Source organism: Trachypithecus francoisi, unplaced genomic scaffold (genome assembly GCF_009764315.1).
Source record: "Trachypithecus francoisi isolate TF-2019V2 unplaced genomic scaffold, Tfra_2.0 Lachesis_group12, whole genome shotgun sequence".
In the NCBI taxonomy this organism is placed as follows: domain Eukaryota; kingdom Metazoa; phylum Chordata; class Mammalia; order Primates; family Cercopithecidae; genus Trachypithecus; species Trachypithecus francoisi.
In genome coordinates, this window is record NW_022681457.1 from 77,246,091 (window position 1) to 77,310,919 (window position 64,829).

Below are 64,829 nucleotides of genomic sequence, written 5' to 3' on the forward strand. Positions count from 1 at the left end.
AATTATTTTAAATGTGAGGAGATAGTATAATATAGTGCTTAAGAGCTTTGGAAACAAATAGACTTGGGTTAAAATTTCAATTTTTGCTTCATAATCAAATAGACTTGGGTTAAAATTCTGCTTTCTGAGCTTAATTCCTCTGACCCTCAGTGTTCTTACCAGTAAAATGGGATATAGCACTCACCTTATATTGTGGGGAATAAATGGGTTATGAATCCAAAGTACCTTGCACAGTGCCTGGCACATAGTGAGCATTCCTTCAAGAAGTTCCATGCTTCTCTTGCCACACTGTGCTGGAGGCAGGACCACAGCTGTCTCTTGTGTGTGTGCTGGCACCTGGAATTACAGAAAGCAGGCAGACTGGGTCCTAGCAGCCCTGCCTGGCCGTAGACAGATTATCTGGCAAAGAGGGCTTCTGGTTCAACTTTTGGCTATTTAAGGGCATTAGTAAAAATCTGGAAAAATGACTTGATTTTGTCTTTTAATGTACACTTATTTTGTTTACTTGGAAACTACAAATTTGTCCCTCCCCTCAACTAAATAGTCTTTATTAGAAACTCTGGAAAGAACAGAAGGAGTTATAAACTCACAGACTGAGCCCGGATCACCCATGTATGTACTATTGTATTTTCTTCTTCTTTTTAAAAAAAATTTGTTTATTTTCCATCTATGCAATTATAATTGCATTTTGTTTACTTTTTGGCCCAGCTGCAGCTTTTTAAAGCCATCTTCATTTTGAGGGTTGACGTCTGACCTTTGAAACAAAAACTCCAACTGTGAAAGGGTTCGAGGGTTTGGATGTGGCTTCTTGACTGAGCAAGGGGGTATCCAATGTGTGGCGGGTTAAACATGCCTTTAACACCTCTCACTGCCCTGCTGGGGCTTCTGTTCTGAAAAGAGATTGGTTTGGGACAGTGCAGTATGGCCTAAACACTTGACACCCTGTTTAGACCAGGGTGCTTCCACCAGTTTGCACCTAACTATCCATTGCTGTAAGGCATTTAGATGCATTATCCTCTGACCAATCCAGTGGAGTATAACTGGAATACAAAGGCTCAGAGAAGGAAAGAGACTTGCTCAGGTCACACAGCTAGAGGTGTGTGAGGATCTCGATCCCCAGCTCACCTTCCTGGGCCTCAGAGACTCCAACATTGAGTCCATTCACTCCTTTTCTGCCTCTTGCTGAGTTCTACCTCCTTCTGGAAGCTCAAGGTTTCTACTCACATACCTCTGGAAATGGGAAGCTCACCACCTTTCAGAGTCATCTCTGTCATCACTAGACAGCTTTCTCTCGCTGAACCAAATCCAGCCTCCCAGTGACTCTTTTCATCATCCTCAGCTCCATGCTCAGAGGGCACAGAGCAGTTTCTCTCTCTCATCTGGTGCAGTCCTGCAGATATCTGGAGACAGAGGCCTCTGAGACTGCTACTCTTCAGACTGGAAATTTCAGCTCCTCCAAGTATTTAACAGACTAAAGGCAAAATTAGTAACAAGAGAAGAAAACAGTTTTAATTAATTAAAATGTTAAATGAAATCAGTTCCATGACTCCACATGCCCTGAAATATGAGGCGTGGCCAATGCTTGTAGTCTTACCCTAAGTAGTCTAGAAGACAATGTATATTGCTTCTTTATTTTCTCTTCAGTTCAGATAGATAACCCCTCCCCATCCATTTAAGCAGGTGTTGCTTAGGGTGGGTGTTAGCCCAGCTTCTCATCCCCCCATCCTGGACCGTGTCATCCCTGCCGGAGGCCTCAGTCACCATCCATAAGCTGTTGAATTCCAAGTCTCTATTTCCAGCACAGATTCACTCCAGGAATGCCAGACCAAAACATGGAGTTGCGTCCTGAGATGTCCTCCGGGTGCTGCAAACAGCCTGTCCACACCAGGACTCATTGTCATCGTGAAAGGTGTGTGAAATGAATACATACATGCCCTTTCCTCACTCCCAGCTTGCTACTCTTCTAGTTTCCTCTAGTTTAAAAAATAGTACTGGCTGGGTATGGTGACTCACTCCTGTAATCCCAGCACTTTGGGAGGCCAAGGCAGGCGGATCACCTGAGGTCAGGAGTTCGAGACCAGCCTGACCAACATGATGAATCCCCATCTCTACTAAAAATACAAAAATTAGGCATGGGGGCGGGTGCCTGTAGTCCCAGCTACTCGGGAGGCTGAGGCAGGAGAATCGCTTGAACCCAGGAGGCGGAGGTTGCAGTGAGTCGAGATTGCGCCACTGCACTCCGGCCTGGGGGACAAGCATGAGATTTCGTCTCAAAAAAAAAACAACAACAACAACAAAAATAGCACCAAGTTCCAAGCACTGTCTGAGTCAGAGGATGAGGCGCCTCCTTGATTGTACTCTTTTGCATATCTCACTTTTGCGTCTATGCAGCTAGCTTATCCTGCCACTTGTACCCCTTAAATTGCTCTTCCATCCTCCAATACTCTCTGCACACTGTTTTAAGCCAAGGCATCACCATCCTTCTCCTGGATCCCTTCCACAGCCTGCTCACTGCCCACTGCCCACTGCCCTGTTTGGCCCATTCTTCCAGCTGTGGTTGGAGAGAGCTTGCTGAAATGCAAAACTCCCACATCGCATCTTTGCCTAAAACCCTACGTTGCGTCTGTATTATCTGTAAGGTGAAGACCGCACCTCTTAGGTCCTGCAAGCTCTCGAGACCTCTTTCCTGACCACCCGCTGCTCTCCAGCCAGGCCCATCTCCCATCAGCTCTGTGCGGTGTGACTTTCCCTCCCTGCTTCTCCCAACCTGGAGGTGCTCTCTTCCACACCACTCCCCAAGCCCAGTTGTTGCAGATTTTCTCTCTCTAGGTCCTAGAGGAGTGCCTCCACAATGGCACCCACATGTCCCAAATATACATCTCCAGCCTGGACCTCAGTTCTGACCTCCAGACTCACATTCCTGTCTCCAAACCAAACTTGTGAATCCTGCCCCTCCTTCAGAAAAAGAGCCTCCTCCTCCTGTCATCTTCCCCACCTCAGTCTGCTCCAGCTGACCAGGTTGGGTTTACCCTCAAAATACATCTAGACTCAGAGCACGCATCCTCAGCTCCACGGCTGCTCCAGATCCCAGTTGCCTTGAGTTGCCCTGACCTCTCGTTTGGAGCCTCCTTGCCGGCCTCCCTGTTCTCTCTTCTTGCTCCCACTGTCTCTTCTCCACATGGCAGTCAAATCATGTCTCCTGTGCTCAGATCCCTCCAGCAGCTCTTTGGTCTTGTTGGAGTAAAAGCCAGAGTCCTTACAACCACTCACAACACGACAGAAGAGGGAGCTACGCCCTTGCTTTCCAACCTCCTCACCTCTGCTCTCCCTGCACTCACTTCCCTCAGCCACACTGACTCCCTCCAGCCTCCTTCCTCAGGGCCTTTGCATTTGCCTGTCTCCTTGCCTGGGGTCCTCTCCCATCCACGGCTGAACATCTTACTTCCTCACTTTCAACTCTTGGCTCAAATGTCACTTCTTAGAGGGGCCTTCCCTGAGAATCTATATAAAATAGCACACCCTATTCTTATAGCCCCCACCATTTTCCTGATCCTGGACTTTTCCGTATTGCCATCGGAACTGTTTTATCTGTCTGTCTGTTTCCTGGCTGATCCCTCTAGAATGTCATTTCTATAAAGGCAGAGGCTTTGTTTTGCTCATTCTTGTATCCCTAGCATCTTGAACAGTGCCTGGTCCACAGGAGGCTCTCAATAATTATTTGCTCAACGAATGAATCTTAGGCTTCATACTACATTTTTCTGACTTCCTAGACTAGATGGTAAACTCATTTATGTACTTTTAGCACCTGTACCTTCCCTTCAAAACATTTACTGCAACTGTAATCACAAAACTGTATAATGTAATCTTGATCTTATTCTCTACAGGTTGGGCATCCTTAATCCAAAAATCTGAAATCTGAAATGCTTCTCAATCCGAAACTTTTTGAGCATCAGCATGATGCCACCAGTGGAAAATTTCACATGTGATCTCATGTGATGGGTCAAAGACAAAACACAGTCAAGGCCAGGCACAGTGGCTCATGCCTGTAATCCCAGCACTTTGGGAGGCCAAGGTGGATGGATCACCGGAGGTTGGGAGCTCAAGACCAGCCTGACCAATACGGAGAAACTCCATCTATACTAAAAATTACAAAATTAGACAGGTGTGGTGGTGCACGCCTGTGCGCCTAATCCCAGCTACTCAAGAGGCTGAGGCAGGAGAATCGCTTGAACCCGGGAGGCAGAGGTTGCAGTGAGCCGAGATCGTGCCACTGCACTCTAGCCTGGGCAGCAAGAGTGAAACTCTGAGTCAAAAAACCAAAAACCAAAAACCAAAAACCAAAACCAAAACCAACCAAACAAAAACCACACAGTCAAAACTTTGTTTCATACATAAAATTAGTTAAAATATTCTAAAAATTACCTTTAGGCTATGTGTATAAGCTGTATAGGAAACAAATGAATTTTATGCTCAGACTTGGGTCCCATCCCCAAGATATTTCACTATGTGTATACAAATATTCCCAAATCAGAAAAAAAATCAAAAATTGGAAATACTTCTGGTCCCAAATATTTCAAATAAGGACTACTGTATTTCCAGTCTCATAGCAGCCACTAAACATATGTTGAGTGAATGAATGAAAGAAAGCTAGGATATTATTTGAGAAACTGACCAATAGGAGGTGCTTGACAGAGGGACTGAACCCTGGGCTGGACATAGGGACCCCTGGGGTTTAGCCCCATCTCTCCCATTGACTTGCTCTGTGACTTTTAGTTGATAACTGTCCATTTCTGGGTCACAGTTTCCCCAGCTGAAAAATAAGGAGCAAGATTACATCATTTAGAATGAGCTTTCAGGCTTGAAGAGACTGTGACTCTAGAACCCAGTACTCCCAGCTTGCTTCCACAGCTGGCCTGGAGCTCTGGGTAGGGAAAGGCTGTGCTTGGAACCAGTAGGGTAAGATTTGGCTTTGGGACCTCTGCTGGCAGGCTGGGCTTCTGGCAGGGGGCCAACCCTTGAATTTCTTGGCTGGATGAGTGGGCAGCAGGATGGGTTGATTGATCTTTCCCCACTGTGGGGTCCTGGCCATAAATCTCCCCAGCCTAGTGGGGTCGCCTAGGACCCAGGAGTCATAGCCAGTGCATTCCTTGGCTCAGTGGCTCTGGGCTGGTGCTTTCTCCCCTTTACAGCTCCCAGACACTGGAGCCCCTGTGGGAGTTAGCACCCATTCAATCTGATCACAGAGCCTAGCTCTGTGCTCCAGAAAGCGTCTGTCCAGAGAGCTGCCAATCTTTCTCCAGGTCCGACCTTAAGATCACATGGCATTGTTTTGAGCAGATATGCCTTAGGTTCCGGGTGAGCCAGGACATAACTCTCTTTGTGCCATGGAACCCTTGGGCAGTCTGATGAAGCCTAAGGACCCCTTCTCACAGTAATATTTTTATTTATTGACAAATTAAATTAAATTAATATATTTTTGAGACCGAGTCTCACTCTGTTACCCAGGCCGGGGTGCAATGGCACGATCTCAGCTCACTGCAACCTCTGCTTTCCAGGTTCAAGCAATTCTCCTGCCTCAGTCTCCTGGGTAGCTGGGACCATAGGCATGTGCCACCACTCCCGGCTAATTTTTGTTATTTTTAGTAGAGATGGGGTTTTGCCATGTTGCCCAGGCTGGTCTCAGACTCCTGACCTCAGATGATCCGCCTTCCTCCACCTCCCAAAGTACTGTGATTACAGGTGTGAGCCACCATGCCCGGCCTCTCACAATAATGTTTTTAAGTGTATAAAATAAAATGCATAGCATTGCAAAGGAAGTCAGTTACCTTGAAGTGTACTTATCAAAATATTAAAAATATAAGTTTGTAATATAGTGATTTATGTGTCCATTTATAATGTATTCAACAACAAGATCTTGTGGAAGGTTCAATGACTATTGTACTTCTATAGTGGTGAGCATAAGCTCTATCCAGATATCTGCAATAATTATATGGTGATATGAAAATATCATAGACAGTCTGTGGTTTGATGCCTTCATCCCATGGAAGAAAATGGTAAATTTTATCTATTTTTATTTGTTTTTTGAGATGGAGTTTTGCTCTGGGTGCCCAGGCTGGGGTAAAATAGTGCGATCTTGGCTCACTGCAACCTCTGCCTCCTGGGTTCAGGCGATTCTCCTGTCTCAGCCTCCCCGGTAGCTGGGACTACAGGCACCCACCACCATGCCTGGCTAATTTTTGTATTTTTAGAAGAGACGTGGTTTCACCATGTTGGCCGTGCTGGTCTCAAACTCCTGACCTCAGGTGATCCACCCGCCTCAGCCTCTCAAAGTGCTGGGATTACAGGTGTGAGCCACCACACCCAGCCGAAAGTGATGTAAATTTGGTTAGAGGTTAGTGAAATACAAATGTAATGTTTCCCTGTCCATGTTCATAAGCTAGAGTTCTGTCCGTGGCCCTCTAGGAAGGGAGCATGAAGGGGAGCCAGGTGAATGAAATCTTAAGTCTGAGAGGAGAGGGGCTCACCACAGTCCTAACCAGCTGCTTCCTTGGGACCTTATTAATATATGAAAAGCTATCATAATCTGTTAACAGAGTCACAGGATCATAGGCTCCAGAACCGGAAGGGCTAGAACCTTGCTACAGTTTCAGTGTATGTCCCTCTAAAATTCATATGTTAAAACTTAAACCCCAATTAGCTGGGCATGGTGGTGGGGGCCTGTAATCCCATCTACTCAGGAGGCTGAAGCAGGAGAATCACTTGAACCTAGGAGAGGGAGGTTGCAGTGAGCTGAGATTATGCCATTGCACTTCAGCCTGGGCAATGAGAGCAAAAACTCCATCTCAAAGAGAACCAAAAAAACACAAGGGCTGGGACCTCTTGGAAAGGGGTTAAGTCAGGAGGGCTTCACCCCTGTGAATGGATTAGTGTTCTCAAAAACGGGGTTGAAGGGAGTGTCCTGGTCCCTTTCACCCTTCCATCCCTCCCGCCGTGTGAGGGCACAGCAAGATGTGTCATCGTGGAAGCAGAGGGCAGCTCTCACCAGATACCAAGCCTGCTGGTGCCTTGATCTGGGACTTCCCAGCCTTCAGAACTGTCAAAAAGTAAATTTCTGTTCTTTATAAATTACCCAGTCTAGGATATTTTGTTAAAGTGGTACAAAGAGACTAAGACAAACCCCTTTTGCAGACACCTTATTGGGTGACCTGGTCCACGGCCTCTGCTCTTACATGTCTAGGGATGGAGAGCTCACCCACCAGCTCACCCTCATTTCAGGCTGAACAGCTCCAGCTGTCAGAGGAATGGTGGCCATGTCTTCTCCTTCACATACAGAGATGAATCAGACACAGTCCTTGCCCCACAGCTAGAGAGTGGAGAGAGACAAGGACTCAACTACAGATCAAATGTTTTGTTCATTGAACAATCTTTCTCTGAGCTTCTGCTCTTTGTCAGGCCGGTGGTAGGCACTGCATATACTGACATTTAATTTCATAAAATGTGTGTCGAGTGTGTACTCAGGCACTGTGCTCAGTACTGGGTGGTAAGGGAGAGACAGACATGATACCTTCCCTCCATGGAGACAATTATTAAATGAATAAGCATACAAATCAGTGTGTAATTGCAACTTGTGATCATGGTTGTGAGGAGATGAGCAAAGGAGACTCATAGAAGGGAGTGACTTCAGATGGGAGAGAAAGGAAGTGAAGAAGTGTTCCTGGAGAAAGGGATGTAAAGGAAGATCAGCTTGCTGGGCAAATTGGGGTGAAAGAGTGTTCCAGGCAGAGAAAAGATCAAGTGGAGAGGAGTCTCTGATGTGGGAAAGAGTTTGGCTTTTGTTAGGAAGTGACAGGAGGCTCCAGGGCCAGACCAGGCTGGAGAGGTGGGTAAGGGAAGATTGCCTGGGCCCTCTAACCCATGCAAAGAAGTTTGCATATTATTTTAAGGGCTGATGAATGCCATAAAAGGGCTTAAGCAAGATATGTTTGAAAGAATAAAACAAAGTCTCCAGGAGCTCTCCAGCTTACAGCAATGATATTAACAAGATGAAGTATTATAAGAATGAGTAAAGAGCTGGGTGCGGTGGCTCACGCCTGTTTTCCTAGCACTTTGTGAGGCCGAGGCGGGTGGATCACCTGAGGTCAGGAGTTTGAGACCACCCTGGCCAACATAGTGAAACCTCGTCTCTACTAAAAATGCAAAAATTAGCTTGGTGTGGCGGCGGGTTCCTGTGATCCCAGCTACTCAGGAGGCTGAGGCAGGAGAATCGCTTGAACCCAGGAGGCGGAGGTTGCAGTGAGCCAAGATTGAACCATTGCACTCCAGCCTGGGTGACAGAGACAGACACCATCAAAAAATAAAGTAAAATAAAATAAAAAAAAAAAATAGTAAAGAAAGCTTTTATATTTGTGTTCTAAACACGCTTTTTGAATGTTCTCTGTACTTTTTCTCAGGCTAAGCTCTTTGCCTGGATTCTTCTCCCCAGGCTGTCTGCCCAGTACAACACTCTGGCTAACTTTGCCAGCATCACCTCCTCCAGGATGCCTTCCTTAACAATGTAGTCTAACAATGTAGTCCACCGTCAGAGCCCTGAGCACGCCCGGTATGCTGTTCCCAGACTATTTACATGTCACTGTCCACCGTCCCTTTCTTCAGAACACCCCTGGAAGGGGGCAAAATTCGGGGCTGGAGGGAGGGGAGGTTGCAGAATCTTCAGCAGCAAACTGGCTCCCTGCACTCCTCAGTCTGGGATTGGAACTAGACACTGCCACCTGCTGGCAGTGAGTGGAATGGCTGACAAGATGGGGTTGGGAGGAAGGCGACTCCTGGAAACAGTCCAGGCCCACTTTGGCTTTTCTGAAGGGCAATCGCACAAGGTCTAGCTGGATGGAGGGCTTGTCTAAGAGGCCTGATGGTTCTGGGTGACATCTTAAGGGCAATCGCATAAGGTCTAGCTGGATGAAGGGCTTGTCTAAGGGGCCTGATGGTTCTGGGTGACAGCTGGGCTGGAACAGGAAGGAGGAACTGAACGTTGATGGAACAGCTGCTCAGGACACACGGTGCAGCCCTGTGGGGCTGCTGAGACCTTAGTCTAGTCCCTGGGCCTAAGCCAGACCAGTAGGGGGGCCCTTGTTACCATGGAGATCAGGGCTGTGTTCATACAGCTGGGGAGATGACCCTCCACCCGTGTGAAGACCTCCAGGGAGGAGGAGCCAGCCTCAAAGCCAACTGTCCACCCATGCCCCCTCTTTTCTGGAACAACTTGTTTTGCTCTAAAGCTTGGGACTTTGACCCAGGAGGTATGTTTTCCTCCTGTTGGTCACCTGATGTCCTTCCTGCTCATCCCCTTCCCCCACCACTGCCGAAGCACAGTCCAGGGGATCCTTTCCTTTCCCTGAGTTTTTCAGGGAAGTGGAGGATACTGGGGTGAGGAAGGCAGAACCTGGGACTCGAGTGCTGATGGCACTGGTTGGAGGGAGTGGCACAGCTGTGACCCCCACCCTCCTTTTCTTAAGTCTCTCCTTGCTAAGCTCCTGGGACACCTCACTTTTCTGGGGTTGCTCCCTCCTGTTTCCTCCTGCCCCTTCTTCCTTTGAAAGACTTTTATGTGTTGGGGCCGTGTCTCATTCTTTCCATGCTCTCCTTTTGACACCCCTACCGCTGCTACACACAATGGGGAGACCATGAGCTCCCAGGCCTCAGTTACCATCCTTGTGCTGCGGACGGCTCCCACATGCCCCACTCCAGACCCAGGGATTCTTCAGCCTTCCAGACGTCTCCCTCTGGAAAGTCCACAGGCACTGCAAGCATAATACCTCAAAATCTATAGCTCGTCAATCCTCTCATCCTCCAAACTTGCTCTGGCCCCTACTGAGGCACCAGCATCTACCCAGCTGCCTACGCTAGAAACCTGGGAGTCACCTGCACCCCCGCCTCCCGCCTGTACCCACTCCCAGTTCAGCACTGTGTTCTAGCAGCCACACCCTGGCTTCTCTACCTCCTCAACAGGGCTCAGATCTGTTCCCACAGCCACTCCCTGCCCAGGTCCAGGCACTGGTGTTGTGGCCACTATAGTAGATCCCCGGACTCCTCTTCTCCAGCCTTTGCATGCCCCTTTCACTCTCCACACTACATGGAGAGGTGTTTTCCCAAACGCAAAACTGATCACATGACTCCCTTCCTTAAAATTCTTGGAGAAGTCACCAGTAGATGTTTGCTAAATTCAGCCCCATTCCTTACGTTCCAATCAGTGATTCTCTGGCTGTTCATTAACATGCACAGTGCTTACTCCAGTCTGTGCTAGAAGATTCTGAGGACACCAAGTTGGGGGTGGGAGGGAGGACAGGATATACATGTTTGGGAGCAAAGTTACCCCGGATCACTTTGAGATACTCCATCTTTGGATGGCAGTGGGCCCGACTGCACACGCATGTGAACACACACCCCCCCCACCCCACACACACACACACCCCACACACACACCCCACACACACAGGAAGCAGGCCTGAGGCATGATGTCTGAGTGCTCCCGCTGAAACAAGAAGGCAGAACCATCCTGCCATAGGAAGGGCTGCCAAGGAGGCCTGATGAATAGGAGTTTGGTGGCTTCAGGAAAGACAGGCTGTGGAGGGGCCTTCAATTCAGGCGCTGGCTCCTAGGGACCTTCCGTCTCTGATGAGACTTTGTTCCAGTTGGCCCACTCCTTTCTAGGGAGTCAGCATCTCAGCTTCCCATACTTCTGGGGTGGGGGTGGGGCAAGGAGACCAGCATGACCCTTGGTCAGGGGCCTGCACAGGAACTCTGGCCACTCTCAGTCCCTGAGTTGGAGGGCCAGGTGGACGCCACATGATCCTGGGGAGACTTTTGCCTCTTTGGAGGGCTCTGGCTCCAGGGCCTCCCTGTTCCAGGGGCTAGGTGTGCCTCCCTCAATGCTGCTTTTGGCTATGAGGGTGGTGGGCTCAGGGCTTCTGGGCCCCAGATCGCACCTTGCCACCTGGGGTGTCCGTCCTTTGTCCCCCACAGCAGGCTGTGTTTGCGCATTTTGTCCTCTGTCATGGGTGGAGATGGATCTGAAGTTGGGTGTTGAAGCCTCTGACCAAGCCGGTATCTTGTTTTGAGGCCCTGCCCGGTTTCTAGGGACCACATCTGGGGCCAAGAGGAAGAACCGAACTGGGCCTAGGTCAGCTGGGCTGGGTCAGGGCTTTGGCATGGGCTGTGAAAGCTGGGGACTGGGACCTTCAGGTTCTCTATGGAGATCTTTGCAGGAAGGGGTGGATTTAGGAAGCTACTGGGCTGGGCCAGGGCGTGGAAGGCACCGAAGCTGTGGTGCGTCCCAGCATTAGAGTCCCAGGGTTTGGCTTGGTGGGGTAGGGGCAGGTGAGGGGGAGAACAGGAAATAGGCTAGGCTCTCGGGGGAGTCTGGCAGCTTTGAGCCTTCTCTGGGCTTCTGGGGTTTTCCCCAGGCTCCTGAGCCAGCCAGCACATTTCTTAATCCCACTGTCAGCCTTCCAAGAAGCCCCGCCCACTGGGCTCAGTCAAGGCAGGAGCGACTATGGTCACCCTTTTCCCTAGAATCCAGCCCCACTGCCAGGAAAAGGGAGCTCAGGGCATGGAGGTGAGGCTGGGGCTCTCCCACATCTGCTTGGTCCTCATACCCACCTCCTTAGCTGGCCCCGGTAAGATGACCTCGAATGCCAGCACAAGTGAGCTGGGCACCGGCCAGGGGAGGCCAGGCCTGGCAGCTCATTACCATGGGAGGGAGGGCAGGTTCTCTCCAACGCCCCGTCTTCATTTCTCCTCCCTCCCTCGCCTTCCTCCTTCCTAGCTCCTCTCCTCCAGGGCCAGACTGAGCCCAGGTTGATTTCAGGCAGACACCAACAGACGCCACAGCAGCTCCAGGAGCCCAGACACCAGCGGCCAGAAGCAAGGCTAGGAGCTGCTGCAGCCATGTTGGCCCTCGGCCTGCTCATTCTGGGCCTGTTCACAGCAGTGCCACCTGCCAGCTGTCAGCAAGGTAGCTCAGGAGGAGAGGGTTGGGCACTGGAGCCCCAGGGGTGGATAGGTGGTGTTCTGGCTCCCCTCCCCAGGGCCTTGATACTTACAGTTTGGAGGGGGAGCAGGGACTGGGCTAGCTGAAAGAATGTCCCAAGGCAGAGACCTCTGAACCAAGTCTCTGCCTGTCACTTGTTTTCAACGAGTGCAAAACTGGCAGCAGCAGGGAAATGTTGGTTCTAAGATCTTGGGGAGGAACAGGGCAGGAGCAGGCATTGCCCAAGGGGAGGCTGGTTCCTGAGTACAGGGGGCCCAGGGATACAAGATGGGTGAGAATGGGTCCAAGCCACCCCTCAAAGGCTTGGGCTTTGTCTCAGTCTCTTGGGCTTGGGTAGAGAACAGTGTCCAGTGTGATTCCCCCAAATATCTGAGCTCTTCGTCCTGCTCTGCCTGAATTGATGTGTGACCTTGAGCAAATCACTGCCCCTTTCTGAGACTCAGTTTTCTCACCCATAAAATGAGAACAATAAGCCCAACCGTGCCCACCTCCTGGGGCTGGTGCCAGGTCAGGGGTGTAGAAGGGCTTTGCACCTGGTGAAGCAACACAGCCAAGGTCTGGCTTTCATTCTACACGGTCAGGCTGCACCTGCAGCCAGAGTCTGGGGACTCTGTGGGTGGGACTTGGTCCACAGGGGACTGGCAAAGATGCTTCCAGAGCTCCCCTCCCACCCCCACCCCAAGCTCTCATGTGTGTCTGCTTTGACTCTGTCTCCCAGGTCTTGGAAGCCCTCTGGGGAACTGCAGACCAGAGAGGTTGAGTCACACAGCAGGGCAAGAAAGGACAGGGCTCAGACCACCTTTCTTCTGCCCCAGGCACTGCCCTTTGCTGTATGTGCCAATCCCACATGGGAGGAGGAGCAGGGACTGTGGTCCCTGGGGTGACTGGAGGGAATTGGCTGCGGGGTCTAGGAGGAAACAGGGAGGGGCCTCCAAGGATTGAGCCCTAACTCCCCATGCGTGAGCAACCACTGACCTGAGGGAGCAGTCTGAACCGCTAGGGAAGCAATGACTCCCAAACTCTGCTTTTTGGCAGGTGTGGAGCTGAGGATAATCACACTGTGTGTCTTCTGCTTCCCCTGGAGATAAGTGAGGTCTGACCTCACTAGAGGCCAGAGAGTTCCTAGCCTCCTTCCTCCTTCCCAATATTTGCCAGGCTTGGAGAAGAGGTCAGGTCTCCACTGCAGCAGGACAGCTTTTGGTAGACTCAAAGGAGGACATTTGAGCAGGAGTGAGCCAGAGGAAGTTTTTCTGATGTCCAGCCTGGGTCCCTCAAAATATAGGGATGCAGGTGTTCTGGCCTGGAGGCAGAATGCCACTCGGAAGCCTCCTGCTGACCTGTGTTTTGTCCTGGGACCTCTCCCTGCTGAGGATCTTTTCTCTGCAGGGCTGAGCTCCTGTAGGCTCATGGAGTGCAGTGATGCTGGGGAAGAGGAAAGTCCTTTGGGGAAGCAGGGGCCTGAAGGCAGGGACTTCAGGGAAATCTTGAGGGACTGTGTTGGTGTCAAGGGTCAAAAAGCAGAGAAGGGACCTGGTGCTCTTGCCTGTAATCCCAGCACTTTGGAAGGCCAAGGCCGGATCGCCTGAGCCCAGGAGTTTGAGACCAGCCTGGGCAAAATAGTAAGACCCTGTCTCTATTAAAAAATAAAAAAAATAGAGAAAGGTGCATGGTTGGGGCCTCAACCTAATCTCTGACCCTAGTCCCTGGGCACCCAGCTGGAGGAACCAAAAGCAGCTCAGGTTTTGAGGCTTCTTTCCTGGTCCCCAAGACCCAGAGAAGAGCTCATCCCTCCCTTCTTCCCCTCTAAAGATGTCCTGGTCCACTCCTCTCTCTGGGTACCCCAGGCACCCCAGATCTCCCCAGCTGAGCGGCCCTGAGAGTCTCCCACTCTCATACACTTCTTACCATCAGAGAAACCTGTTGCTACAGAACAGGATCTTCTAGATCCCAGACCAGTCTTGTCAGCTATGGGTCCTCCTCAGCCTTCTGGGAGCCACTCCCAGCTGCGAGGCCTAGGTTCGCTGTCCAGGGGGCTGCCCTTTGGTCCCTGGGGCCCTGAGCCCTGCATGTGACCCTCCTTGGGGAGGGAAAGAGGCTCTGGGATGCCTAGATCTCAGATACAGCACTGTAAGGCTCTTGCCTCCTTGGCTTCTCACTCCTTCCAACTCCTTTCTCTCTGAGCCTCTGTCGTTCCTCCAACTCCCTCCTTTTCCTAAGCTCAGTGGAGCTTAAGATGCTTGAGTGGGTCAGATGGGCTGTATCCCACCCCTGCCTCCCCAGAATGTCTCCTTGGTCCTGGCAGCTGGCTGAGGGCCTTCAGCACAGGTGGGGCCCTTGGGGAGTGAGGCCCCTCGCTCTCCTGCACATGCAGCCCCACTGTGGCCCCGTCTGCTACAGCCCCTCTCCCTTTTTTAGGCCTGGGGAACCTTCAGCCCTGGATGCAGGGCCTCATCGCGGTGGCCGTGTTCCTGGTCCTCGTGGCAATCGCCTTTGCAGTCAATCACTTCTGGTGCCAGGAGGAACCGTGAGTGCTGCCCAAGGCCCCTGAGCAGGCAAGGTGTGCCCAGGACCACTGCTCTTGCTCTAGTAGCAGTGAGAAGGCCCTCAGAAACCCTGTGTCCAAACCTCCCCGTGTGTGGAAGGGAAACTGAGGCTCAAGGTCATAGGGTGGGTTGGTGACAGTCGGAATGAGAGCCTAGGCTTGCTGGCTCCCAGACCTGGGCTCTGTGGGCCTCACAGCTCTGGTGCCCACTCCCTGGGAGCTTTGGAGAAACGGCTTCTCTTCTTGGAGTCTTTGTGTTTCTGCAGAGCCAGGATAGCAGCCCAGCCTGTGATGGGGGCTGTAAGGACCTCTAGAAGGGGTGGTCCCTCCTGGTGGGTCAGCTGTGGTACAGAGAGGGCATGGGACAGACACATCTCCTGCCCTCATAGGCTCAGACTAGAGTGAGCTGTCAGAAGTTCAAGAGTTGCTGCTGAGGGAGAGTGCAGAGGACACTGCAGGGCCTGACCCGGTCTGGGGTGGTCAGAGAAGGCTTCCCCATTGCACGTTTATCCTGAAACCTGAAGAACGAGGAGGAGTCACTACCAGGATAGAGTGGCGTGGGAAGAACACTGCAGTTGAGGGAAGGGTACATCCAGGTCCTGAGTTAGGGGTATGGCACCAGGGCTGCTGGGGACAGACACACACAGGTGAAGAGCGGGTGGGCTGAAATCCAACTCACTCTGCACTCACTAGGTCAGGACCCTCAGGCAAGGCTGTCTCTGTCCCAAGGGCATTTCTTCCCAGATCTCACAAAGGTGGCCTGGTGGCTTGAGTGCTAGCCCCATGCAGGGTTGCTGAGGAAATACCAGTGGCTCAGTGGGTGGAGAAAGGGATGGAGACACCTGAGATGAGGCTGGTGAGGTGGACAGGCCCAGGCCAACCAGGCTCTTGCACACGAATGACCTGAGCTTTGGGCTTTACCTAAGTGAGTAGGAATCCAGTGATAAGTTTTTTTTTGTTTTTTTTGTTTTTGAACTGGAGTTTTTGCTCTTGTTGCCCAGGCTGGAGTACAATGGCTTGAGGCTTGATCTTGGCTCACTGCAACCTCCGCCTCCTGGGTTCAAGTGGTTCTCCTGCCCCAGCCTCCTGAGCAGCTGGGATTACAGGCTCCTGACACCACTATCAGCTAATTTTCGTATTTTTAGTAGAGACGGGTTTCACCATGTTGGCCAGGCTGGTCTCCAACTCCTGACCTCGTGATCCGCCTGCCTCGGCTTCCCAAAGTGCTGGGATTACAGGCGTAAGCCACCGTGCCCTGCCTCCGTGACAAGTTTTTAAGTCAGTTTCGGGATGAGACACTGCCTTAGCAGAATGACCCTGGCTGCCTCATGGCAGATGGATGGTGGCGGTGGGGGAGTCTCCAGTCTGCAGGCCTGGAGAGCGGTGAGGGGGTCGGCATGAGGTCAGGAGGGGGTCTGGACTGTAGCAGTGGCCAAGAGGATGAAGTGAAGAGACGGGTGTGAGCACTGTCTAGGAGGTGGGCACCCTGGGAGTTGGTGGTCACAGGCAGCAGTGGACCCGAGGGGAGGAAGGCAGGTATGGCATTGAGGTTTCTCATGGGGGATCACTCACCAAGGCCCAGAACACAGGAGGACGAGCAAATGTAGGGGCAACTGTTTAATTGGAGACATATGAGGTCTGGGGTGCCTGTGGGATGTCTAAGGAAATGAGCAGGTGTTCGGTTCCCTGTGACCCTCGTGAGAGCAGCTTCTGGGAGGCTTCAGGGAGAACCCATACTGCAGGGGGTTTAAACTAGAGTAAGAGGCAAGGAGCTTTTCATTGGATGCTCTTCAGATAGGCTTTCTCCACCTGCCCCAGCTCTGCCTGAAGGGCCACCAACCACATCTGTGCCCACTGCCCAAGGCACGACTGGGGGAAATTTGAGGCAGACACTGCATCCTGCAGGGCCTGCTGTGGAGGCTGAACTGAGGGCTTTGGACTCAGGATAAGTCTTTTGCAAATATTTGGCTCCCCACCATGGAGTGGGGAGAAAGTGTGAGACCCCATGGTGGGGCCAGAAGCCGTGGCTGACAGGCCCCGCTGCACACAGCTCTGGGAAGGGCAGTTGCTGGCCTTCGGGCTTGTGAGAACCAGGACCCAGAATAGGGTCTGCTTGGATGAGGAGGGCCCCACTGAGGAGCCCCACTGATGAGTCCCGTCCCCAGGGAGCCTGCGCACATGATCCTGACCGTCGGAAACAAGGCAGATGGAGTCCTGGTGGGAACGGATGGAAGGTACTCTTCAATGGCGGCCAGTTTCAGGTGAGGTGCAGTGCATGGCTGCCCTGTGCGTGCTCCCAGGGCCTAAGGAGAACCTCAAGACGGGTGCTGCTAGGGGGAGGTGGCTGGGGAGGATCGGGACTCATGTGGGCGAAAGTTAGTGAGGCAATGCGGGCTTTGTGAGGATTGCAGGGCTCTGTGGGGGAAATGCAGCCTCTGTGTGGGGCGAGGGCTCCGGAAGGGGACAGAGACTTGGGAGGGTAGGGTTCAGCACAGGGGAGGGGACTCATAGGGCAGTGGGTACCATGGGGACAAGGGGTTCAATGGAGGAAGGGACAAATGAGTGAGGGACTCAGTGAGGGGAAAGCTCAGTAGATGACACAGCTCAGTGGGGGATGGGCTCACTGGGGGATGGACTCAGTGGGGGATGGACTCAGTGAGGAATGGGTTCAGTAGGGGATGGAGCTCAGTGGGGGATGGGTTTAGTGGGGGATGGGTTCAGTGAGGGATGGACTCAGTGGGGGATGGACTAAGTGGGGGATGGACTCAGTAGGGGATGGGTTCAGTAGGGGATGGACTCAGTGGGGGATGGACTCAGTGGAGATGGGTTCAGTGGAGGATGGAGCTCAGAGGGGGATGAGGTTAGTGGGGGAGGGAGCTTGGTGGAGGATGGAGCTTGTTGGGAGATAGGTTTAGTGGGGGATGGAGCTCAGAGGGGGAGGAGTTTAGTGGGGGATGGAGCTTGGTGGATGATGGAGCTTGTTGGGAGATAGGTTTAGTGGGGGATGGAACTCAGTGGGGGATGGAGCTCAGTGGGGGATGGGTTCAGTGGGAGATGGAGCTCAGTGGGGGATGGGTTCAATGTGGAATGGGTTCAGTGGAGGATGGGTTCAGTGAGGGATGGCCTCAGTAGGGGAAAGACTAAGTGGGGGATGGACTCAGTAGGGGATGGGTTTAGTGGGGGATGGATTCAGTGGGGGATGGGTTCAGTGGGGGATGGATTCAGTGGGGTATGGACTCAGTGGAGATGAGTTCAGTGGAGGATGGAGCTCAGAGGGGGATGAGTTTAGTGGGGGATGGAGCTTGGTGGAGGATGGAGCTCAGTGGGGGATGGAGCTCAGTGGGGGATGGGTTCAGTGGGGGATGGAGCTCAGTGGGGGTTGGAGCTCAGTGGGGGATGGGCTTAGTGGGGGATGGGTTCAGTGGAGGATGGAGCTCAGTGGGGAATGGAGCTCAGTGGGGGATGGGCTCAGTGGGGGATGGGCTCAGTGGAGGATGGAGCTCAGTGGGGGATGGAGCTCAGTGGGGGATGGGCTCAGTGGGGGATGGGCTCAGTGGAGGATGGAGCTCAGTGGGGGATGGAGCTCAGTGGGGGATGGACTCAGCAGGGGATGGGCTCAGTGGGGGATGGGTTCCATGGAGGATAGGTTCAATGGGGGATGGATTCAGTGGGAGATGGAGCTCAGTGGGGAATGGGCTTAGTGGATCATGGGCTCTGCGGGGGATGGGCTCCATGGGGGATGGGCTCAGTAGGACCCACTGGTGGAGCAGTCCACAGGAGGAGGGAGATAGGTGTCAGGGAGGGGATGCTGAGAGGCCTCCAGACTCAGATGCATAAGCCTGGATGTGGTCAGGAGGATCCCCTTCTGGGAGTCAAGCGTTTATTCTGGAAGCTATTACTGTCACAAGTGCAGGATGGGGCAGGGAGAAGGGGATAGAATGGGAGGAGCAATGACCCACCAGGCCCATGCCTTCTTCTTTCAGGTCCAGTGAGCATGAGAATGCCTATGAGAATGTCCCCGAGGAGGAAGACAAGGTCCGCAGCACCCCAATGTAACCTTATCTGTGACTCCAACCCCAAGACTCCCAGGCACCTGGGATGGATGCCCAGTGCTACCACCCAAGCCCCCTCCTTCTTTGTGTGGAATCTGCAATAGTGGGCCGACTCCCTCCAGCCCGACGCCGGCCCTCCCCTCCCCTGAAGTATAGCCAGCCAAGGTTGGAGCTCAGACTGTGTCTAGGTTGGGGCTCAGCTGTGGCCCTGGGGTCTCCCACTCAGCTCAGAAGAGCCTTCTGGAGAGGACAGTCAGCTCAGCACCTCCCATCCTGCTCACACGTCCTTCCCTATAACTGTGGAAATGGCCCCAAATTCTGTGAAATAAAGACTTTTTGTATTTCTGGGGCTGAGGCCCAGCAACAGCCCCTCAGGCTTCCAGTGAGTCCCCATCTTGCTTTCTGAATCACGACAATCGCCTTCTGACTTGTCATAGTGGCTTTGGGGGATTACCCAGGAGGCCCCTGTACCCACAGGGCAGCTGGGACCGAGGGGGCCCAGGCTGGGGAGGGGCTGAGAGTGTGTGGCCAGGGTGAGGGCAAGAGAGGGGTGGTGTCTTTTCCGGTGTTTGAGAGTGAGGCACCCTCAAATGGGAGTGTCTGATGACACCTGGGAGAATTGGGAGGCAGGAAGACCAGGACAGGTGAGCCCATTTCTGCCAGTGGGGGGTTTCTTGTCCCCTCAGGTCAAACCCTTTCTTCAACCAGAGCAGCCGGGCATGGCTTCCCAGGGCAGGGCAGGGCAGGGCAGACCCTAATATGAGCTAGGTGCCCCCAGTGCTGATCAGTTTCATGTATGCAGGGAAGGAAGAGGATGTCAGAGGCCTATGGGCCGGGGAGCTCACCCACTCTACCCTTGCTCCAGTCCCCGCCCCCAAAGCACCCTTCATCCCTGAGGCTCTGGGCTTTTCCTTGCACAGTGCCGTTCACCCTCTGCCTCTGTGCTGGAGGTGTCATGGTGGGTTCACACAGATCTAGCTGTGTCTCCCTCTGGTAGCCCCTCTGTGCTGGGCTTTGGCATAGGAAGTGTCAGGAAGGAGTCTTGGGTTGAGACTCAGGAAGCCCAGATCTGAGTCCTGGGTCCTCTGCCAACTTGTGTGTGAGCTTGGGAAAGCTGTTGTCCTCTCTGAGCTGAGCTTTCTGTCCATGGAAGATTTGGCCAGTCTCACGGCAGAGCTGGAGGAGAGCCCAGTCCTTGCCTATGCCTGCCTCGCCCAACGCTCAGTCCTGGGGTGGGAGTCGGGGTAGGGACGGGAGGATCAGGAAACTGGGTCCTAGTAGGAGCAGGGCAGAGGGGAGGCATGCCTTGCCTGGCTGGCGGAACCTGGAGGCCCCTCACCTCTGTGACTGCTGGCCTTATGGGAACAGCTTCTGTCTCTGTCCTGGGTGATACTCTGAGACGGACTCATCCAGAATAATTCCCAGATCCAGAGAAGTGGGGCCAGAAGGTAGGAGGCCATCCACCTTGTCCCAAAGGTCTCCCTTTGCCACTTGCCTCAACCTGTCACAGTCCCCTTGTTTCATGTTATGGCCATTCTTTTGCTATTCGAAGGCTTCACCAAGTACCCCTGGGGAAGACTCATCTGAAATGGAAATAATCTCTTCTCACCTCACTGGGTTTAGGATGCAGACAGCAGCAGAGGGAAGAGGCCTGGGGGTGGGGGAGCAGCAGCTTTGCTCCAGGCCTATCCCTGCCTTTCTGTGTGTCTTGAGACAAGTCACCTCCCCTCTCAGGGCTTCAACTTAATGAACTGCAGCTTGTGATTTCTGCTCTAGGCTTTTGCTTACGTGGCTTTCTGTGACTCATGCCTTTTCACCCCACCTCTGCCAGTTTAAACTCTGCCCATTGTTTTTTCTTGACCCAACCAAGGTTCCTCCTCTTCTGGAAAGTCTTCCTTGATTAGACCAGAGGGCAAAGCCAGGCCAGCAGCCAGCCCAGCTTCTCCACTCACTGAAGGAGAGACAGAGGTTCCTAGAGGGTCAGGCCTCTGCTAGGGCACAAACAGCCCCCTCTTCCTTTCCTGCCTCCTGGTGGGAAGCTTCTGGCTGCCGGATCTGATTCTCCTTTCATGAGGCCACATTTCCTCCCAGCTCTGCCGTCAGTTGTCCCTGGGGGGGTGGGAGTGGGTTCAAGTCAGGTCACCCCACCAGCCTACCAGGGCCAGAAGGCAGAGCCACCATTCCTGCCTCCCTGTAGCAAGTGCATCCCAGCTCCTCACACCTGTGAGGTTTTGCCAGGAGAAGCCTGCTTCTGCCTGGGCTCACCTTGCTCCCCAGCAGCTGTCTGGGGCCTCTCTAAGGGCCTCCTTGTCCCCCTTCTCATTCTGTCTTGCTCAATATGGGTAGATCTAAGAGACTGGGAACCCAGGGGGCTCCTGCAGGGGCTGGGCCGGCACTGACCTTACAGCCCCTCACCCTCACCCCATGTTCCTGCCCCGATCGGGGGCTGGGAGCAGGAAGCTGCTGGCCCCAGAACCGCTGAGACCCCCAATCCTTATCGCTCATTCCCACCTGCCAGCCTGGCCAGATCGAGGAGGGAAAGGAGGCTGGGCCCAGGCCAGGGTGGTGCTTAATGACCCTCCGGGGGCCTAATCTCAGACTGGCAGCCACGGAGTGGCTCAGGCGCGCTCCTGGAGAAGGCTGATAACGCACCAGCTGGGCCCCCACCATCTATCGCTGCACAGCCAGTCTCAGGGGCGGCCTCTGAGGGCCTGGGGAGGGGGAGCCTCTGGACTAGGGCGGGGCTGGAGGCAAGCTCTCCGCTCACAGCACTGAGGGAGAGGATCCTGAGCTCTGTAAGTGGCAGACAAGGAAGAGACCCAGTCTGCAGGAGGGGTGGGCTGGGTCTGGTGGGAACCCCCAAACCCCTGTGCTCCTTCTCTCTTTCCCGCTCTCTTCCCAACCTTTTCTCCACGCATAGGACCTCTCCTGCCCAGGCCTGTCTCCTCTTTGTCTTTCCCAGCCTCCATCCATCTCTGTCTCCCTGTTTCTCAGTCTCTCTGCCTCTGTTTTTGTCTCATCCTCTGCCTCTCTGTCCTGTCTCCCTTCCTCCTCCTCCACCTGAACTCAGCGCCCACCTCCTATTTCTCCCTTGCATCCCTTTTCAGTTTCCAGCTGGTTCTGTTGGTTGTCCCCTTCCCAGCTGTCCCCTGATTCCCAAGCTTCCTTGATGTCAGCCCTTGGCCGGGCAGTTCTCATGATCTCATTGGTCTCACTTCTGTGTGTGGCATCATCTCTCCGTGGTCCTGTCCACCAGCTCTCTGCCAGGACCACAGGCTGCTCCAAGCCCTGGCTCTCAGACCAGGATGTCTTACTGTTGAAGATATTTTTGCTCTTCCTGGAACAGGCCTTGCACCTTGTTTTCCCCTCTCTCACCTATTTCCCATAAGGGAAAACGTATAAGTTTCATAGGGTTACATTATAGATAATACCCAAACTCAGGAAGGAAAGAAAAGCCTCCACCCAGCAACTGCACAGATGAAGGGAGACTGCAGCACTGCTTACTTCCATTAGACTTGAAGAGGAGCTTCCAACCAGGAATTGGCTTTGAAAACAAGCTGTGGAGTTCCATCTCCAGTGTGCCAGGTGGTCAAGGGGAGTTTCAAGATTACTGCCCTCATACTCAGAGTGACATGTGCAGAAATACTATCTGTTTATTGTGCCTCAAGCAGCCATCAGATCAGGACTATTGCTGGGCAAAGCCTCTTCCCGCAGCCTAGGGGTAGTAAAGGTGGAGGTAGAGGTGCTGGGGGTGGGGCCAGAATCACACACAGTCTGCTCTGGCCTCTTTGCCCAACTTCACAGGCAAGTCAGGTGGCTGAAGCCAGCAGAACTTGCTCTGGGACCAGGGTGGAGGCACCTACCTGCCATCCAGACCTGGCCGGGAGGTCCTGACTCCCAGCTTGGCTTGGCTCTCCTCCCAGGTTTTTTTTTTTCTGTCCCTGGCAGTGCAGACGGTGGCCAAAAGCTTGAGCTTGGGAATCATGCCCATTGGTTCAAATTCCAGACCCACTCCTCACTGCCTGTGGGATCCCCTAGCCTTTCAGATCCTCCATTCCTTTGCCAGTAAAATTGGCTCTGTAGTGCATTCCTTGCACGGCTGCTGGGAGGAACAGAGATGACATCCGTGTTGTTATTGCTCCTGAGACTTGCCAGAAAGCCCTCCATGATCAACGTAGATGCCATTTCTTCCCAGACGCTCCTTTCCCCACTCCTGGGTTCAGCATTTCCTCTGGGCAACTTCAGCCCTTGCTCCCCCCACCTGCTCCACTCACTCCACTCACCCAGGGTGCTGTCTAGTTGTCTGCATCCCGCTCCTGCCCCGGGTCTGGAAGCTCCTCAAGGGCAGGAATGGAGTGACTTCCCTCTCTGTGCACCCAGGACAGGGCTGGGCAGGAGAAGGGAAGCCGAAGGAGTGGTGGAGAGTCCCGAAGGAAGGGACTAAACTCCAGCTATCTGTCCAGCAATGTCTGTTCACACCCTTCCTCCCTGCACGGGCGCAGACATACACATGCGCATATGCTCACTCTCTTTCTGGTTGAAAGTCCTGGAGCCCTTCGGAACGCTGCTGCCCAGCGGGTCTACAGTTTAGAAAGCTGTTCTGCCTGCCCGTGGCCTCGGCTGCCACCTGGTGGCTGCGCGCTCTAAAGGAAGGGTAGATTCAGCAGAGCCTCGGAAGTTGAGCTTCAGGCGCCGCTCTTCCCCCTCACACTGGGACTAGACGCCTTTCCAAGGCGTAGTCCCAGAAACCTCTTAGGTCATGCCAGCAACTGGGTCTTCCTGTGGAATGCAAGGGCAGTGGGACCTCCGAGCCCCCTCCTTGTGGCCCCAGTGACCTAGTCTGCGAACACCTCAACCTCCCTGCGCTTTTGGTGGGGTCAGCTTGGGCGCTTAGCCATCCTAGTCCTGACATTACACCTCTTCTTTAAGCAGGAGTCTGGGAGTCCAGTGGGTTCTGTCCTGGGCCATGTTTTTTCCAGAGGGTGAGAGATGGCATCATTTCTGGGACCTTGTTCCCTGGAGACTCTGGCCCCCTGAAGAAACAGGATAGAGAGAGTGAGAGCAAGAGAGAGAGAGAGAGAGAGAGAGAGAGAGAGAGAGAGAGAGAAAGAGAGAAAGTATTAAGGATGAATCTCAGTGTCTGCCCCGAGTAAATTGGAAGACGATGGCATCAGGGGCACTGCTCTGGGCTGTATAGACTGTGCCTTCACTAACAGGTCCCTGAGACCAGGTGTGGGCCCGTATCCCTGGAGGGAGGGGTGCCTTCCTCTGATTCGAAGGTATCATTTAGGCTAGTGAATGGCATTGAGAATGGCAGATGCCAGGGACAAGGAGGAGCGTGTGTGGCTTGAGGATGCGGCGTGGATGTGTGACATTTCGGAGCCTGCAACACATCCATAGGGAAGCCCTGGAGGAGCAGTTGGGTGCATGGTGGAGTTCTGAAACTCAGCTGGGCAGTCAGTACTTGAGCCAGAGATTCTGCTTTCCACCTGGATGCCCACTGAGAGGTTAAGAGCTCAGGTCTGGGTCAGGCAGCTTGGAAGTAGCACAGCTTGAACACTTGGCAGCCTGGGACTGTGGATAAATCAACTTAATTCTCGGAGCTCCAGTTCACTGTAAATTGGGGCAGTAAATGATGTCTACATGATAAGTGGTGTTATGAATGTTAAACATTCACATGAAATGCATAGAATAGTGCTTAGCGTACAGTACACAATAAATGTTAGCTATTTAAAAATTACTACGGTTATTCTGATTGTTTATTACAGAGTGAACTGAATTGGATGCAAGATCATGGTGCGTCAGAGCTAGCAAGTTCCTTAGGATCATTTAGCCCAGTTTACTAATACAACACTATGGAATTTAAGCCCAAGGAAGGGACAGTACCTGACCAGGGTCATGTAAGGAGTTGAGTGAGAAGTAGGCTGGAGGCTCTGCATGGCTGGCAGGTACAGAATGTGCCAAACCCATCTGCCAGCCTGGATCTCTTGAGGCATCAACACAATGGAGCTGGCCACACTGATTTGTTCCACACTGCTGAGGCTGGTACAGTTCTGGACATGGACTTTGTAAATGAATAACTGGGCCTTTGGTCAGTTCTAGCTGTGAGCTGGGAGGTATGGGGTGGGATGGTGAGGACAGTTGGGGGCAAAGTGAGGAAAGGGGCAGGGAAGAGAGGGGAGAGAGAAAAAGGGGAAAAAGGGGAATGAGACAGGCTGAGCTAATGAATTGGAATTGGAGGTTGGGAAGAGGCTTTGCTTGATGGTGGTGGGGCTGTTTTCTTTTTAATTTTAATTTAATTTAATTTTAAGTTCCAGGCTACATGTGCAGGATGTGTAGGTTTGTTACATAGGTAAAAACATGGGTTTGCTGCACCTGTCAACTCATCACCTAGATGTTAAGCACAGCATGCATTAGCTATTTATCCTGATGCTCTCCCCACTCTTGTTCCCAACAGACCCAGTGTATGTTGTTCCCCTCCCTGTGTCCATGTGTACTTATTGTTCAGATCTCACTTATAAGTGAGAATATGTGGTATTTGGTTTTCTGTTCCTGTGTTAGTTTGCTGAGGATAATGGCCTCCACCTCCATACATGTCCCTGCAAAGTACATGATCTCGTTCCTTTTTATGTCTGCATCGTATTCAATGGTATATGTGTACCATCTTTTCCTTATCTAGTTTATCATTTATGGGCATTTGGGTTAATTCCATGTCTTTGCTATTGTGGATAGTGCTGCAATGAACATAAGCTTGCATATATCATTTATTTTCATTTTTATTTTTGAGATAGAGTCTCATTCCATCACCCAGGCTGGAGCAGGTGCAATGGTACAATCTCTGCTCACTGCAACTTCCTCCTCCTGGGTTCAAGCAATTCTCGTGTCTCAGCCTCCAGAGTAGCTGGGACTACAGGTGCATGCCACCATGCCTGGCTAATTTTTATTTTTATTTTTGTATTTTTAGTAGAAACGGAGTTTTACTATATTATTCAGGCTGGTCTCGAATTCCTATCCTCAGATGATCCACCCACCTGAGCCTCCCAAAGTGCTGGGATTACAGGTGTGAGCCACCACACCCAGTCACATGTATCTTTATAATAGAATGATTTATTCCTTTGGGTAGACACCCAGTAATGGGATTGCTGGGTCAAGTGATATTCTGGCTCTAGGTCTTTGAGGAATCACCACACTGTTTTCCACAATGGTTGAACTAATTTACATTTGCTGGTGCTGTTTTCTACATTGAATCTGAGGGCTACTGTATGATGTGTAGGACACTTTCCGATTGGAGCCTCACAATGATCCTACCAGGTGGTTACAACTGAGCCCAAGTTTTAGAGGAAAAAAATGTAGACTCAGAGAGAGAAAAGTGATTTGCCCAAGGTCACATAGCCAGCTAGTGGCATTGAACCCTGGCCTTTTGACTTTAAATCTATGGCTAATTCTACCCCAGCATAGGGTTCTCTTTGGGGGGGGGGGGTGTGTGTGTGCGCGCGTGTGAAATGGGGAGACAAAGAAGGGAACAGTGTTTGCCTCTGCAGAGCATGCAGTCCATTTGGAAGCATGCATGTGGGAAAGTGGGGAGGGACCCTGTCAAGCATCTAAGAGGAGTGGTTGGCATGTGCTGTGTCCACCTCCATCCTTCTCACTCACTACTCAGTGCCTGTAGCCTCGCCTCTCTCCCCAACACTCTGCTAGGATTGCTCTCACCAAAGACACTATTGTCTTACTCCCTGTTGAAAGGTAAGATGGTCTATCTGATTCTTCTGCTCTCAGTATAATAGGATAATCACCATTTTCTCTGGGAAGCTGTTCCTGACCATCTGCCCACAGCTCATCAAGTTCCTATGAGCCTGCAAACTCACCCTGGTCATGCTACCCATCTCTCTGAACAAGATTGTGAACTCTGAACTCTGAGGCAGACCACATACACCTCTTTATTGCAATGTGCAAGTGTGTTGCATGGGCCTGGAATATAGGAGGTCTCCGAGAGCTATGTGTTGACATGGAGACCTTGTCCCTTGCATGCACTTACACTGCTTCCAGTAAAGTATCAACTTCCAGATCAGCACCTTCAGCTCCATTCCCTCATGCACAGCTCCACAGGCACCTCAGGTCCAAAATGGAATTCTTGATCTTTCACCAACTTGAGTTCTTTGTTCCTGCAAGTGGCACCCATTCACCCAGACCAGAGATAAGGGAGTCACCCAGAATCCCCCTCTCCCTCAGCCCCTGAGTTTCACTTTCCAACACATCTCCCTCCACTGCCACTCCCAGTTCCCTGGCTTCAAGCCTCGATCTTGCCTGATGTTTGCAGCTGCCTGCCCCCTTGTTTTCATTTTCACCCCCAAATTTTCCTCTGCACTGCAGCTGGGGAGACCTTTCCTGCTAGAATCCAGCCATTCACACCTGCGAGAGGAATCTAAACTCCTCGAGGCAGGTGTAGCCTAGTGGCTATGTGTGTGAACTTGAAGCCAAATTTCCCTGAGCAAATCTCATCATGCCAATTTTATATTAGCGGGAGGTACTCTAACAAGGGCATATCAGGGACTGGATATGCACATTAGGGATAAAATGAGGCCCATCTTATGAGGTTGTGGTGAAGAGTGAATGAGTTAATGGGTGTAAAGAAAGCATATAGTATGCTCAGTGAATGACGGCCATCGTGATTTTTGTTTCCTTGCCTGCAATATCTCGAGCAGCCACTAGATGACTCCACCTCCTTCTCCTTTTCCAGTGCTGCCAACACACTATTGCTGGAACTTCTCCTGCCTTCCCTCCCCTCCCTCACCACACATCTCCATGCCTGTGTTGTTCATGTTTTTCCTTCTGCTAGCCTTACCTTCCTTGGGGCGTCTCCCTAACATCTTTTACTACATCTCACCCTCAGCTCTTGGAGGGCGGGATGTACCCAGGAAAACTGGCATAGTGCCTGCATCGAACAAATACTCAATGTTTGCTGAATGAATGAATGCGAGTTAGCCAATATCAGCTCAGCTACTTACATCACTTAGCCTCCCCAGGTCTCAGGATCTCCTTTTATCTGTGGTGACCATCCGGTGCAAAGCCCTAGCACAAGACCTAGCATGCTTTAGACCCATGGTTGCCATGCACAGCCAGCTGTCTGTCAATCATTGCCCATTCCCATTGCTCACCAGCCTTTGTGCACTCTATGTTCACCCCCGTTACCTCACCAAGCTGAGGGTCTTAAACGTAGTTTTACCTCTTCCCAAAGGTCATTCTTTACTTGGTAGGGTAGGGTCTAGAAATAGTCTGCAATTTGGTTAGAGTATAGATTTAGTTTGCAACCCAGCTGGGCTGGGTGAGCCCAGGCTTGGCTGATGGTTCAGCTGAGCCCAGAGGTTTCCCATCTGCCTGGAAAGCATAGGCTCAGCCTCCCGCTTCCCTGAACCCCAACCAAGCATCCTGGCTGGCTGTGCTCCTGGTCCTCTTTTTCTCTACTCCAGTTCCTGTCCTGGCTTGGGCTGGTTCCTGGCCACTCCTCATGGATCTCTGGTCTCTGCCTCTGTCTTTACCTGCTTGACCCTGGTCCTTGTGCCACTTACAGTAAAGCCCTGAAGCAATGACCATTTTTTATAGGACCAACTCTCAGGAGATGGAGATTCAATTACTCCATCAAAGAATATGAGCATTTCCGAGGCTCTTGTAAGGTACATACTTTCTACTGTTTTCCTTAAGGGTTGAATCTATCTACACTTAATCAATTCCACCACAGTGTACAGTGTGTGTGGAGGGGCGTGGGGTTGGTGGTGGACTGTCAGAGGCTGAACACTTTTCGAAAACTTGTTGACAAAGTTTATTGCTTTCTCCATACGTAACACCAATTCCTGTTCTCTGTATTGGTTGCAATATCTTTTTTTTTTTTGAGATGGAGTCTTTCTCTGTCGCCCAGGCTGGAGTGCAGTGGTGCAATCTCTGCTCACTGCAACCTCTGCCTCGCGGGTTCAAGCAATTCTCCTGCCTCAGCTCCCCGAGTAGCTGGGATTACAGGCGCACGACATTATGTCCGGCTAATTTTTGCATTTTTGGTAGAGACGGGGTTTCACTATGTTGGCCAGGCTCATCTGGTACTCCTGACCTCGTGATCCGCCCGCCTTGGCCTCCCAAAATGCTGGGATTACAGATGTGAACCATCGCGCCTGGCCTGCTTGCAATATCTTGAACAGCCACAAGATGGCAGAACTTATACAGTTACTGGTTCAGCATTGCTCTTCCTATCAATGTGAAGTTTACTTTTTGTCCTTTACCTGTTCACTTGGGCACTGCCCTGGTGTTATGGACTGAGAGTGAAAATTGATGAGAAGATCAATGCTGGACCAGGAACTCCCCCATTACCAGTGCATATAGGGGAGTCTGCCCAGGCTGCGGGTCTGAGTGGCCACTGATGGATGCTTGGGGACATGTGAGAGTAGATAGAACCCCGGCTAGAAGTCAGGTGTTCGGGATTCTAGAACTGGCCTTGCCCTGCCTCAAGTTTAGCTACCAGTTATTTCTTGAGGACTATCTCTATGCCGCATTTTGCCCGACCACCACAATGGAAGCACCCATCACCAGGGTTTGTGTCTTAGGCAACTGGTTGTTTTATAGAGGTCTCAGGCAATGCAAAGCCCAAGACAAACCTGTGTGGTCATGGCGACCTGGCAATCTTTATTAAAATGGAAGCTCTGGCCAGGTGCGGTGGCTCAAGCCTATAATCCCAGCACTTTGGGAGGCCAAGACGGGCGGATCACGAGGTCAGGAGATCGAGACCATCCTGGCTAACACGGTGAAACCCCGTCTCTACTAAAAAATACAAAAAAAAAAACAAAAACAAAAAACAAAAAACTAGCCGGGCGAGGTGGCGGCGCCTGTAGTCTCAGCTACTCGGGAGGCTGAGGCAGGAGAATGGCGTAAACCTGGGAGGCGGAGCTTGCAGTGAGCTGAGATCCGGCCACTACACTCCAGACCGGGCGACAGAGCGAGACTAAGTCTCAAAAAAAATAAAAATAAATAAATAAATAAATAAATAAAATGGAAGCTCTGATGGCTGAATTTGTAAACCAGGTCGTTGTGATGCAGGAAAGTATTCTGGCAAAGGTGGATGAGTTTGGTAATATTAGATATCACTTCTGGGCAGGAGTCTAAGGCTTCTGGAAGAGAAGAGGTGGAGCAGCATAGTAATGGATGAAATGACTGGTGGCAAATGAGTTTACTTCTTGTCCTTTACTCATGACCTGTTCACTTGGGCACTGCCCTGGTGTTATGGACTGAATGTATGTATCCCCCTCAAATTCATGTGTTTAAATTTTAGTTCCCAGTGTGATGTTATTAGAAGGTGGGGCCTTTCAGAAAAAATTAGGTCATGAGGATGGAGCCCTCATGAATGAGATTAGTGCCCTTATAAAAGGGACCCCGGAGAGCTGTCTTGCTCTCTTTCTGCCATGTGAGGACACGGCGAGAGGACAGTGGTCTGCAGCCCTGAAGAGAGCCCTCACCAGCACCTGACCATGCTGCACCCTCGTCTCAAATGTCCAGCCTCCGGAACTGTGAGTACTATGCTGAAGAGAGCCCTCACCAGAACCTGACCATGCTGCACCCTCATCTCAGACATGCAGCCTCCAGAACTGTGAGTACCACGTTTCTGTTGCTTATAAGTGATCCAGTCTATTGTATTTTGTGAGAGCAGCCCTAATGACTACCTTGTGACTGAAAGTATACTTCATAATAGTGTTCGGGGTCACTGGGAAATGTGTTCAGAAGATTTCAGATGTGCATCAGCAATGGTCTTCTTCCATTTGTCCTGGAAAGAGAGATGAAAATCACATCACAAAAATGCTCATCTGTGTCTATTGGCCCTTTTCCTTACATATGCCTGAAACTCCAACCTCTATGGGTGCCTTTTGTGCTTATTTTGGCTCTGACATAGAGAGAAATGGAACAAAATAAATGTACAGTATAGGCCGGGCGCGGTGGCTCAAGCCTGTAATCCCAGCACTTTGGGAGGCCGAGACGGGCGGATCACGAGGTCAGGAGATCGAGACCATCCTGGCTAACACGGTGAAACCCCGTCTCTACTAAAAAATACAAAAAACTAGCCGGGAGAGGTGGCGGGCGCCTCTAGTCCCAGCTACTCGGGAGGCTGAGGCAGGAGAATGGCGTAAACCCGGGAGGCGGAGCTTGCAGTGAGCTGAGAACTGGCCACTGCATTCCAGCCCGGGTGTCAGAGCGAGACTCCGTCTCAAAAAAAATAAATACAAATAAATAAATAATAAATAAATAAATAAATAAATGTACAGTATAATTACAACTACTGTAAAGCAAAGCAATTTGCAAACCTCAAAAGGAAATCCTGTGTCCAAATTGCCTACGTCCTATGGACCACACTGTGGGGCTCTGCCAGTATTCTGTGTGACTTCCAGAAGATAACTTGACCCTCTTTAGCTAAAGGTAACACCAGCCAGAGTCTCTGTGATCTCTCATACACAATGCTCAGCATTTAATAAGAAATCAGTAGGCACAATGACCCATTCACCAAGCCAAAGCAAAACCAAAGCAGACAACAGAAATAATCTCTTAGGAGAAACAGATATTGAGTATTCAGACAGAAACATTAAAATAGCCATGAGTAATGTGTTTTAGAAAATAGAGAGAAAGACGGAGCATCTCATCAAAGAGTTCCATCTATAAAAAGAGTGAAATGGGAATTCTGTAATTTTTATTTTATTTTTAATTTATCTTTATATTTTGTATTTTATTTTTAATGGAGAAACAGAGTCTCACTCTGTCCCCTAGGCTGGAGTGTTTTGTCACAATCTTGGCTCACTTGAGCCTCCTCCTCTTGGGTGTAAGTGATTCTCATGTCTCGGCCTCCCAGGTAGTTGGGATTACTGGCATACACCACTATGCATGGCTAATTTTTGTGTTTTTAGTAGAGATGGGGTTTCAACATATTGGCCAGGCTGGTCTCGAACTCCTGGCCTCAAGTGATCCACCTGCCTCAGCTTCCCAAAGTGCTGGAATTGATTATAGGCATGAACTGCCATACCTGGCCAAAATCTGGAATGATTTAGCAATGCTTTGTAGTTTGGCTTTGTCTATAGGCTTTGAATATATTTTTATAACATTTATTCCTACATATTTTGTACTTTTGGCTGCTATTGTAAATGGAATTATGTTTTGAATATCATTTTCTAGCTGTTCATTGCTATTGCATACAAATACAATTGATTTTTGTATATTAATCTTAGTGTTGGAGGTCCTCAAGATCACTCTAAGGTTTGAAGATTCCCTGGAAGGACTCAGAATTCAGAAAACCTATTATACTCATGGTTACAGTTTATTACAGTGAAAAGATACAGACTAAAATCAGCAAAGGAAAAAAGTGTATAAGGGGTGTCCAGGAGAGACCAGAAGTGAGATTCCAGTAGTCTTTACCCAGTGGAGTTATATGAACAACACTTAATTCTCCCAGAAATGATGCGTGACAACACATATAAAATATGACCAACTAGGGATGCTCATCCCAGCCTTGGTATCCAGGGTTTTAAAATTTTCATGTACTTATTTATTTATTTATTTTTTACTGGGAGCCAGTCATGTAAGCTTGTAGCATCTATGGGACTGACTTTAGTTACTCAGTGTCCAGCTGTTCCTGAGGCGAACTGATGAGCATGGCCCAAGGCCTCCCTATAAATCACATGATTTGCACAGACTGTCTGGTGCGGCCCAGGCAGGCAGACACTCTTTTCTGGCAAGGTGGGGCTCAGAGGTTGTCTCCCAGGAGCCAGTCAAAAGCCATTCTAATCTTTTTTAAAATTTATTTTATTATTATACTTTAAGTTCTAGGGTGCATGTGCACAACGTGCAGGTTTGTTACATAAGTATACATGTGCCATGTTGGTTTGCTGCACCCATCAACTCGTCATTTACAGTAGGTATTTCTCCTAATGTTATCCCTCCCCCAGCCCCTGAGAGGCCTGGTGTGTGATGTTCCCCACCCTGTGTCCAAGTGTTCTCACTGTTCAGTTCCCACCTATGAGTGAGAACATGCAGTGTTTGGTTTTCTGTTCCTGTGTTAGTTTGCTGGGAATGATAGTTTCCAGCTTCATCCATGACCCCACAAAGACATAAACTCATCCATTTTTATGGCTGCACAGTATTCCATAGTGTATATGTGCCACATTTTCTTAATCCAGTCTATTATTGATGAACATTTGAGTTGGTCCCAAGTCTTTGCTATTGTGAATAGTGCCACAATAAACATACGTGTGCATGTGTCTTTATAGTAGCATGATTTATAATCCTTTGGGTATATACCCAGTAACGGGATCGTTGGGTCAAATGGTATTTCTAGTTCTAGATCCTTGAGGAATCACCACACTGTCTTCCACAATGGTTGAACTATTTTACAGTCCCACCAACAGTGTAAAAGCACTCCTATTTCTCCACATCCTCTCCAACATCTGTTGTTTTCTGACTTTTTAACGATCGCCTAACTGGTGTGAGATGGTATCTCATTGTGATTTTGATTTGCATTTCTCTGATGACCAGTGATGATGAGCATTTTTTTTCATTTGTCTGTTGGCTGCATAAATGTCTTCTTTTGAAAAGCGTTTATATCCTTTGCCCACTTTTTGATGGGGTTGTTTGATTTTTTTCTTGTACATTTGTTTAAATTCTTTGTGGATTCTGGATATTAGCCTTTTGTCAGATGGGTAGATTGTAAAAGTTTTCTCCCATTCTGTGTCTCCCAGACTCTTCACTCTGATGGCAGTTTCTTTTGCTGTGCAGAAGCTCTTTAGTCTAATTAGATCCCATTTGTCTATTTTGGCTTTTGTTGCCATTGCTTTTGGTGTCTTAGTCATGAAGTCCTTGCCCATGCCTATGTCCTGAATGGTATTGCCTAGGTTTTCTTCTAGGGTTTTTATGGCTTTAGGTCTAACATTTAAATCTTTAATCCATCTTGAATTAATTTTTGTATAAGGTGTAAGGAAGGGATCCAGTTTCAGCTTTCTACATATGGCTAGCCAGTTTTCCCAGCACCATTTATTAAATAGGGAATCCTTTCCCCATTTCTTGTTTTTGTCAGGTTTGCCAAAGATCAGATGATTGTAGGTGTGTGGTGTTATTTCTTAGGGCTCTGTTCTGTTCCATTGGTCTATATATCTTTTTTGGTACCAGTACCATGCTGTTTTGGTTACTGTAGCCTTGTAGTATAGTTTGAAGTCAGGTAGCATGATGCCTCCAGCATTGTTCTTTTTCCTTAGGATTCTCTTGGCAATGTGGGCTCTTTTTCACTTCCATATGAACTTTAAAGTAGTTTTTTCCAATTCTGTGAAGAAAGTCATTGGTAGCTTGATGGGGATGGCATTGAATCTATAAATTATCTTGGGCAGTATGGCCATTTTCATGATATTGATTCTTCCTATCCATGAGCATGGAATGTTCTTCCATTTGTTTGTGTCCTCTTTTATTTCATTAGCAGTGGTTTGTAGTTCTCCTTGAAAAGGTCCTTCACATCCCTTGTAAGTTGGATTCCTAGGTATTTCATTCTCTTTGTAGCAATTGTGAATGGGAGTTCATTCATGATTTGGCTCTCTGTTATTGGTGTATAGGAAAGCTTGTGATTTTTGCACATTTATTTTGTACCCTGAGACTTTGCTGAAGTTGTTTATCAGCTTAAGGAGATTTGGGTCTGATACCATGGGGCTTTCTCAATATACAATGATGTCATCTGCAAACTGGGACAGTTTGACTTCCTCTTTTCCTAATTGAATACCTTTTATTTCTTTCTCTTGCCTGATTGCTCTGGCCAGAACTTCAAGCACTATGTTGAATAGAAGCGGTGAGAGAGGGCATCCTTGTCTTGTACTAGTTTTCAAAGGAAATGCTTCCACTTTTTGCCCATCAGTATGATATTGACTGTGGGTTTGTCATAAACAGTTTTATTATTCTGAGATACATTCCATCACTACCTAGTTTATTGAGAGTTTTTTTTTTTTTTTTTTTTTTTTTTTTTTTAGCATGAAGGGCTGTTGAATTTTGTTGAAGGCCTTTTCTACACCTATTGAGATAATCTTGTGGTTTTTATCATTGGTTCTGTTTATGTGATGGATTATATTTATTGATTTGTGTATGTTGAACCAGCCTTGCATCCTAGGGATGAAGCCAACTTGATTGTGGTGGATAAGCTTTTTGATGTGCTGCTGAATTCGCTTTGCCAGTATTTTATTGAGGATTTTTGCATCGATGTTCGTCAGGGATATTGGTCTAAAATTCTCTCTTTTGTTGTTGTGTCTCTGCCAGGCATGGGTATCAGGATGATGCTGGCGTCATAAAATGAGTTAGAGAGGATTCCCTCTTTTTCTATTGATTGGAATAGTTTCAGAAGGAATGGCACCAGCTCCTCTTTGTACCTCTGGTAGAATTTGGCTGTGAATCCATCTGGTCCTGGACTTTTTTTGGTTGGTAGGCTATTAATTATTGCCTCAATTTCAGAGCCAGTTATTGGTCTATTCAGAGATTCAAGTTCTTTCTGGTTTATTCTTGGGAGGGTGTATGTGTCCAGGAATTTATCAATTTCTTCTGGATTTACTAGTTTATTGGCATAGAGGTGTTTATAATATTCTTATGGTAGTTTGTATTTCTGTGGGATTGGTGGTAATATCCCCTTTATCATTTCTTTTTTTTTTTTTTATACTTTAACTTCTAGGGTACATGTGCATAACGTGCAGGTTTGTTACATATGTATACTTGTGCCATGTTGGTGTGCTGCACCCATCAACTCGTCAGCACCCATCAATTCATCATTTATATCATGTATAACTCCCAATGCAATCCCTCCGCCCTCCCCCCTCCCCATGATAGGCCCCAGTGTGTGATGTTCCCCTTCCCGAGTCCAAGTGATCTCATTGTTCAGTTCCCACCTATGAGTGAGAACATGCAGTGTTTGGTTTTCTGTTCTTGTGATAGCTTGCTGAGAATGATGGTTTCCAGCTGCATCCATGTCCCTACAAAGGATGCAAACTCATCCTTTTTTATGGCTGCATAGTATTCCATGGTGTATATGTGCCACATTTTTTAATCCAGTCTGTCACAGATGGACATTTGGGTTGATTCTAAGTCTTTGCTATTGTGAATAGTGCCGCAATAAACATATGTGTGCATGTGTCTTTGTAGTAGAATAATTTATAATCCTTTGGGTATATACCCAGTAGTGGGATGGCTGGGCCATATGGTACATCTAGTTCTAGATCCTTGAGGAATCGCCATACTGTTTTCCATAATGGTTGAACTAGTTTACAATCCCACCAACAGTGTAAAAGTGTTCCTATTTCTCCACATCCTCTCCAGCACCTGTTGTTTCCTGACTTTTTAATGATTGCCATTCTAACTGGTGTGAGATGGTATCTCATTGTGGTTTTGATTTGCATTTCTCTGATGGCCAGTGATGATGAGCATTTTTTCATGTGTCTGTTGGCTGTATGAATGTCTTCTTTTGAGAAGTGTCTGTTCATATCCTTTGCCCATTTTTTGATGGGGTTGTTTGTTTTTTTCTTGTATATTTGTTTGAGTTCTTTGTAGATTCTGGATATTAGCCCTTTGTCAGATGAGTAGATTGCAAAAATTTTCTCCCATTCTGTAGGTTGCCTGTTCACTCTGGTGGTAGTTTCTTTTGCTGTGCAGAAGCTCTTTAGTTCAATGAGATCCCATTTGTCAATTTTGGCTTTTGCTGCCGTTGCTTTTGGTGTTTTAGACATGAAGTCCTTGCCCATGCCTATGTACTGAATGGTACTACCTAGATTTTCTTCTAGGGTTTTTATGGTATTAGGTCTAACATTTAAGTCTCTAATCCACCTTGAATTAATCTTCGTATAAGGAGTAAGGAAAGGATCCAGTTTCAGCTTTCTACTTACGGCTAGCCAATTTTCCCAGCACCATTTATTAAATAGGGAATCCTTTCCCCATTTCTTGTTTCTCTCGGGTTTGTCAAAGATCAGATGGCTGTAGATGTGTGGTATTATTTCTGAGGACTCTGTTCTGTTCCATTGGTCTATATCTCTGTTTTGGTACCAGTACCATGTTGTTTTGGTTACTGTAGCCTTGTAGTATAGTTTGAAGTCAGGTAGCGTGACGCCTCCAGCTTTGTCCTTTTGACTTAGGATTGTCTTGGCAATGCGGCTCTTTTTTGGTTCCATATGAACTTTAAAGCAGTTTTTTCCAATTCTGTGAAGAAAGTCATTGGTAGCTTGATGGGGATGGCATTGAATCTATAAATAACCTTGGGCAGTATGGCCATTTTCACGATATTGATTCTTCCTATCCATGAGCATGGTATGTTCTTCCATTTGTTTGTGTCCTCTTTGATTTCACTGAGCAGTGGTTTGTAGTTCTCCTTGAAGAGGTCCTTTACATCCCTTGTAAGTTGGATTCCTAGGTATTTTATTCTCTTTGAAGCAATTGTGAATGGAAGTTCATTCATGATTTGGCTCTCTGTTTGTCTGTTACTGGTGTGTAAGAATGCTTGTGATTTTTGCACATTAATTTTGTATCCTGAGACTTTGCTGAAGTTGCTTATCAGCTTAAGGAGATTTTGGGCTGAGATGGTGGGGTTTTCTAAATATACAATGATGTCATCTGCAAACAGAGACAGTTTGACTTCCTCTCTTCCTAATTGAATACTTTTTATTTCTTTCTCTTACCTGATTGTCCTGGCCAGAACTTCCAATACTGTGTTGAATAGGAGTGTTGAGAGAGGGCATCTTTGTCTTATACCAGTTTTCGAAGGGAATGCTTCCAGCTTTTGCCCATTCAGTATTATATTGGCTATGGGTTTGTCATAAATAGCTTGTATTATTTTGAGATATGTTCCATCAGTGCCTAGTTTATTGAGATGTTTTAGCATGAAGGGACGTTGAATTTTATCAAAGGTCTTTTCTGCATCTATTGAGATAATCATATGGTTTTTTAAATTGGTTCTGTTTATGTGATGGATTACATTTATTGATTTGCATGTATTGAACCAGGCTTTCATCCCAGGGATGAAGCCAACTTGATCATGGTGGATAAGCTTTTTGATGTACTGCTGGATTCAGTTTGTCAGTATTTTATTGAGGATTTTTACATAAATGTTCATCAGGAATATTGGTCTGAATTTTTTTTGTTATTGTTGTGTCTCTTCTAGGTTTTGGAATCAGGATGATGCTGGCCTCATAAAATGAGTTAAGGATGTGTCCCTGTTTTTCTGTTGTTTGGAATAGTTTCATAAGGAGTGGTACCAGCTCTGCTTTGTACCTCTGGTAGAATTGGGCTGTGAATCCATCTGGTCCTGGGCTTTTTTAAGTCTGGCAAGTGGTGTATCTCTTTAGTGAATCTTTTTAAAAAACCAGCTCCTGGATTCATTGATTTTTTAAGGGTTTTTCATGTCTGTATCTCCTTCAGGTCTGCTCTGATATTAGCTATTTCTTGTCTTCCGCTAGCTTTTGAATTTGTTTGCTCTTGCTTCTCTGGTTCTTTTAATTGTGATGTTAGGGTGTCGATTTTAGATCTTTGTTTCTTTCTCTAGTGGGCATTTAGTGCTGTACATTTCCCTCTAGACACTGCTTTAGCTGTGTCCCAGAGATTCTGGTACATTGTCCCTTTGTTCTTATTGGTTTTAAAGAACTTAGTTACTTCTGCCTTAATTTCGTTATTTACTCAGTAGTCATTCAGGAGCAGGTTGTTCTCTTTCCATATAGTTGTGTGGTTTTGAGTGAGTTTCTTAATCCTGAGTTCTAATTTGATTGCTCTGTGGTCTGAGAGGCTGTTTGTTATTATTTCCATGTTTTTGCATTTGCTGAGGAGTGTTTTACTTCCAATTATGTGGTCAATTGTAGAATAAGTGCCATGTGTTGCTCAGCAGAATGTACATTCTGTTGATTTGGGGTGGAGAGTTCTGTAGATATCTATTAGGTCCACTTGGTCCAGAGCTGAGCTCAAGTCCTGAATATCCCTGTTAATTTTCTGTCTCATTGATATGTCTAATATTGACAGTGGGGTGTTAAAATCTCTCACTATTATTGTGTGGGAGTCTAAGTCTCTTTGTAGGTCTCTAAGAACTTGTTTTATGAATCTGGGTGATCCTGTATTAGGTGCATGTGTATTTAGGATAGTTAGCTCTTTTCATTGGATTCATCCCTTTGCCATTGTGTAATGCCCTTCTTTGTCTTTTAAAAAAAATCTTTGTTGGCTTAAAGTCTGTTTTATCAGAGACTAGGATTGCAACCTCTGTTTTTTTTTCTTTTTCTTTTTTCTTTCCATTTGCTTGGTAAATATTCCTCCATCCCTTTATTTTGAGCCTTTATGTGTCTTTGGACATGAGATGGGTCTCCTGAATACAGCACACTGATGGATCTTGACTCATTATCCAATTTGCCAGTCTGTATCTTTTAATTGGGGCATTTAGCCCATTTTCATTTAAGGTTAATGATGTTATGTGTGAATTTGATCCTGTCATCATGTTGCTAGCTGGTTATTTTGCACTTTGGTGGATGCATTATCTCCATAGTGTCGTTGGTCTTTATATTTTGGTGTGTTTTTGCAGTGGCTGGTACTGGTTTTTTCCTTTCCATAATTAGTGCTTCCTTCAGGAGCTCTTGTAAGGCAAGCCTGGTGGTGACAAAATCCCTCAGCATTTGCTTGTTTGTAAAGGATTTTATTTCTACTTAACTTATGAAACTTAGTTTGGCTGGATATAAAATTCTGGGTCAAAAATTATTTTCTTTAAGAATGTTTAATATTGGTACCCACTCTCTTCTGGCTTACAGGGTTTCTGTAGAGAGATTCACTGTTAGTCTGATGGGCTTCCCTTTGTAGATAACCTGGCTTTTCTCTCTGGCTGCCCTTAATATTTTTTCCTTCATTTCAACCTTGGAAATCTGATGATTTTGTGTCTTGGAATGGCTGTTTTTGAGGAGTATCTTTGTGGTGTTCTCTGTATTTCCTGAATTTGAATGTTGGCCTGTCTTGCTAGTTTGGGGAAGTTCTCCTGGATAATATCCTGAAGTGTGTTTTCCAGCTTGGCTGTATTCTCCCCATCAGTTTCAGGGACCCTAATCAATCATAAGTTTGGTCTTTGCACATAGTCCCGTATTTCTTGGAGGCTTTGTTTGTTCCTTTTCAATCTTTTTTTTCCTCAAATCTTGTCTTCATGCTTTATTTCATTAAGTTGATCTTCAATCTCTGATATCCTTTCTTTTGCTTGATTAATTCAGCTACTGATACTTGTATATCCTTCACAAAGTGCTTGTGGTGTGTTTTTTGGCTCCAGCAGGTCATTTATGTTCTTCTCTAAACTGATGATTCTAGTTAGCAGTTCCTATAACCCTTTTTCAAGGTTCTTAGCTTCCTTGCATTGGGTTAGAACGTGCTCTGTTAGTTCAGAGGAGTTTGTTATTACCCACCTTCTGATGCCTACTTCTGTCAATCCATCAAATTCATTCTCTGTCCAATTTCGTGTTCTTGCTGGAGAGGAGTTGCGAACATTTGGAGAAGGGGCATTCTGTTTTTTGAATTTTTGTTATTTTTGCACTGGTTTTTACATATCTTCATGGATTTATCTAACTTTGATCTTTGAGTCTGATGACCTTTGGATGGGGTTTCTGTGTGAAGGTTGTTTATGTTGATGTTGATGTTATTGCTTTCTGTTTGTTAGTTGTTCTTCTAAAAGTCAGGCCCATTTTTTGTAGGTCTGCTGCAGTTTGTTGGCAGTCCACTCTGGAGCCTGTTTGCCTGAGTATCACCAGTGGAGGCTGCAAAACAGCAAAGATTGCTGCCTGCTCCTTCCTCTGGAAGCTTCATCCCCTCATACAAAGCTCTTCATGCTTTATTTGTCTTCATGCTTTATTTCATTAAGTTGATCTTCAATCTCCGATATCCTTTCTTTCACTTGATTACTGTTGCATTGGGTTAGAACATGCTCTGTTAGTTCAGAGGAGTTTGTTATTGCCCACCTTCTGATGCCTACTTCATACAGAGCTCTCCTGTATGAAGTGTCAGTCAACCCCTGTTGGGAGGTCTCTGGCAGTCAGGAGGCATGGGGATCAGGGACCCACCTGAGGAGGCAGTCTGTCCCTTAGCAGAGCTCAAGCACTGTGTTGGTAGAACTCTCCTTGTCAGGATCCACTGCTGTCTTCACAGCCGGCAGGCAGTCTGTTGAAGCTATGCCCACAGTGAGATGGGAATTTTATCTATATGCCCCTGGCTGGGGTTGCTGCCTTTCTTTCAGAGATGCCCTGCCCAGTGAAGAGGACTCCAGAGAGGCAGACTGGCCACAGCCACTTTGCTTCACTGTGTTGAGTTTTCCCAGTCCAAACTTTCAGGCCTTTTTAGCACCGTCAGGGGAAAACTGCCTACTCAAGTCTCAGTAATGGCAGATGCCCCTCCCTCCACCAAGCTCAATCGTCACAGGTTGACTTCAGACTGCTGTGCTATCAGTGAAAATTTCAAGCCAGTGGTTCTTAGCTTGCTGGGCCTTGTGGGAATGGAACCCACTGAGTGAGACCACTTGGTTCCCTGGCTTCAGTCCCCTTTCCAGGGGAATGAACAGTTCTGTCTCCCTGGGGTCCCAGTCACTACTAGGGTATGAAAAAAATCCTCCTGCAGCTAGTATAGTGTCTGCCTGAACAGCTGCACAGTTTTGTTCTTGAAACCCAGGGCCCAGGTGGTATAGGCACATGAGGGAATCTCCTGGTCTGCAGATTGCAAAACCGTGGGAAAAGTGTATTTGGGCTGGATAGCACAGTCTCTCATGGCTTCCCTTGGTTGGGAAAGGGAGGCCCCCCAATCCTTGCATTTCCCTGGTGAGGCTATGCCCCACCCTGCTTCTGCTTGCCCTCTGTGGCCTACACTGACTGCCTAACCAGTTCCAAAGAGATGAACAGTCTACCTCAGTTGGAAATGCAGAAATCACCTGCCTTCTGTGTTGGTCTTGCTGGGAGCTGCAGACCAGAGCTGTTCCTATTTGGCCATCTTGGCAGCAGATCCTACAGTGTTTTACAACCATCATCACTACCTATTTCCAAAAGGTTTTCATTACTCTAAAGAAACTCTATAATCATTACATGATAACTCTTCCTTCTCCCAGTCCTCTTTATCTTCTACTACTTTGTCTAATCTATGAATTTGCTTAATCTACTACTTAGGAGTGGAATCATATATTTTTCCTTTGATGTCTGTCAAATTTTACTTAGCATGCTGTTATCACTATCATTCCTGCTGTAGTGTGTATCAGAACTTCATTCTGTCTACAACTGAATGATATTTCATTGTCTGTATACCACATTTTGTGAACCCACTCTTCTGTTGATGGACACTTGGGCTCTTCAACCTGATAATTACTGTGAATAATGTTGCTGTGATTATTGGTTTACAAGGATCTGTTCAAATCCCTGCTTTCAAATCCATTGGGTATACATCTAAAAGTGGAATTGCTGGGTCCCAGGGAAATTGTGATTTTATTTTTCTGAGGAACCACAAATTGGCTTTGCAAATTGGCTATGCCAATTTACACTCACCAGCAATTCATAAGAGTTTCAATTTCTCCATATTCTGTCCAGCATTTCATATTTTCCATTAAAAATAATTATAGCCTTTCTAAAGGATATGAAGTGGTATCTCACTGTGGTTTTGATTTGCATGTCTCCAATGACTAATGAAGTTGAATATCTTTCTAGGTGTGCTTATGGATCACTTGCATATCTTCTTTGCCGAAGTTTCTATTGAAGTCCTTTGAATTTTTGAATGGGATTGTAGTATTTTGTTGTTGTGGGGAAGAGAAAGAGAGATCACACTGTTACGGTGTCTCTGTAGAAAGAAGTAGACATAAGAAACTCCATTTTGTTCTGTACTAAGAGAAATTCTTCTGCCTTGAGACGCTCTTAATCTGTAACCCTAGGCCCAACCCTGTGCTTGCAGTGACGTATGCTGTGTTGACTCAAGGTTTAATGGATTTAGGGCTGTGCAGGACGTGCTTTGTTAAAAAAGTGTTTGAAGGCAGTATGCTTGGTAAAAGTCATCACTATTCTCTAATCTCGAGTACCCAGGGACACAATACACTGTGGAAGACTGCAGGGACCTCTGCCCAGGAAAGTCAGGTATTGTCCAAGGTTTCTCCCTCTGTGATAGCCTGAGATATGGCCTCGTGGGAAGGGAAAGACCTGACCGTCCCCCAGCCCAACACCCGTAAAGGGTCTGTGCTGAGGAGGATTAGTGAAAGAAGAAGGCCTCTTTGCAGTTGAGATAAGAGGAAGGCATCTGTCTCCTGCTCCTCCCTGGGAATTGCATGTCTCAGTGTAAAACCCGATTGTATGTTCTATTTACTGATATAGGAGAAAACCACCTTAGGGCTGGAGGTGAGACATGCTGGCGGCAAGACTGCTCTTTATTGCACTGAGATGTTTGTGTATGTGCACATCAAGGCACAGAACCTTTCCTTAAACTTATTTATGACACAGAGTCCTTTGCTCACATGTTTTCCTGCTGACCCTCTCCCCACCATTACCCTATAGTCCTGCCACATCCCCCTCAGCGAGATGGTAGAGATAATGAGCAATAAATACTGAGGCAACTCAGAGACCAGTGCCTGCATGGGTCCTTTGTATGCTGAGCACCGGTCCCCTGGGCCCACTGTTCTTTCTCTATACTTTGTCTCTGTGTCTTATTTCTTTTCTCAGTCTCTTGTCCCACCTGATGAGAAACACCCACAGGTGTGGGGGGCTGGCCCTCTTCAGTTGTTGTGTGTTGGAGTCCTTTATATGTTCTCATTTAATTTGTGAATATATTCTGCCATTCTGTGGGCTATCTTTCAACCCTTCTATCCATTTTTTTTTTAACTTTGTATATGGTGTATGTAAAAGTTCAACATCATTCTTTTGCATAGAGATATTCAGATTCCCCCTCCTTGTGCACCTTCCTTATCTCTTTGATCACTCTGAGGTCTCTACCTCTCCAATTGCAATGAGACTTTCATTTACATGATTCACTTCCTCTTCCTCTTTTCAACCAGGTATTAGGCGTAGTAATGGGAGTGAGTGCCCACTGTCCTGTGGTCTTTGAGCATGGCCAACATGAGCCCTTATAAATCCCCTGATGCCAGGGGACTGGCCGGCCATACTGTCCATGATGTTCCCAGGTCAGTCTTCTCTCCCAGTTTTTCCATCTCCCTCCACTCCTGACTGATCACTGACTTTCCAGCCCTCCCCTTTCCTGCCTGTTCTCAGAGCAGGGCTGAATTAATCCAATGACCTGGGAACTCAGGAGACTTGGAGGGAGGTCCTGGTTGCAGGCACAAACTAGAAGAGAAGCCCTTTCAGGGTCACATAATGAGCTTTCAGACCTCAGGCAGAGGAAGTTCTCTGTATGGCATCCAAGGTCCTGGGCTAGGAACGGGCAATAGGTGGGAGGAACACCTGGGTTCAGATTTAGGAAGAGAAGCACGGTCTGCATTGAGAGAGGCTGGGACAATCAGTGACACTAGCCCAGCGGTAGTACATGGGGCCTGGGTGCTGGAACAGGGCCCAGGGTCAGCAGTGCCAGCACCCAGACAGTCACCAAGTGTGGACAGGGTTGAGGATGCCCCTGCCTCGTCATGGTGGCCAGCCAGAGAGGCAGAAGACGACCAAGAAGTCGTGCTGTTGGGAAGGAGCTGCTTGGGGTCTGACAGCCTCTTCCACCAGCCAGACCCATTTGCCTGCCTGGGCTCCTCCCACCCCTGACTGGATAGCTGCCCACTCCATGAGCTTCCTGAGAAGCCTGCAGGTTTCATATGTGAGGGAGGTTGACAGGTGCCTGGTGACGTTGCTAGGCTGGGGTCTCTTTCTACACCTCACTGGGACAGTGGAGAGCTGAGTTTACAAGGCCCTCATGCCAGACCAGGCCTTTGAGGCTTTTCTGCTCAGTTCAGTGCAGCCTCACTATGGCTGGGATGTGGGGTGTTCCTAACCAAACTCCTCCTGAAACCTTCATCCCCAACACAGTAGTGTTGGGAGGTGGGTCCTAGTGGGAGATATTTAGATCATGCGGACAGATCCTTCATGAAGAGATTAGTCCCCCTTTCCACCTCACCGGCTTGAGTTTTTGCTGTATCTGGAATGGACAAGTTTCCAAGACATTGGGACCAAAACGGAGTCTTGCTTCCTCAGTCTCTCTCATGCTTCCTCTGTCACCAGGCAGTCTCAGCATGTGCCACTCCCCTTTTGCTTTCTGCTAGGAGTGGAAGCTGCATGAGGCCTTCATCTGATTGAGCTGCCTAAACTTAAACTTTTCAGCCACCAGATCATGAGCCAAATAAACCTCTTTTCTAGATCAATTACCCAGCCTTGGGTATTCGGTTACAGTAACACAAAACACAGCAAGATAGGCCCTTAGCTCAGCCTTGCTGTGATTCATCTTGAATCTAAATCTTGAATGGAATGGAGGCCTGCAGTCTTTTCCTTATAGGTGTGAGCTTCTCCCTCTGATCTCCTAGATAAATATCCTTTGTCTAAACTCAGCTACCATGGGAGCCTCAGGAGCTAGACAGGGTGTGGGCACCAGGGGAGACATGGTAGCAGGCTGTGTGCAGGGGGATGGGTCAAGTCAGGTCCCGCTAGGTTTCTGGCACCAATGGGCATACCTCATCTCCATTTTCCCTCCTCGGTAGGCATTTATCTCCCTGTCTTAGTGTCTCCTCTTCTAACCCTATCGCCTTCCATGTGAAGCTGGACAAAGCATGCAAGCTTGCGAACCTTATTCTAGAGAGGAGGGAAGATAGAGGGATTGTCTGACTGACAATCATGTACGTAGGTGGGTAGCATACAGGACAGGTTTAGATGGACACATCAGATGACAATCAGGTAGGGGCTGTGCTAGGATGAACAATGGGTCTCCATGTTGTCCACATCCTAATTCATGAAACCTGTGATTGTGGGACTGCATGTGTCACAATGGACTTTTGAGTAAGTAATGGATCTTGAGGTGGTGACATTATCTTTGATTATCTTAATAAGCTTGATGTAACTAACCACAAGGGTCCTTATAAGAGAGAAAGAGATGTGAAGACAGTCAGAGAGAGAGAGATTTGAAGATGCCATTGGCTTTAAAGAGGAAGGAGGGGACAGTACCAAGGAATGCAAAAAAGGCAGCTCTGGAGCTGAAAAGCCAAGGGGCAGGGCTCTGCCTGAAGGCTTCTGGGGGTGGGGGTTTGGCCCTTTCCAGAACTTGTTTTCATCCAGTGAAGCCCATACCTGACTTTGACCTCCAGAACTGTAAGAGAATAAAAAGCCGTTATTTAAAATCACTGAGATTGTGATAGTTGATTACAGCAGCAATAGGAAACTAACACAGAAACAGACAAGCAGGCAGGAAGAAGGAGACAGGTGTATGGGCAGACAGTCTGGAGGGCAGGCAGGAGTTTGGGAGGTGAGTGGAGATTCAGGGATGTTGGAGTGATCAGACCCAACACCAGGTCGTGGGGATGACAAAGTCCAGCAGAGTCAAAGGAATGAGAAAAGACAGTTTGAGAGAGAAAGTGGGTCCAGGGTGCCAACGCTAAGTATGGAGGCTGTGAAGGCTGGGAGCTCTGGAAGCCCAGACTATTTATTGGTGATTGAACCAAGAAACAGGTGGTGAGAATGTGGGGGTCGAAAGGGCACGTTGCATTAAGCACATGATTTACAACTGACGGTTTAGCATATGCTCTGCTACTTGAGATAATGGAGAGCAGGTTCTTTTAACTCAAGATACAATCCATCCTGGGAGAAGCAGCAGCAAGGAGCCAGCAGGTCCAGACACATTCCAGAGCCACGAGCCTTGGATTCTATCCAAGTCATGAGGGGTTTTATGCCCTGGGCTTAGATTATGATGCGTCAGGGTAGCCTTCCACCCTTTAGCACACAACGTGGTGTTCCAAAGGCCACAAGGTGTTTTAGACACTGGACCCTGGACATGTTCCAAGACTGTCTTACATTATGTCAGACATGCAAGCTCTGCCTCAGTTTCTCCCAACACTCAGCTTTTCTCCCAACAAGAGATACAGGTGGGTAGGAGACAGGTAGACAAGCAAGTAGGGAGCCTGAAGAAAGGTGAAAGAGAGAAGGGCAGGCAGACTGAGGGACAGGAGGCAGGACAGCAGGCAGGTGGGAAGAAGGGAAGGTGGGCAGATAGAAAGCAGGTATGGGCAGACAGACAGGAGACAGGAGCGGGGGTCAGGAAGACAGGATGGCAGGTGGAGGCCCTCAAAGCTGGTCCTTGTCCTCACAAGGGTTAGGGAGCCTCCTGAGACGCAGGTGGATTCCATTTTTGGACTTCAACACAAGTCGTGCCATGGGGATGGGGATCCTGGTGGGGTCAGGCAGCAGCTCAAAGCGGAGCAGGGTCAGGGCCGTGGCCACCTTCAGCTCGTTCATGGCAAATTGTTTCCCGATGCAGTTCCTGGGCCAGGCAGAGACAATGAATTGAGAAGTGGCCTCAGGCTCCATTCTGATCTGACCAGGTTTTGGCCCCTGACCCCAGCTCTGAGCTGGGCATTCAGTGCCCAACCTCATGTGTCCAGACCCTGCAAACTTACAGCCCATGGACACTTCCACCCCATCCTGGCTTCACACTATCCCAAACCTTGGACAGAGCCGTCTTCCTGGGCTAGCTCGTAACTCCTACCTTCTACCTTTGCTCTCAGCAGGCTTGAAACCCTTTATCAAGACAGGGCCAGGGCTCTAAGGCAGAGTCTAATCACATGAATAGATAAAGAGTTACTCAATGGTTTGTTCACCCCTCCACAAACATTTCTTGTTCTTCAGTGTGGAGGTCAGTTCAGGTCCTACAGAGTGAGGGTGGACCACACTCTCAGGTGCTTCCCATGTAGTGGGAGGCACAGGGACCTGAATCCTCATAGGGGACCCCTGATGGGTAGATTAAGGGAGTCAGAAGGGCAATGGGAGGCTTCCTGGAGGGGAACTGAGTGGGTGGCCCTCAGCTGTTGCCCCACCTGCCTCTCACTCCAGGGTCCAGGTTTCTGTCTAACCTCACTTCTCCATCCATCAGCCCCTGTAGCCTTCTAATTCTACCCCAGAAACGTCCTTCCTTGCCCTTTCTCAGTCTTCTCACCTGGACTTTCTGGATTTCTGCTTCCCCTCCCTGCACACTGAAGCCACAGCCCAGCTCAGACCCTCCCGTGCTCTGCATCACAGGGGGCACAGCATCCTAATGCCTCAGTTGGCAGACAAGCCCTCTGTGGGCTGTTGCCTCACCCACATTTTACCTGTCCAGCCCACGTCCTAGCCCTGTTCATGCGGAGATGGCTGAGAATGTCCTCCCTCCACCTCTGCCTGCCACATCCTCAAGGCTAAAGTCAGAGCCCAGATGCTTCTCACTCCCTGCCAGCTGTGTCTCTCCCTCCCAGCCCCCCAGGTAGCATTCGTGATTTATCCATGAACACTCACAGTCCAGTGCCTCAGACAGCACCAGGGACAGGGACACTCAGCAAGCCACTCAGTGAGTGAATGAGTGAAAGGATGGATGACGGAATGATGTGTGTCTGGAGCACAGGATATATTTCTGTACAACACGTTTTTGTACCTTTTATCTCTGTTTTCTTATCACACTGCACAGGAGTTGACTCACAAAGGTAGGCTTAAGAAATACTTTTATATTTGAATGATGGTATTTAAGTTTTAAGATGAATAAAATAGAAGGAAATACACTGAGAGTAAATACAGTTCTGAGTTAGAAATGGAGCTTAGGAATGCTCTCCGGTTTTCTAGTGGCAGCGACATGATTTGCAGGCAATGTTTAGGAAGACTTTCTCATCCTGGAATAGACAGACCAGTGCTGGAGAAGGAGTTTCAGGAGGAAGCTTTTTCTTAAAGCCTGTTCTGTGTAAGTGGACTCACCATTTGAAGAAGTCACATAATTATTTCTTTGAAAAAACTTTGTTTCTACTAAGAATTTGTATTGTCTTTGCCTGTTTGTATGTCCCAGGACAATTTCTGATGCCACGATGATTTCCACCACAGCCATTCTGGAGTTTTCCTCTCCAGCTCAACGGCTATTTCAAGTGTGTTTTATATTTCACATACCAGGAGCCTTGAAATGCGCATTATATAATAATTATTGGGCTTTTCTCTCCAAGACAGTGTACTCTCCACTTTTTATGTTTTTGGCCAATATTGTACTAAGTGGATTACAGGACTATGGCATAAAAAGATCCCAAGGTATGTACAGATTTGCCAAATGGCGAAATAGACATACATATGTGAACACTATATAATGCAGTAAAAATTTCATCGGGCAAGACAGAAAAATGTATGATATGACACACACTGTTGTAAAACTTTCTTCAAAGGGCTACCTTAACCTCTCCCTTATATGGCTTGAAAGGTAGGACTTGCAGGTCATCTGTATTATAAACAGATGCAAAGATTTCAATGATTCATCTCTATGGCAGACTGGTGAATTAAATAGGGAAGGTTGTGTGCAGCATTGAGGATGTGTGGGGAGAGAGAAATCTACTGTTTACTATTCATGATAACTGAGAAAAGCAAACAGCTGAATTTGAATTTACTGGAGAATATCTAATTCTGAGAATTCATATCTCTAAAGTAGGAAAATACGTGAATATACTGAAGTTTGGAACATGCACTGACAGTGAATTCAGGCTGCCCATTTGAAGAAGCAGAGGGAACAAAGTCTCCATGGGATACTCTGGAATGCCACCATCCTTTTGTACACAGAGACACCCACACCAGGTGCCTGACTTTCCCACAAGTACCAACATTTAAGGGCACATCTGAAGATGCCACATATGAATATCTGGCTCACAAAGATCAGAGGGTTGACCAGAGACCTCCTTTATTTCTCTCTTCCAATAATCACACAGGACGTCTCACCTTGATCCTCCTGAGAAGGGCAGGAAAGCGTGGCTGTGTTGAGCAGAACCCGGTGCAAAACGGGAAGGGTCAAACACCTGCAGAGAGAGCACCAGAGCCAGGATAGGTAAGGATCCAGCCCCTACTTGCCACTCATGAGGGGACAGGACTCCCAGAGGTGGAAGCAAGAAAAGGTATTGGTCTTGAGAGATCACCCCACTTCCTCCTCTCAAGGACCACATACCTCCGGGTTGGGCCACACTTTTGGGTTGTGGTGAAGGCCATAAATGGAGAGCATGACCGTGATACCTGTGGTACAGGTTGGAAAGAGAGAGAAGACTGATCATTTGCATGGGGCGGCCTGGTACTTCAGCCAGCAGGGGCAAAAGAAGGCCCAAAAGGCCTACTTTCCACAAATTGTCACTTTGACTGGGATGATTCTGCCATTATGCAGGTGGGTTAGGCTTGACGAAGCATGTGAGTTCAAATGATGAATAGACAACCATTTATGCAGGAACGAGAAGCAAGAAAGAATCAGAGCATTACTCTTTAGAGTAAGTTCAGTGACATTTCACATTCATCAAATATCCTCAAAGATCCGTTGGAGAATATACATGAACTCAACCAATACAACAACATTCCAAGGAAGACATTCTTTTGCTCTCAGTTTTCAGGGGAGATACCTGAGTCTCAGAGAGACCAATTGTCTTGTCTATGTTCACACGACTAGGTTATGGCAGGACTGGGACCAGAACCGGGGGGGTTGCACCTTGGTGGCCCCAGATCTGGTCATCAGCTGCTCTCTGCCATCAACCTGAGGGTTCCTCAGAGACTGGACAACAGCTGACCCGGGAAATGAGATTCCTGATGAGCCTCTTTTGCACTGACCCCATGAGGAGAGAAACACATCCCTCTCTGCCCTTGTCTGATTCTCTTTCCAGCCCTGCACATCTCAAGGAATAGAATTTTAGAGTTACTGACCCAAGGCCACATTCAGAGATTAACACTTATTTCTTAAACTTTTGGTGGGTTCAAGCTGTCGGCCAGACATTTTAAATTCTTAATCCTAAATACAAAATATGTTTTTGATTTTTTTAAAACAAAAGGGAGACCCAGAGATGTGCAGAACTCTGAAGCACACTTGGATTTCTGACCCGCCACATGTCCCTGTGGAGAGTTTAGGTGAGAGGGTGGGGGAAGTTCATACCTTTGGGCAAGGAGCGCCCATCAGGGAAGGTGACGGGAGTGCTGAGCTCTCTGCCAATGCCTGGCACCGGTGGGTAGAGTCTCAGTGCCTCCTTAATGCACATGGTGGTGTAGGGCATCTGGTCCAGGTGGTTCCTGAAACAAGCCCATCCTGAACATCAGCAAGGCCCGGGCAGACCAGGGGCTTCCCCTGTAGACAAGGCAGGGAACCCCATCTTTTGAGCCCTCACTCACCAGGTGATGGAGGCTCCATCACCCAGGAGGCCATGGATCTCCTCCCGGCACCTCTCCTGATGCTTGGGGTGTGTGGCCAGAGCATAGAGGATCCAGGAGATCCCACTGGCTGTGGTGTCGTGGCCCTCGAACATGAACGTGTCCACCTCAGCACGGAGGTCCTTGTCTGACAAGATGCTCCCATTCTCCATCTGGGAAGACCATGGTGTAAGTGCAGGGCTGGTCTCTTGCTCTGTACTTCTGGGCAAAGACTCATGCTCTGTGCTTCTGGGCAAAGAATCAGGCCTCTGCTACACATACTCACTTTGGCCAAGAGGAGGATGTCCAGGAAATCCAAGTGCTTCTTCCTCTTGACCTTCTCCAGCTCCCCCTCCTTCTGTAGTTGAGCCTTTCTCAGTTGGATCACTTGGTCTGTACCAGAACAATGGTTACCAGGCAAAGCTGAGACCATCAGCGGCCCCCAGGAGGCCTAGGTGCCCAGATGCCCCCATGGGGGTGTCTGGTAGATCTCAGCATGAATGTGAGTGTGGGTGCAGGGTCAGGGGTGGAAGTTCTAGTACTGTGTGAGGCAGGGCACCCCTTCCTCCAGTGGCACAGTTCATGGAGGCCCCGTTTGAATGCTGTTTGAACAGGGTCTCATTCAGTTACCTCCATGTGGGGACATTGATAAACCAAGGCACAGAGTGTGGCCCCTCACGTCTCGGCTCCCAGCCCCTGAGCAAGGGAATTCCCCAGACTGAGTGTGTTCTGGCTTCTGCAGGGTTCCTAGGGGCCTTCTCTGCCTGAGGAGTCAGGGCAGGTTCTTTCACATGCCTGGGAAAGGCTGGGAGACAAGAGGAAGAGACAGAACCTGTGTGCTGATGGGCGAGCTGGCAGGCGCGGTGTGTCCAGCGGCCAGCAGAGGTCAGGCTGTAGATGGTGTCATTCTGGTGAAAGGCATTCCTCACACGGGAAAAAGTCAGGTTGTTCAGGTCACTAATGGCCTGGATGTAGGACTGAGAATTCCTGAGGGAGAGTATGAAGAAGAGACCGTAGTAGGGGTGGGCCCATTACCCGGAAGTAGAATGGGGTCTGAAAGGAGGCAGCCTCAGATAATGGGGACAAGCAGCCTTGAGGCAATGTTTCTGCTATCTTACAGCCTTATTATCCTTTGACCTTTATCAGATGGTATGAACAACCAGGGTCCACCTGTGCTAGGAATTAGGCATCTGTTCCTGAGACTTTGTTTGGTCTGGACCGGAATTAGAGTTTGGTCAGAGACTGACTCTTCCTTTGTGTGGAGGTGAGCCTTCATGCTCCCCCACCTGCCCCTCAGGTATGTGCACTCCACTTGATAAGAACAAGGGCCCTGCAACTGGAGGGTTATCACTGACCTGTCCACCTGGATGCTGCCCTGGTGGCTGAAGGCACACTTCATGATGGTGTCCAGGGTCATCAACGAGACGTGCTGAAAGACCTCCAGAGGGGAATCCTGGCCAAGGAGCTTTTCCCATTTGTCCTGTGGTGGGAGGGGACATGAACCTTCTTAATCTCCAAGAAGTGCTTTGCTAATAAGGCCTGGCTTTTTCCTGTACCTGCAGATATCTTGTTTTTTCCTGTAGCTTGCAGATATCTTGGTTGGGATTCCTCCCTTTACAGAGCAAATGCATTGTAGAAACTGGGACTGTAAAGCCAGTGTTGGTAAACTGATACCTAATTCTCATGCAGTTTTAATACAACATTAAACAGATCCTCTCACAATAGCATGGATTAAGTATTGAATTTTGAGATTCAGTTAGGACATATGGTTGTGAAAATTTTGTTGTTATTGTTGTTCTGGGATAAATAATGGGGGACTCTTCAGTGTTCTGAGAGCTGAGCTAGTTCTGAGGGACTAGTAGGAAAGTTTCAGTGCCAAAGATAGCTTAAGGGGCTAGTATGGGCACTCTGTTGTAGAGAAAACAGGGACTTCAATTCTTTTCCATTCATCAAAATTTGCTGGGCCCACTTGGGTGAGAAATCAGAGTCCTGATCGGAGATGATGCTATGGCAGATATTGCCCTGAGAACATAGACCTGGTGTTCATTTCCTTCCAAGGGTGGCTTAAATCCATGCAGAAACCTTGGGCCCCAGGCCAGAGCCTGGGTGGGTGACATCTTGGCCTGTCCATGCTGCCAGTGAGGCTGCCATTGCACAGGCCAGCCAGCATAGGAAGTCCTGCTGTCCAACAAGATTGCATACTCCTCCAGTCCCTTGTGCTGAAGGTTTCAAAGTGGGAGGAGAAGGGCCTTGTGTTCACCATGAATCTCTATTCCTATGGTGGGGAAACAAAGTGTGGATCTGACCTGATGCCTGGGTGTTCTCCTACCTTATACAACTCTGGGGAACCCTCTACTCTCACAGCAATGACATGAGAGTGTTGTTCCATGTGTCTATGTCTATGGCCACCTGTGGGACATAGAGTTAGGAATGAAGTTCATGAGAGTGTGTGCTGTGAGTGGGTGTGGGGAGAGGAGAGAGACATGGACTCACCAGCATCACTCGTACAGAGTCTGCCATGAGTGCCACGTAGGGCTTCAGGATGTCATAGTGGAAGGCTGGGGTCAGCATCCGTCGGTGCTGGAACCATGTCTGCCCATTCAACAGGAGCAAGCCGTACCCTAAGGTAGACATGAATGTGTGTATGTGTGTGTGTTAGGGGCTGCAGGGACCTAGGGATGACTGGTGACAATTTGGGAGGGAGAAAGTTGACTTCTTGGGGAGAGAACGATCCAGAAGAAGCCACATCATGGGCAAATGCAGGAAAAGGAGGTATGTTTCAGGCATGCGAATTTTCTGATTGAACTGCTACATCCATGTGATTATGATGTGAGCTGTGAGATAAAGGTTGAAAAGGGTTGTGGGCAGATGTAAAATAAATGTGAGGCCAAGGATGTCTGGAGAGAACTGAGACATGAAATGGAAGAAGCTAAGCCTCAGGAAGGTTTGCACCAGCATTAGGAAGAGGTGAGGGTCTTGTTAGAAGAAGGAAATGGGGCTTGATTTGGGGATGGGGTCATGATAGTGGTGGCCCCTAATCTGTTGTTCTCTGTGAGACAAATAAATAATTCAAACCTAACTAGGGAGTGGGCTACAGCCCTAGTTTGCACACATACCAATCCATGGAGCCAGGAATCTGTAGGAACCATGGGATTTCGGGTCTGAAAGGTAAGAAAAGGCTTTATAGGAAACTAGGAGCTACTAAGCAAGGCAATCTCAGAGGCAGCCATCAGTTCTTGGTGTCTGTCAGTTGGCAGTTTGACCCATGTCATCTGCCACTTGATTCCCATCCACTTCTATTTCTGTCCTGAAGGTCAGCGTGAGCTCAGGAAGACAGACTCAGTGTTCCATCAGGAAAACACGCAGAGGGCTAGGAAGGTTAATTGCTGAGACACATAGGCTAGGTCTTCTATGACAATGAATAATACAGAGCCATGGGATTTTCTACATTGATGTTTTCTTAGTCACCTGCATACCAGGACAGGCAACAATTAGAGCTTCGAAACCCAAGTCAATGTGGGTATGAAATTTGTTTTACAGATCTGGGGCAATTTACATTTCAGAGAACCTCAATTTTCTTAATAGAGAAATAGAAAAAAGAATAGAAAATTCAGCCCCACATATTGTTTTAAACATTCAGTATTCAGTAAATATTTTTGGCTACAGCCTGGGCATGGTGGGCTTGGTGGATGCATGGGAGAGGTTTCAGATATTGATGTTTGAACAGCCACTCTCTTCTGGAATTTTACAGACCCAGGGGCATGTGTCAAGAGGGAAGAGACATTGCAGTTGGGATGGGGGTTCGATCTCACCTGATCTCCCCAGAATCACCTTCATATAGTCAGGGTCATAGAGCAGGACACGAACTTTGCCTCCCCATAGCCAAAGAGGACAGGCACTTGGGAATGTCTCCACCCATTTCCGAATCCGTTGTAAGTCCTGGTCCTGTTGGAGCTGTCAACGAGGGTAGACAGATGAACACTTCCATTTACTTCTAGTCTTTGCAGCGGGAGTGAAGGGCAGGACAACCACAGGAGCCATGTAGCGGAGGTTATGGATTTAGATCAATTTCTGATGGCTTGAGCTGTAATCCAGATTCTTGTTCTCTCCCCAGGACTTAACCTTAGGCCAATCGCTATGAGCCCTCACTCAGTACTGCCAGCAGAAATTTAAATCAGCCTTTGTCTTCATGTTGTGTACAATCTCTGGAAGTCCTAAATACAACAATTTCCATGGGCAATGTGCATAACTCATATTACTTGATAAGTAGATTTGTAAAATGATTTAGTATATTTAGAGAATAAAATGAATTAATGTAAACATTTTAAATTACACAATAATTTTATATAATCATACTTGTTATATTTTCAATATTATCCCAGCATATATGGTAAATATTTGTTAAGATAAAATACCACTTGGGATGTGTATGGCTAAGCAAAAAAAGATTAACTATAAAATTGTGTGCATAATAGTATTCTACATGTTGAAAATGTACAGATTTATGGGATAGAGTCTGGGTATATGCATATGGTACTGGTGTTGGACTATAATTTTGAGATTTGGGTTTCTTATTTGCATTTTCACATATCAATGAATTATGAGCTCCCTGCTGCCTGCAGTCATCTTTCTAAACTCTTCGATGTGGATCCCAAAGCCCTTGGCTTTCTGGCTTCAACTTCTCTTTTCTTGCCTCCAGCCCTGCTGGCAATTCCACCATCACCATTTGTTTCAGCTCCAATGCCGATGCCACCACTGCTGCTGATTCACACACCTGCTCACTCTTCTGGGCCCGGGCACTTGCTCTTTTCTCTACCTTGAATGCCCTTCCCCCTGCCACAGAGCAGCCACCTCTCCTCAGCTTTCAAGATTCAGCTTTGCTTTAATCTCATCTGGAACCCTCATAGACATTGGGTCCTAGTGATGTTCCATGTTGCCAACTCTTCTTTATTTCAACTGCTTCTAGTAACTCAAAGCAACTGTCTACCACATAAGTATCTAATGTCTGCCCACCTCCTTCTGACAATCATACTCTTCAGCTCTGAGGCAGCTTGCCCTACTGTGGGATAGGCTCCTTCATTCAGCACATGCTTACTGTGCACACACTACGTGTCCAGTGTGGTTCAGGCACTGCATTAGGACACAGCTGTGGTCCTTATCTGTGTGAAATTTTCAGTCTAGTTGGGGGGTAAGGAAGATTAGAGGCTGTGCAGTAGGGGATAATGGATATGAGATGGAAGGAAGGACAAGCATCTGGGGAAGCTTTGAAGAGGGACCTAACTCAGAACTGAACACTCTTCCTCACTCATTGAGTCATCTACTGAGGGACTATTGGGTTACAAAGATAAATCTGAGATGGTCTCTCCCAGAAGAAGCCCACACTTATGACACTGCAGAAAAATAACTGAGTCAAGTTAACACTGCTCTGGCCACTTGAGAAGGATAGCCCATAGAAAAAAAGAGTTGGCCCTTCACTACTGGGAGGCCCAGGAGGCCTTCTTGAAGGAGGTAGCTTGGTGCTGGGCCTTGACAGATAGATATGAGTGAGAAGATAATTCCAGGTAGCAAGCACAGTGTGATCAGAGGCCTAGAGGTTGAAACACATAGGCAGGTAGTGAGGTAGTGAGTAACATATGGTAAAGGAGGAGAATGGGAAAGAAGGCAGAGTGGTATTGGGACCAGTCCATATAGGGCTTGAACACTGTCAGGCCCCCACATTGGTTCTGCTCTGCTGAGAACTACGTTGCCTCCTTTGCTGAGAAACAACAGGCCTCAGCTCCCTGCAACCCCTGTCTCCATTTAAGTGTGTTCAATTCATAGCACCTTGGTGAGTCCCTCTCCATGCAGCCCCTTACCTTGCTCTGTTCCTACCTGCCCCCCTCCCCACGCAGGGATAGTAGTGCACAGGGGATGGGCTGTGTCCCTCCTCAGCCCTCTTGCTGCTCCTTTCTCTTTTTCCTCTGTTCCTCTACACCTGGCATGTCCAATCTTTTGGCTCTCCTTCTCCTAGGCCACATTGGAAGAAAAGGAATTGTCTTTGGCCATGCATAAAATGCACTAACACTAATGATAGCTGATGAACTCAAACAAATTGCAAAATAACCTCATAATGTTTTAAGAAAGTTTATGAATTTGTGTTGGGCCACCTTCAAAGCCATCCTGAGCTACACGCAGCCACATGGGGCATGGGTTGGACAAGCTTGCTCTACACACCTGAGCTGACCATCAAGGTGTGCCAGGATTCTGCTGATTGCTGGGGCACAGGGAGGGGATGACATGCTCACATCCAGGGAGCTCACAGTCCGGGTGTGTGGGAGGAGAGCCAGGAGGTCAACACACACTGTTCAACGTGCAACTCAGACACCAGTCTCCTCACCTGGAGAACATTGTGCAGGCTGCCCCCATCATGTGTACCCACAATTGTCAGGTTTTCAGGTCCTAAATCACCTGTTGTGGAAATTCTGTGAGTCTTGGGGAAACTTACTTAGCCAGTTGGTTCCCTACACCAGCAGATCTCTGCCTCGGATATCTACCCCAGCAGAGTGAGCTCTTTTCCTGCAGTCTGGCACCTTCTCAAATTCCTGCCTGTATTCTTCACAGACCATGAGCTCCTCATGCCACGGATTCCTCAGAGGGGTGTCTGTGCTGCCAGGCAAACGCAGGGCCAGGCAGAGAGGATGGCATTAAGTGACTGGGCAGGGAGCATCTAGAAGCCTTGTTCTCTGAGAAAAGCCAAGGCTTATGGGGTAATCAGCCTGGAGACAATCAGGCATTGCCCTCCACGTGCAGGACTGCCAAGACACACTTGATATCTGCAGAAGGAGGGCATGGGTGATAGAGCTGAGGACCAGCAGGATGGGCTTCATGGGAGGAGTGAGCTCCTCATGACTGGGACAAGCTGACACCAGAGAGGTAGGCTGGGTGTTCCTTTGAGGCCTCATATTTGTTACAAAACAAGGCTTTGCTCTATGGATTTTGTGACCAGGGTCTCAGAGTCCCACACCTCTTTGCCCTCCCACTCCCCCATTGAGTTCCTCCTTACCTCCTGTTTGTTCCCAAAGAGCCAGTGGGAGGGAGGGCACGGGAACTGCTGGAGGGCTTTGAGCAGCCACTGCCTGTGCAGGTAGAGCTGAGCTGCTTTGATCAGCAGCAGAAGCAGAATGAGCAGGGAGGCCACTTGGAGGATCCCGGAGACACCACCCAGGAGTCTGCTGGGGCTCAGCACAGAGACACTCATGATGCAGCACCTGCTGGATCTCTGAGTGCCCCTACCTCTCCCTGTCCACCCCTGTCCACCTGTGCTGAAGTCCTGAGAGGACTGTCCCGCCCACTGGTGGGGAGAGTGAAGGGGGAGGGCAGAACTTGGACCTCAGGGTTCATAATCAGTTGACTATGGATGATCCACCTAGGGGAACAGTGGGAGAAAAGCTTCATCAGCTGTCTACCACATTCCCCTGTCCATGTACCTCACAAATATTTAATGAGCATTTACTGTGTGCCAGGCAGTATGCTAGGTGTGTGGGCACCATTGTGAGGAAAACAGACTTGAATGCTGACCTCAAGGAATTTACATTCTGCTTTACTACATTGCAATAATGTTCATTCAGTAGCACTTTTTTCTGTTACACATTCAAAGAAAATTCTCAACATGATATGTACATTTAAACTTAACGTTAACCAAGTGCTGAATCATTACTTTTGTCTTATTTAAATCTAATTCTATTTACCATAAGAACCACTTCCATCTATATATTGAGTGAGGAGTGGGAAATATGTCTTTCTATTAACTGGATGATGATATGGACAAACAGATGCTAATATGACAGCTGTTCAAGTACTTTATTTTATTTCATTGGGGAGATTGGTCTCATAATATCCATAGCATGATTTTTTTCCCTCAATTCATATACATGACAATTAAAAAAAATTCTACATAATTTTTTTTTTTTTTTTTTTCCCCCATTGATAGGTCTACCTTCTTTACCAGAGAAAGTCCTAGGGCAATTTTACTCCTACTTCAGTCTAGTACTATAGCCACAGCAGGAGCATGTTTGCCAATTCTCTTTCATCCTACACTTGTACATAATTACACAATCAGAACTTTGCACTCGGTTTAGGAGCCCTGACTATCCTGTTGAGTACAATCTGTACTGAACATAAATTAGTATTTAAAAAATGATTGCTTTGCTAACCTCAAGTAAAGTAGGTTAAATAGTAATTATTGCTATGAATTAACCCTCCCTGGCATTTTTACATGCATATCTGTGCATGAGCATTCTTTTTTTCCCTTGTTTTATAATTTCAACTTTTATTTTAGATTCAGGTACGTATGCAGGTTTTTCACACTGTTATATTGTGTGATGCCAAGGGTTTGGATACAGATGATTCTGCCACTCAGGTAGTGAGTATGGCATATATTAGTCAAACTTTCAATGCTTACTCATATCTATACCTACCCCTCTAGTAGTCTCCAGTATCTATTGTTTCCATATCTATGTCCATAAGTACCCAACATGTAATTCCCACTTATCAGTGAGAACGTGTGGTATTTGGTTTTCTGTTGCTGTGTTAATTCACTTAGGATTATTGCCTCCCGATTCATTCATGTTGCTCAAAGAACATGATTGCATTTTTTTTCTTACTGCCGAGTATTCCACTGTGTATATGTATCACATTTTCTTTATCCAGTCCATCATCGAGGGGCACCAAGCTTGAGTCCATGTCTTTGCTATTGTGAATAGTGCTGTGATGAATGTACGAGGGGAGGTGTCTTTTGGTAGAACAACTTATTTTCTTTTGGATATATAGCTAACATTGGGATTGCTGGGTCAAATAGTAGTTTTATTTTAAGTTCCTTGAGAAATCTCCAAACTGCTTTCCATGGTGGCGGAGCTAGTTTACATTTCCAGAAATAATGTATACACATTATGTTTTTTTTTTTTCTGCAGCATAGACAGCATATGTTGATTTGAAACTTTTTAATAATAGCCATTCTGACTTGTGTGAGATGTGGTTTTGATTCACATTTCTGTTGATCAGTGATGTTAAGCAATTTTTTAAAGTATTTGTTGGCTGTTCATATGTCTTCTTTAGAGAAGTGTCTGTGTCTTTAATAGGGTTACTTGTTTTTTGCTTGTATTGGAAATTCTGGCCAGGTAAGAGAAAGAAATAAAGGATATTCAAATAGGAAGAGAGGAAGTCAAATTGTCTCTGTTTGCAGATGACATGATTGTATATTTAGAAAACCCCATTGTCTCAGTTCCAAATCTCCTTAAGCTGATAAGAAACTTCAGCAAAGTCTCAGGATACAAAATCAATGTGCAAAAACCACAAGCATTCCTACACACCAGTAATAGACAAACAGAAAGCCAAATCATGAGTGAACTCCCATTCACAATTGCTACAAAGAAAATAAAATACCTAGGAATACCACTTACAAGGGATGTGAAGGACCTCTATAAGGAGAACTACAAACCACTGCTCAAAGAAATAAAAGAGGACACAAACAAATGGAAAAAATTCCATGCTCATGGATAGGAAGAATCAATATAGTAAAAATGGCCAAACTACCCAAAGCAGCTTATAGATTCAATGCTATTCCCATCAAGCTACCATTGACTGTCTTCACAGAATTAGAAAAAACTACTTTAAATTTCATATGGAACAAAAACAGAGCTCACATTGCCAAGACAATCCTAAGTAAAAAGAACAAAGCTGGAGGCATCATGCTACCTGACTTCAAACTATACTACATGCTAACCAAAACAGCATGATACTGGTACTAAAACAGACGTATAGACCAATGGAACAGAACAGAAATAACACCACATGTCTACAATTATCTGATCTTTGACAAACCTGACAAAAACAAGCAATGGGGAAAGGTTTCCCTATTTAACAAATGGTGTTGGGAAAACTGGCTAGCCATATGCAGAAAACTGAAATTGAGTCCCTTCCTTACACCTTATACAAAAATTAACTCAAGATGGATTAAAAACTTAAACTTAAGGTATAAAACCATAAAAACTCTATAAGAAAACCTAGGTAATACCATTCAGGACATAGGCATGAGTAAGGACTTCGTGTCCAAAACATCAAAAGCATTGGCAACAAAAGCCAAAATTGACAAATGGAATCTAATTAAACTAAAGAGTTTCTGCACAGCAAAAGAAACTATCATCAGAGTGAACAGGCAACCTACAGAATGGGAGAAAATGTTTGTGATCTATCTGTTTGACAAAGGGCTTATCTCGAGAATCTACGAAGAACCTAAACAAATTCACAAGGAAAAAAAACTCCGCCAAAATGTGGGCAAAGGATATCAACAGACACTTCTCAAAAGAAGACATTTTTGTGGCCGACAAACATAGCAAAAAGAGCTCATCATCACTGGTCATTATAGAAATGCAAATCAAAACCACAATGAGATACCATCTCATGCTCGTTAGAATGGCAATCATTAAAACGTCAGGAAACCACAGATGCTGGAGAGGGTGTGGAGAAGTAGGAACGCTTTTACACTGTTGGTGGGAGTGCAAATTAATTCAACCATTGTGGAAGGCAGTGTGGCAATTCCTCAAGGATCTGGAACCAGAAATACCATTTGACCTAGCAATTCCATTATTGGGTGTATACCCAAAGGATTATAAATCATTCTACTATGAAGACACCTGCACATGTATGTTCATTGCGACACTGTTCACAATAGCAAAGGCTTGGAACCAACCCAAATGCCCATCAATGATAGACTGGATAAAGAAAATGTGGCATATATACACCATGGAACACTATACAGCCATAGAAAGGATGAGTTCATGTCCTTTGCAGGGACGTGGAGGAAGCTGGAAACCATCATTCTCAGCAAACTAACACAAGAACAGAAAACCAAACACCACTTATTTTCACTCATAAGTGGGAGTGGAACAATGAGAACACATGGACACAGGGAGGGGGACATCACACACCGGGGCCTGTCAGGGGTTGGGGGTTAGGGGAGGGATAGTATTAGGAGAAATGCCTAATATAGATGATGGGTTAATGGGTGCAGCAAACCACCATGGCATGTGTATACCTATGTAACAAACCTGCACGTTCTGCACATGTATCTCAGAACTTAAAGTATAATAAAAAAATGAATTTATTTAATTTCTTTAGGGATTCTGGATATTAGACCTTTGTAAGATGCATAGTTTATGAATATTTTCTCCCATTCTGTAGGTTGTCTGTTTACTCTGTTTATAGTTTCTTTTGCTGTGCAGAAGCGCTTTAATTAAGTCCAACTTGTCAATTTTTACTTTTTTGCAATTGCTTTTGAGGACTTATAAATTCTTTCTCAAGGCTGATGTACATCATCATGTTTCCTAGGTTTTCATCTAGGATTCTTATAGCTTGAGGTTTTACATTTACCTCTAATCCATCTTTTTTTTATTTTTATTTTTTAATCTTGGCTCACTGCAAGCTCTGCCTCCCGGGTTCATGCCATTCTCCTGTCTCAGCATCCTGAGTACCTGGGACTACAGGCACCTGCCACCACACCTGGCTAATTTTTTTTATTTTTAGTAGAGATGGGGTTTCACCATATTAGCCAGGATGGTCTCAATCTCCTGACCTTGTGATCTGCCTGCCTTGGCCTCCCAAAGTGCTGGGATTACAGAAGTGAGCCACCGTGCCCAGCCCCTTTAATCCGCCTTAAGTTAATTTTTATGTGGTGAAAAGTCAGGGTCCAGTTTCATTCTTTTGCATATGGCCACCCAGTTTTCCCAGTGCCATTTTTTGTATAGGGAGTCCTTTTTCCATTGCTTATTTTTGTCAAATTTGTTGAGGATCAGATGGCTGTAGGTGCATAGCTTTATTTCTGAGTTCTCTGAACTGTTCCCTTGGTCTATGCATCTGCTTTTGTACCAGAACCATGCTGTTTTGGTAACTGCTTAGTATAGTTTGAAGTTGGGCAATGCGATACCTCCATTTTTTTTTTTTTTCTAGTGTGGCTTTGGCTATTGGGCTATATGAGCATTCTTTAAAGTTTTATTGTTGTTGTCCTCTGGATTCATTATTCATACTTTAGATGAGCAACATCTTTGAAAATAGAACAATTTAAAGCTCTGTCTTGTATCATATTCTCACTAAATACTGGAAGCCTTGCAGTAACAGGGATACCATTCCTGACTGGCCTCTATTCCAAAGAAAGGACAACAGAAACAGGGCCAAACTTCCCAGTGTCACCATATATTAAACAGATGACACAATCTTAAAGTAAATAATAAACATTAAGTTAACGCCAACAGGACTTGTTAAGGTGACAGTCTGGATTTGTGTCAAACTTAGACATTTGTGATTAGAGGTGCAAATCCTCTTCTTACCAATATATTCATTATTAATAAAGTATTATTAGTTATTCCTGATTAATTAGCCATAGCATTCTTAACATGAATTGCCCAAAAAGTTTTAAGACATACACAATTTTGAAAAGAATCTAGTGTTATTGCTCCCTATAAACTACTATAACCAATTGCCTATGCTTTCAATTGTTTATACAATACTCATTATAACCATCAGCTTCCTCTATATTATTATCAATTCAATCTTCTACCTTAACATTAATAAAATAATTCTTTTCCCTATGCCACATCCATTAATTAATATAAACTTCGGGACATTATTTATCAGTATCAAGCCTAGCTGTATATTCCATGCTAAGATGTAAAGGAGCGTCAAATTCAAAATATATTTTCTTCAATTAGGGCATGAGGAGCAACAGCACAATTTCATATGAAGCAAGTTTAGCAATCATTTTACTATCAATTATATTAATAAGTGTGTCCTTTACACTTTCTACCCTTACAATTACCCAATAATATTTGTGATTAATTTTTATAACCTTGTCACTTACCATAAAGGGATTTATTTCAACTTCAGAAGAAACTGGACCAACGGAGGCAAGATGGTGCACTTCCGGGTTCTTCTTCACCAACTTTTCCCGCGCGAGCGAAAATGCAGCCGGCGCCCGGGAAGGTGCAGACCAACTGGGCATGCGCCAGGTGACGTCATACGAAGAGACCAAGATTTACCTGGTCACACCTGCGGAACGCCCCCTGACACGCCCCTGCCCCGCCTATTGCCCTCCCACTCCTAGAAAAGCCGCTCCGGAGGTACGCCACGGGTGGCCTTCCTCAGTCCTCCAGTTCTGTCGGGATGTCGCGACTGCAGGAACTCCGTCGGAGAGCCCCACCGGGGGACTCTGTCCGCCTTCTTTGCCGGAGGCCGACAGACCTCTTCCCCACACCTTAGGTGACCAAAATAAACTTGCAGTTTTGCTCCTACACTTGCCTACTCGCTGGTTCTTTTGTGCCCGCTCTGGTGGTCTTAGAAAAACAAATCAGAAACTACTTGAGTGCTCCTCTAGTTGGATTAACTGAGGGGGAAACAGCTTGTGTCAGGGTTTAATGTTAAATATGCAGCAGTACTGTTTGCCTATTCTTATCTGAATAAGAAGAATACTCTTACAATAGCTTTATTTTCAGGGTCATTATTTTATAATCTTCATATTCCAGAAATCACACCATTTATTTTTATTATTAAGGCTTTACTACTAAAAGTTTTATTTCTATGAGTGTGGCCATAATACCCACCATTTCATTATGGCCAACTCATACATTTCTCATGAATAAAATTATTACCACTAACCTTACCCTTATATATGTGACATGTGATGTGTCAATCTCATTGTATCATCAACTATTCCACTTGAACATGAAAAAGAGTTTTAAGCTGATGATACATAGATGAGATTTTGCACTTGAGCTGATGCTGTAATGGGTTGAGGCTTTTGGAATGTTGGGATGAGGTAAATACAT

The 64,829-nt window shown here is 47.4% G+C and overlaps 2 protein-coding genes and 2 long non-coding RNA genes across 7 annotated transcripts; 2 read left to right on the forward strand and 2 right to left on the reverse strand.

Moving 5' to 3' along the window:
• Nucleotides 1-11,058: 11,058 nt before the first annotated feature.
• On the forward strand, nucleotides 11,059-19,033 carry PDZK1IP1 (PDZK1 interacting protein 1). 3 transcript variants are annotated; one of them, XM_033226499.1, is made up of 5 exons: nucleotides 11,059-11,176; nucleotides 11,822-12,010; nucleotides 14,462-14,570; nucleotides 16,754-16,849; nucleotides 18,572-19,033. In XM_033226499.1, exons 2-5 carry the CDS (start codon nucleotides 11,944-11,946, stop codon nucleotides 18,642-18,644), a joined length of 345 nt encoding a protein of 114 aa, XP_033082390.1. In that variant the 5' UTR covers nucleotides 11,059-11,176; nucleotides 11,822-11,943; the 3' UTR covers nucleotides 18,645-19,033. The 3 variants fall into 3 exon arrangements, with proteins under 3 accessions (XP_033082390.1, XP_033082389.1, XP_033082388.1); XM_033226498.1 differs by lacking the exon at nucleotides 11,059-11,176 and adding an exon at nucleotides 11,481-11,611; XM_033226497.1 differs by lacking the exon at nucleotides 11,059-11,176 and adding an exon at nucleotides 11,655-11,672.
• Nucleotides 19,034-20,404: 1,371 nt separating this feature from the next.
• LOC117092636 lies at nucleotides 20,405-23,330 on the reverse strand. The gene is made up of 2 exons (XR_004440865.1): nucleotides 22,145-23,330; nucleotides 20,405-22,015 (listed from the first exon to the last, which is right to left on the reverse strand). It is a non-coding gene; the product is annotated as an uncharacterized LOC117092636 (long non-coding RNA).
• On the forward strand, nucleotides 20,789-31,693 carry LOC117092637. 2 transcript variants are annotated; one of them, XR_004440866.1, is made up of 3 exons: nucleotides 20,789-21,435; nucleotides 28,241-28,311; nucleotides 31,573-31,693. It is a non-coding gene; the product is annotated as an uncharacterized LOC117092637 (long non-coding RNA). The 2 variants fall into 2 exon arrangements; XR_004440867.1 differs by lacking the exon at nucleotides 31,573-31,693 and adding an exon at nucleotides 29,778-29,988.
• Nucleotides 31,694-45,940: 14,247 nt separating this feature from the next.
• LOC117092640 (cytochrome P450 4A11) lies at nucleotides 45,941-58,295 on the reverse strand. The gene is made up of 12 exons (XM_033226501.1): nucleotides 58,019-58,295; nucleotides 54,789-54,930; nucleotides 54,093-54,137; nucleotides 53,470-53,597; nucleotides 52,332-52,456; nucleotides 51,809-51,963; nucleotides 51,263-51,369; nucleotides 50,959-51,149; nucleotides 50,726-50,859; nucleotides 49,763-49,827; nucleotides 49,540-49,616; nucleotides 45,941-47,086 (listed from the first exon to the last, which is right to left on the reverse strand). Exons 1-12 carry the CDS (start codon nucleotides 58,211-58,213, stop codon nucleotides 46,891-46,893), a joined length of 1,560 nt encoding a protein of 519 aa, XP_033082392.1. The 5' UTR covers nucleotides 58,214-58,295; the 3' UTR covers nucleotides 45,941-46,890.
• Between the last annotated feature and the right edge of the window lie 6,534 nt (nucleotides 58,296-64,829).

What these genes read in the sequence shown, in the direction of transcription:
- PDZK1IP1 (XM_033226499.1), top strand. Translation starts at nt 11,944, where the DNA reads ATGTTGGCCCTCGGCCTGCTCATTCTGGGCCTGTTCACAGCAGTGCCA. An exon ending in ACCTGCCAGCTGTCAGCAAG is followed by an intron (nt 12,011 to 14,461) that starts GTAGCTCAGGAG and finishes TCCCTTTTTTAG; the next exon opens with GCCTGGGGAACCTTCAGCCC. An exon ending in TTCTGGTGCCAGGAGGAACC is followed by an intron (nt 14,571 to 16,753) that starts GTGAGTGCTGCC and finishes TCCCGTCCCCAG; the next exon opens with GGAGCCTGCGCACATGATCC.
- LOC117092640 (XM_033226501.1), bottom strand. Translation starts at nt 58,213, where the DNA reads ATGAGTGTCTCTGTGCTGAGCCCCAGCAGACTCCTGGGTGGTGTCTCC. An exon ending in GCTCGCCCATCAGCACACAG is followed by an intron (nt 51,370 to 51,808) that starts GTTCTGTCTCTT and finishes GTTCTGGTACAG; the next exon opens with ACCAAGTGATCCAACTGAGA. An exon ending in AAGTGTGGCCCAACCCGGAG is followed by an intron (nt 49,617 to 49,762) that starts GTATGTGGTCCT and finishes CTCTCTCTGCAG; the next exon opens with GTGTTTGACCCTTCCCGTTT.